Source organism: Chrysemys picta, chromosome 7 (genome assembly GCF_011386835.1).
Source record: "Chrysemys picta bellii isolate R12L10 chromosome 7, ASM1138683v2, whole genome shotgun sequence".
Taxonomy (NCBI): Eukaryota; Metazoa; Chordata; order Testudines; family Emydidae; genus Chrysemys; species Chrysemys picta.
In genome coordinates, this window is record NC_088797.1 from 111785013 (window position 1) to 111857101 (window position 72089).

The 72089-nt window shown below is 43.0% G+C and overlaps 1 pseudogene; it reads left to right on the forward strand.

The window, feature by feature from the left end:
• Window positions 1-20044: 20044 nt before the first annotated feature.
• Window positions 20045-50414, forward strand: LOC135972935 (zona pellucida sperm-binding protein 3-like; annotated as a pseudogene).
• The last annotated feature ends 21675 nt before the right edge of the window (window positions 50415-72089 follow it).

The window sequence follows — 72089 nt, forward strand, 5'->3', positions numbered from 1 at the left end:
AATATTATTTTGGGTTTACTCCCCAAAGGGGGTGTGAATCCCCAAGCTGGTTCCTCCCACACGGAGCTGATCTCAGTGTCTCTGTGTCCATTTGCAGCTGGGTGGAATGGGCGGAACCAGGGGGACCCCAGCACATCAGGTGTCATCCCGGATGGGTGGTCCAACCCATCACAGATGAGCCAGTATTGCATGTGATTTAGCTGCAAACTCAAAAATTTACATTTATACATGTCCATCCACCTAGCTGTTGAATAAGAATTCAAGTTGCATTTTCACGTTTTCTTTGTTTGGGTGTTTCAAATGATGTAGTTGTCTCCACCCTTTTATGAAGACTGTTTAATTCTTTCTCAAGAATGAGTTGCTTACTTTACAGAGGATTTTTATAATTTGACTCAAATGTAATATTGATGCCCCTTATTTCTATAATCCCCCATAGCAAGGGAGAATATAACTCTTAAATGTTCTGTTCTACATCCTATACATTTTAGCTAAAATTTTAAAATCTTTTTATTACTCTAGATTTTCTAAAAGTCATCACATTTCATAGCTATTTTGAGTATTGTTAACCAAATTATATTTCTTTGATTTTCTCTGACTGAGCCATAGAAATAGTGGAGTCCTCTGTCTTGACTGTCAACCATGAAAATATTACTTAGAACGAAACACATCAATTCTGAAATTCATGTGATGCCTAGAGAAATGAGGTGAAAAACCCTCCTTTATCCATGTTGCTTACAATAATGTGACCAAATTTGGTGGACTAAAATAAGAAGTAACCTGAAGTTTTGTGCAAAATGAAAACTGAGCATTTTCTGAGTTTTGGAAAAGTCGATGAAATACTTGCTTTCAGTGTATGATTGCACTCAAAGAGTATGGTCAAAATCAAACTTGCAACGGTGCCACTCAGCGCATCAGATAAAGATCAGGTAAAGATGCTGTATCAGAGGCAAAATAATGCCATCCTACACTGCTGTTTGTGAGGTGCACAAGTACCGGAACTACAGTGATAGGTGATATAGAAAACCATGCTTTTTCTCATGACAAAGATAGGGCCCAACTGCAGAATATAGGTCTGATTCTTATTCCAGGACAGAAGAAAAATATTTGTGGACAGGAGCTTTTTTGAAGGAGATTTGGGATTCAAGCACATAGCTAGTCTGGACAAGCCTTCAAACTTTGGAATGCATCAGAATTGAACCTTTTCAGCACTGCCCAGGACTGCTCACAGCCTGATGAATTGGGGGCCCAGTCCAGTGCACATTTACTTTATGAATGGGAGTAGTTATACTGATGCCAAAACGGGGAATATAGGCTTAAGGCCTTGGTTTAACTGTTCATTTATTATCCTGTTATCTGAAGAAATGTTCTATCTAAGCTTCTGTTTCAAAAGGGTGTTAAATAAAATCTACCTATCTTTTGCATTGAAAATGATCAGCTACTTTGGATATGCTTACGCTCAACCTGAACCTTCATTTAAAAAGGGATAATAACAGGAGAGAGAATTCTGAACCAGTTGCCTATTTGAATATGGTGGGCAGGACAGAAATCAAGAGAACACATAATTGGAGTGGAATTGGAAAATGCTTGGAGACTGGCTTGGATGTGACCTCAGTACATTCTGAGCACTTCAGTTGTGGGAGGAGAGCTTGCATGGCAGCTTTTTCGTTGTGCCATAATTTTCATTTCAAATAAATGAGAATTCCTCATATCTGATTAAAAAACAATCCCTCCGCCATCGGGGCCTGTTTGTGCTTTAATGAACAACCATCTGTTCTTCTTATTGTCTTTCCTCTTGTCTATTTGTGACCCTTACTTGTAAAGTGTTATGTCATATCAAAAATGCCTTGTGGCAAGGACCTTGTCTTTACTTGTTTGCCTTACACGTTTCTGGTAACTCAAAAATAGTTAAGAATGCCAACATATTATGGGGAGGAAGCAATCTCAAGGAATTGATAGGCTGGCCCCAATCCTACAGCTGGATGGACTATTTACTCTTGTGACACAGCTCCTACATCAAGCCAAAGATTGGTATAGGGGTATGCCCAGGAATCCCTTACCCCCAGCTGATCCCTAGCTGATGGAATGATCCTTTGGCAAGCAGGTGTATATTAGAGATACCCCTGTGACTCTTCTAATTCACACCTGGAACCTGCCCAGCCGCAGGATGCCACTTGGGAAATATAAAGAAGTGTGTGAGTCTGTGACCAATAAACTAAGATCTGAGATGGTTTGTAAATGAAGGAGCAGTTTGGTCATTGCACACAGGCAGGGTTGAAGCAGGCATGAGTAGTTTAATGATTTTAATTAAGAAGAAAATATTTTATAAATATACTACCTCATATATTTGAAGCAAAAATCAGTAGGAAAAAATGGTGAGAGAAAGCAAAATAAATGATGGGTAGGAATGTATTTGATCTGCAGGGGACAGTAGAGATACTTTTACATCAACAAAAAGTGAAGTGATCAGAAACATTAAGATCCTCAATACAGAAGTCTCACAATAGGGAGACTTGTGATCTCTGGAGAGAGAACCTTCCTAGGACTATGCAACTCACTGCCTCAATAAGAATAATCATGCAGCTTGCTGCCTTCAGGCCAAATGTGCATGCACGCACACGTGCGCACACACACACACACACACACACCACCACCACCACCCCCTCCCTGCTTCCTGCCAACAAGGAGGAAGAAAAACACGTAACAGTTCCTGGAGCAAGAGTGAGATTGAAAGAGAAACAATATGTTTGGGAAAATCAGTTGAGACAGAGAATTTTTGCCAGGGCAGTTCCAACCGAAAGGAAAAATAAAAATAGAAGAATGTGCTACTGCTAATTCCTTTCTCGCTGTCAGGACCAAGAGAATACAGCTCAGAACTCATGCTCACATGGGATATATTAGTGAAAGAAAATTTTTACAAAGACAATACACAGTTTGCACATTTCCTGGAAAAACAAGAGATCAGAGCAAGAAAGGGGGGAAAAAAACAAACCAGTGACATACTTCTCCTCATACTAGCCCTAAATAAATTACACACATCACTAGATCAGCAACAAGAATGAGGTATGAGTGACATACCATCCAGCCTATTTGCAGAGTATTTCCATTCAGGGTTCACACCTAGATGTGGCCCGAAACCCCCCTGGTCATCATGATATATGATCTCTTGGACAAAACTAGGTGCAAGAATGTGCAAAGATACAACCAAGTCGCTGGGAGACAAGCTCATTTTGCCCCAACCCTTGCATAGGTGATCAAGAGGACTACAATGGAAAGCATTGAAAAATAAGCTCTTATTAATTAAATGAATGCTGCTCCTTCATTCAACTTGATATAAAGTGTAGATATATGGATATAGATACCAGAAAGTCAAAGTCTCTTGGATCTTTCACAGACTCTTTGGTGGATGTCTTCACAGATGAAGTGGGGAGACGCCAGCATTCACCCTGCCTGCTCTCGTTCCATGTAGGGAAGAGAGGCTGTGTCATACAGCTTTGCACTTTATTCGTTCTTCTTCAGCCACCCAGTGCATTTGAGGCTACTTTCTACCAAATTCATGAGACTCGCCTTTGTTGAAGTTAGTGACCAACTCTGAACTGATTCTTCGGACCCTATGGTCACTTACACCACCACTATCCCCCCAAAAAACCTACACAGAATGCATATCTCAATTGCCTTGGAGACAGTTGTAGAGATTCTACAGTATACATCTGGAGACCACTTGCATCCAAGAATACCAGACAAGAAATAAGTAAAAGTTTAATATCATGCTGGGATGATACTGGAAGCCAGCATCAGGGATTCTAAGCAAGGTACTACGTGCTGCAAAAAAAATGAAAGAAATTGGCACAAGAATAAGAAATGCAATGGCTAATTGGTTCAAGGACTTTCAGTAGTGCATCTCCATTTTCTTCAGTCAATTTAAAATAAATGTTCTAATTTATTCCTCATTCTTATGAAACAACAGAGCTGTTTAAAAAAATCAATGCAATTACTATAACTAAAATTGCTATGTTCAATATGGATGTTTTTGTTAATCTGAAATTTGTCCTATATTTAAATCTAGCGGGACTGTATGTACAGCACCTTTTATATCATCATATCTGTTTTCATGTCAGTACTTTGCAGAGCAACAGAGCTACAACTCCAAGAGCATTCAGAAGGACAGTAATAGTGTCTATTAACAACTTTGCTGTCAACATTTGTGGAACAGATCATAATTTTTAACATAAATAATACAGTCAAAGACAGTGATCTCTGCATACATTCCAAATCCAAACTATACACCAAATCATGGCCTTGAGTCAGCAAAGTACTTACACATAGGCCTAGCTTTAAGCTGTCTGTCCCTTTGATTTTACTTATATGCTTAAGGTTAGGCATATAGTTAAGTACTTTTCTGAAATGGGGCCTGTAGCTGTAAACCCAATGGTTATACATCAGACTCTAGGTGAATACCAAGGTGAATCAGGAGAAGTTCCATTGATATTTATAGGTACCTTCACAGGGTGAAAATATCTGTTACTGAATCACTCTTTCATCTAGAGGACAAAGCTCCAATGGCTGGAAGTTGAAGGTAAACACACTCAAACTGCAAGTAAGGTGCCTATTTTTAACAGTGAGGGAAGAAATTACCAAAGAACGTGTCAGATTCACCGTCACATGAACTCTTTAAATCAAGACAGGAAGTCTTCCTAAAAGATCTGTTCCAGTTCAGCCACAAATTATTGGGGTTGATGTGGGACTTTGAGTGAAATTCTATGGCTTTTGTTATGCAGGAAATCATAGAATCATAGACATGTAGGGTGGAAGGGACCTGGATAGGTCATCTAGACCAACACCCTGAGCTGAGGCAGGACCAGGTAAACCAAGACTATCCCTGACATATGTCTGTCTAGTCGGTTCTTAAAAACCTGCAGTGGGAGGGATTCCACAACCTCCCTTGGAAGCCTATTCCAGAATTTAACTATCCTTATAGTTACAAAGTTTTCCCTAATATCTAACCTAAATCTCCCTTGCTGCAGATTAAGCAGATTACGTCCGTCCTACCTTCAGAGAACATGGAAAGCAAATGATCACCATCCTCTTTATAAAGACTGTTGTGAGGTTCCACACTCAGTTTTGTTTTCGCAAGACTGAACATGCCCAGTTTTTTCTTTTAACCTTTCCTCGTAGGTCAGATTTCCTAAACCTTTTATCATTTTGGTTGCTCTCCTCTGGACACTCTCCAATTTGTCCACATCTTTCCTAAAGTGTGGCACCCAGAATTGGATGCAGTACCCCAGATGAGGCCTCACCGCTGCTGAGTATAGTGCGACAATTACATCCTGTGTCTTACCTGTGACTCTCCTGTTAATACACTCCAGAATATTAGTCTTTTTAGCAACTGCATCACATTGTTGACTCATATTCAATTTGTGATGCACTATAACCCCCAGAACCATTTCAGCATTACTACTGAAACAAAAAGCTAGCCCCCATTCCATTCCCAGAACTTACGAGACATTTTGTGTTTCGCCGTATTAATTTTCCAACAGATGTCTGGGTAGTTAAAATCCCTCATTATTACCAGGTCTTGTGTTCTGGATATTTCTGTTATTTATTCTAGAAATGCCTCATCCACCTTCTCCTCAGTGGTGGTTTATAGTGAATCCTTTCCATAACATCACCCCTGTTTTTCTCCCTTTTATCTTTACCCAGAGACTTTCATCTGGTCTGCCTCTCATCTCCTTCTGGATCTCAGACCAAATATATATTATTGATGTATAATTCCTGCCTGTCCTTCCTGAACAAGCTTCTATACCCTTCTATACCAGTATTCCAGTCATGAGATCTATCCCACAAAGTCTTTCTGATGCCAATTACGTCATAATTTAACTTATACACTAAACCTTCATAACAATCCCTTCTGGCCTTAAAAATGTATTAATCTATCAAATTATGGGGTAGTGCGAGGCACGGGAATGTGTCAAGGGAGGCGCAAGTTGTGTGCTTTCTTTTTGTGTGTGTGTGTGTGGAAGGGCTCTGGCTGGGGCTCATGCAGAAGGGCTGCGCACACCCGAGAGGCGGGGATAAAGAGGACAGCCGGAGCCCTGCTGCCCAGGCTCACCTTTCTCCCCCACTTCAATCCCTCACCATGAGGCAGCCCCCACACCAATCCCTCACTCAGAGGTGGCGGGGTTCAGCTATCAGCCTCAGGGGGGCAGCAGCAGCATAGAAGTAAGGGTGGCAATGGAGCACTAAGTGTGCTGTGAAAAGTGATATTGATGAATATCACTTTTCACATTGCCACTTAGTGCCCCATTGCCACCCTTACTTCTGTGCTGCTGCTGGCGTGGCTGTGCCTTCAGAGCTGGGCACTAAGCCAGCAGCCACTGCTCTCCACTCTGCCTTCAGAGCTGGGTGGAGGTATATGTACTTGGGTAGGGGGAGACATAAAAGACTACAGACACAAAGAAGGGGGGTCCAACCAGATAAGTTTGAGAATCACTGATCTATGGAGTTAAACTGATGTAAAACTAATGTAAGTGGAAGAATAATCAGATTCGTAGTGTGTGTCTCTGGGAGACTTGGGGCAGCATAGTGACTGCTACACCCTTTCAAAGACTGGGGCATGCACTGCCCTCTGCTAGCTGGTTCTGTAAGCCACAGGACCTCTCCACTCCCACTTTGGAATATCTACTAGCACAAGCGGCACTAGGCTTGTGGGGTCAGATCCTTAACTGGTGTAAATTGGACAAGTCAGTGGGACCAGATTCTCAACTGATACAAATTGGCATAACTCCATTGAAGTCAATGGAGCTAGGCCTATTTACTCCAGTTAAGGGTCTGGCCTGTGAATTTCTTGTGTTCCCCAAACAAAAGGACTGGTACTGTGCTCCCACGTGGGGCCTAGTGCCAGGTAGCTCTTCATGCTGTAGGAAGTACATCAGTTATAGGAGACAATTACAATGAAATTGTCGTATCCTGTAATTGATGGCAGTCATATAAGATTATTTTGAATCTAGCCACAGTATTCTACAGTAAAGGATCCAGAACTACTCTAGCATAAAACAGTGATGCTACAGTGGTACAACTATTGTACTACTGTACAATAACTGTGGGTGTGTTTGAGGATTTTAGATGCAAACACACCTATTTATGTGGCTGTCATACTTTATATGATATATGTAGCTGATTGAAGTTAATAATGTGGCCATAACTGTAAAAAATACCACAGGATCAAAATCGTTGGTAGTGTCAGGTTTGTATCCAGCAGTGTTTTGGGCCCTTGCTGCAGAATACTGGAATATATTTTAATAAGGTATGATAAATATCAAACATTTTTTAAAATCAACTCAGCCTCTTGTCATGTTGGTAATTTTCCCAACCAGGATAAATGAGTCAATTTCCTGTGCCAGTTTCTTTCACAGATGGGGTAGTGTTTCATAACAGCTCTGTGCCAAATTATTGGGACTTGATTGACAGAAGTTTGAATGAAAATACCCAGTATCCACAAATGCCAAGCCTGCTTAGCATATCTCTATGGCTCGAGAGAAACTCCTTCATCAATTTCTCCTGTTATGTCCAGCTAAAAGTACTGACCTTTTTGGATCTAGGTTTGCTCATAATAAGGGCCTTAGGGAATTACAAATATTCTGATCCAATTAACATCTTCTCCTCAAGGAAAAAGAATCCAATCAATTATATATAACTTTGTACTTTAGAACAGTGGTTCTCAAACTAGTGCCGCCGCTTGTTCAGGGAAAGCCCCTGGCAGGCCGGGCTGGTTTGTTTACCTGCTGAGTCCGCAGGTTCGGCCGATCGCGGCTCCCATTGGCCAATGGGGGCTGCAGGAAGCGGCGCGGGCCAAGGGACGTGCTGGCTGCCCTTCCTGCGGCCCCCATTGGCCTGGAGCAGTGAACCGTGGCCAGTGGGAGCCGCGATCGGCTGAACCTGTGAATGCGGCAGGTAAACAAACCAGCCCGGCCCGCCAGGGGCTTTCCCTGAACAAGCGGCGGCCCTAGTTTGAGAACCACCGCTCTAGAAGCCTGATCCAGAGCCCACTAAAATCAAAGAGGGTCTGTCCATTGACACCAATGGGCTATGGATCAGACCTTAGGCAAAGTTTTAAGCTATTAGGCAATACCACTTTAAAAAAAGCACTGCATCCCACTCATATACTTACCATGCTTAGCAATTGATATTCCCGGTATAGAATAACTTGTGGGCTATTAGTTATAATGATACATTATAAGATATTTAATAAATGCTTTTTTCTAAACCTAAATATTTTAAGCTATGTATCGAAATGATTTACCTGTGAGTTATAATGGAGTTATCTTGCTTAATGAAGCAGGTGTTTGTCTGGGCTTTACCAGGTGTTAAAGCAGCAAGGAGAAAGTAAATTTAATTTCTAAATGGAGTTTAGCTCCCTTACCTCCTCCTAAAATACAGGAGTTAAAACACGTATCTTTTGACTGCAGGGCTAGTGACATCTTATTTATTCTCTCCATGCTATATTTTTTCCCAACTATATTTTTTCAGCACAACATTCCATCTTTTAAATGGTATAAAATGTGTGCTCTTCAAGTGTGTATAATTAAACTGATCAACTGTTGATACTTCTTTCAAGCAGACAGATGTATTGAGGGAGTTTGACTGGTCAAGGTGACTTGCTTTTTTCAAGTGAGTAATGTTTAAATTGATAAAGTAACCAAAAAGATCTAGTGAAAGGGAGAGACTATTATATAACATACAGAGCAATACAGATAATAGTCCCTAAAATGTTTCCCTAGCAAACCCAGTCTTATCTATTACAAGCAATAGCATGTTTTTCGTAGTGTAACACACAAGGCTGTTCCCAATATGAGTACTTTCCAAGCAACTCATCCCAGAGGAGGGTTGGTTTACAGGTTAGGATATTCACAAGTACTCAGATCGCTGTTGTGTATTCATGAAAAGGCTATACAGCCAAACAGTTTCATAAATGTTAGCACAAACAATCATTCACACAAAAATTCATATGGAAATACATATTTTCAGTTCCCTAAATAAGGGGTAATGTTTGTTTATAGACAAATACCCATTTTCCTTTGTTTCTTTTTCTCCGGGGTAGGCATTTGCGATACCTGTTTGTATCTTTCACTCTAGACTTCTATTATACAGAGTCGGATTATGGTCACCTTACTCATGTTGAAAAGGACCTTACACCATGAGTCGCTCCTCTAAGAATTAGTGGAACTATTACAGAATAAGGTACTATTCAATGTCAGTAAGGCTATCACAATCTTCCCCATAGCTTTTTTTAATGTTAATCTTTAAATTAATTAGAGCTGGATAATAAATTTCATACAAGAAGGTTTGGCCAAGTCATGATGAAATTGCCATTAAAGTCATGAATTTGAGTGCAGATGGCAAGCTTGGCCTTTTCAAGATGGTGATAGAAACAAAAAATGCAGCATGTGAGCAGCGACTATACAGTACAATATTAGCTCATTTGTAAATGGATTTAAGTAGTAAAATAAAGATGATGAAAACTGATTTATCACTGAGAAGATAATCTGCACATCTAACTTTGCATAACAAGAGATAACCAAAGTTCTCAGTTAAGAGCATAGGAATTGCCTGACCAGTGATCCATCCATTCCAGTATCCTGCCTTCAATGAGGGCCTGTACTAGATGTTGCAGAAGAAGATGGAAGAAATTCCACAGTAGGATGTTATAACTGCCGCTAGGAAGTGTTTCATCCTTACCCCCCAAGAGTTAGTGATTGGCTTATGCCATGAAAGGTGAGGGTTTACATTCCTTCCAAAATTCTTGTTTAACTTTTTTTAATACTCAGTATTAAACTATTATAACTATTTCTGGAACCAACACAGCTACAGTATATTAGAGAGACAAGGTAATATCTTTTATTGGACCAACTTCAGTTGGTGTGTGTATGAGAGAGAGAGAGACAGCGAGAGAGAGAAGCTTTTGAACTCTGTGTAAGCTGATTTACACTAGCTCTGCATCAGGCCCATGGAATTCCAGTTTAAGTCATATTTAAGGCAACAGGCTTACTGGAAGCTAGTATTATAGAATATGCACATGGTGTTTATGAAAGGCCATACTGAGTGTTGGTGTAGAACGAAGTATGGTGCATGAAATGTTTTGAAGCTTTACAGCATTGTAGGGTTTCATTTCTGTTCTGTTCTCACTGTGTTAACCTCCAGCATGCTAGTGATGACACACACAGCTCATCTTCCTCCTAGCATCCAAAGGAGAGGAATGCTGCAGCTCGGGTTGCCAGGTGTCCAGTTTTCGACTGGAACACCCGATCAAAAAGGGACCCTGGCGGCTCTGGTCAGCACTGCTGACCGGGCCGTTAAAAGTCCAGTCAGCGGTGCTGCGAGTGTAAGGCAGGCTAGTCTCTACCTGTCCTGTCACCATGCGGCACCCCGGAAGCAGCCAGCAGGTCCGGCTCCTAGGTGGGGGGGGGCCATGGGGCTCCGCGCACTGCCTGCGCCCCAATCACCAGCTCCGCACTCCCACTGGCTGGGAACCGTGGCCAATAGGAGCTAGGGATGGGGGTGGTGCCTGCGGGCAAGAGCAGCGCATGGAGTCTCCTGCCCCTTAACCCCCCTCCCACCTAGGAGCTGGACCTTCTGGCCGCTTCTGGGGCACAGCGCAGTGCCAGGATAGGCAGGGAGCCTGCCTTAGCCCCGCTGCACCACTGACCAGGAGCCACCTGAGGTAAGCCTGTGCCCCAACCCCAAGCTCCAACCCCCTGCCCCAGCCCTGAGCCCCCCCAAACCCAGAGCCCCCTCCCACACCCCTAGCCGGAGCCCTCACCCCACACCCCACACCCTAACCCCCTGCCTCAACCCACAGCCCCCTCCCAGATTCCAAATCCCTCAGCCCCACCCCCCAGCCTGGAGCCCCTTCCTGCACCCCAAACCCCTCATCCCTGGCCTCACCCCAGAGCCCGCACTCCCAGCCAGAGCCCTCACCCCCTGCACCCCAACCCTCTGCCCCAGCCCCCTCCTGCACTCCAAACCTCTTATCCCCGGCCCAAACCTAGAGTCTGCACCCCCAGCCCAGAGCCCATACCCCCTCCCGCACCACAACCCCCTGCCCTAGCCCCGTGAAAGTGAGTGAGGGTGGGGAAGAGTGAGTGACGGAGGGAGGGGGGAATGGAGCGAGTGGGGGCGGGGTTTCAGAGAAGGGGTGGGGCATGGGCAGGGCCTTGGAGAAGGGGCAGGGCAGACGGCGGGGTAGGGGTGTTTGGTTTGGGGTGATTAGAAAGTTGGCAACCCTACCGGTATAGGCCATGGTGATGGAAACCAGCAACCTTCAGGTCTTGGTTACTCAGGGCCTAGATTTCTCACTACATATAATGGTCATTGTAAATTTCTGGCAGCTCAGTAGATGCTTCCAAAGGAAAACTGCCCTCAGGCTACACTGTGGGTGCCTTGGAAATCCTAGGGTAAAAGGAGCAAGGTAAAGTGCAAAGAATTGTTTAACTTCTAAATTTTACAAAATCTCTTACTTGGATGGTGTAGTGTGGCAGCTGCCCCACTCCTAGAGAATTTAGGCTGCAGCAGACCAGTGGGCCTGCGCGGAGAGGGTAGCCAATCAGAGAAGGGCTTACTGGGAGCCAATCAAGGCCCAGGTTGGAGACAGCCAATCAGGGCCAGGCTCAGCCCTATAAAAGGCTGCTCAGGGAAAGAGCAGTCAGTCTGTCCCAGGCCTTTGAGAGGGAAAGGTCTATTGCCAAACTGGGAGACTAGCAGTGTGGACAGTGCAGTGCTGGCCAGGCTCAGGGAGCGGAAGGGAGTTCTAGCCTGAGGCCTGCCAGGCTGCAGGCCCTGATTGGAAGGGCCTAGCGGGTGCAAGGGGCCGTAGGGGAAGCGGCTCAGGGAAGCGGACAGACGAGGGGAGAGAAGGAGGACAGCGAGGCTGCTGCCGGAGGGTTCCTGGGTTGGGACCCAGAGTAGAGGGCGGGCCCGGGAAAGGGGCGTGGAAGCACTGAGAGGCACTGCCGGAGGGCAGTGGTCCCGAAGAGGATGTCGCGAGTTGGTGAGCGATGTGGGCTCAGAAGCCAACCGAGGGCAAGATAACAGATGGGACACCACCAGGAGGGGGCGCTCCTCTGGACAGAGCTAATTCCCGGAGTGACCAGGAGGAGGTGCTGCGGTGGTGAGTCCCAATCCTGTTACAGATGGGCAACAGGAACTTCCCTATAGCAGCCTGGCCGTTGGCACCCCAGGGGTATTCACTCCCTGAGGCAGGGTAAGCAGTGTTTGCCACTTCGTCCTCATGCAAGGATTCTGCTGTGGAAGGGGAGCTTTAGATCTCAATGAGAACTCCATTAGTAGAGACAACTGAGGGGACATGCTGAAGCACAGCATCACTCAACCACCCTGACCACACCTCCCCTGATGCCAGTGCTTTTGGTATGGACTGGGCAGCTATAGGCCAGCTAGCAGAGGGGATGGTGTGAGAACCTTTTACCACTATAACTTCCTCAAGCCTACTTTCTGCAGCCAACCCCTCCCCCCCCAAAGAATTTAGCACTGTCACAAAAACCTGCAAGTTGACCTTTGTGTGTTTGCAATCACATGTTAATTGTATTAGTTCTAAGGTAAGTGAGCAGGACATTGCCTCTTTAAGATAAAGACTCTGTGCCATTGCCATAGATCTATCTGTTAGGCTGCAGTAAAGCATTTGGGTCTCTAGTGTGTGACAGTGAAGTTCCACGTACTTGAATATGTAGGCAGTAGAGCTGGTCGGGAATTTGTCTATTAAACAGGTTTGCATCAGAAAACGCTGATTCATCAAAACCAAAATGTTTCATGGAAGTGTTTTAGTAGGGTGACCGTATGTCCCATGAGGGAGGCTCAGGTGAGCATCTCAGGCCAGCCCCACACAGGGGTTGGGGGAGGGCTCAGGCTAGCCCCATGCAGTGTCCCATTTTCCCTTTGGGAAATATGGTCACCCTTCATATTAGTTTTGATAAACTTCTGATGAACCAGAGGGAGGGTTTTGTCAGAAACCTGCCCGGTTTCCAGCCAGCTCACCTGGTGGGCTGCAGGGGGAACACTCGCTTCCAGGGTCCATGGCACTTGGGCAGCGCTGCCATGCAGTCTACCCCAGGGTCAGGAACCCCAGGGATTCCAGGGAGCCTGGGAGCTCACAGGCACCAAGACTCCAGGCTCACTCCTGGCTCCCAGGGCTGCTATTTTTTCAGAATTTTCCTTCAAAATTTGTACTTTTTCATTCTGAAACTGAATAATTTTTTTTTCAGAATTTTGGGATTTCCCAGGGACCAGACATTCTGACTTTCAACCTGCTTTAACAGTAAGTAGCAATGACATCCCCATATGAGCTCATAATATGACCTCTAAATCTCCTCTGTGATGGTTTCCAAAAGTTTTATTTGCCTGTGTAGTCCCACTTTGTTAATTCAATTGGATGCCAGTGAATTGCTGAATACTTGACATAACAGAGATGGACCTGACTCATGATGTTCAGATCCAAACTTACCAGTGTTTTGGGGAAATGAGGGACATTTGCATCTGATGTGCTGGCACAAGTCCATCTGTAACCGGTCAGCGCTTGACAGGGGTGGTGCCTAGTGTTTATGGGGTAATAGGGGAGCCCAGATGCTCCCACTCCATTGGACCCTGACCCAGGTGTCTTTTAAGCCCCACCTCCACCTGGAGCATGCTTCGCAGGGCAGTTGGGTGGAGTTGTTCCTTAACTCTTTCACTCCCAGTATAGGGTTCATACACCCCATCACAGCATCTTTAAGGCAGTCATGAAGGCTAGATCTAAGAAAACTTCCCCAAAACCACTTCAGCAATTCACTATAACCCCAATTTGCAACACCCTGATGTCCCAGTGATCTGAATGTACCACTCATACCAAATTATGTGGCAGTTTTAAGATCTGAGCAGATACACCTCTACCCCGATATAACGCTGTCCTCAGGAGCCAAAAAATCGTACTGTGTTATAGGTGAAACCGCGTTATATCAAACTTGCTTTGATCCGCTGGAGCGTGCAGCCCCCCCCCTCCCGAGCGCTGCTTTACCGCGTTATATCCAAATTCATGTTATATTGGGTCGTGTTATTTTGGGGTAGAGGTGTATATTGTAGGAAGGTATCAGAATGTCTGACCTATTTATACTGTTTAGAGATCAGTATGGAACAAGACGATACCTTTGAATTACAGGAAACCCTTCAATGTGACTTTATAAGCATCAACATCTATTTATCTACAATAGTACATATCAAGAATTTCTGGATTTTAAAAGCAAATTGACAGGCTGGGACAGGCATTACATTTCAGTATCTCACTAGTATTAGATGAGGTGTCACACAGACAAGCTTTCAAATGTGCCTCTCTACAGACTCCGCACTTACATGTCTTGAAGTGCAGATGGCAATTTAGTGAAAGCAGATAATTACGTACACTGTCATCCATCTTTGTGATGCTGTTGGACAAAACTGTAGCACTTGGTAAAGGTATTGACAATCTGTCCTCCAAACGCAGCTGCTTGACCTTGCAAAGTGAAGAGCACCAGTGGTGATCTCCAGACATTCCCTGAATGATTATAAAAATGGGCAAAAAGCTCCAAGGTCTATTTAGCCTCTGTGAAATTTGCATCAACCAATTATATACAGCTTTCAAAAAACTGAATAAGATTCATCTTCTCTACAGGGTCTCTAAAATATTAACTGATGGTGCAAGTCTGATTGTCGTGGGGTGGAAAAAGGATGGAAATGAAACGGCTGCCTCCTTCCATAACGATATATATTACCCAGCACTTTGCTGCATGGGTCAGGAAATGGAACATAGCTCTTCCGCCAAATACAATTCTGCTGATGAAAAGGAGAGTGCTAACTTTTATACCTTTTTGAAGGTCAGGCTTCCCCCTGTGATCCAGACTTACAGCCATTTAAAATACACACACACACACACACTTTGGAGCAGCTTTCTTCCTTTTGAACATTTCACAATATAATACATTACCCCTGATTTCTGTCAAGTATTTGTCTACAGCTGGTTTTGTTGCATAGGATGTGCACAGAGACTGGATACCACAGAAAGCTTCATTTTTACAAATTAATTCATATCTTCATTTTTATTTAAAATTTCTTCTATACCACCACACTTTCTCTGGCTCTGTCAGAAACCAGTCCTACAGTCTTCCATGTAATCATCTAAAATAGTGCAATATCATTATTGTACACGGTCACATTGGGCACTTTATCTGCAGAGTATTGTGGTACTTTCTTATAACTGCTCCTTACATCACTATTATCAGTATTTTATATAACAGTAGTGCCTAAAAGTACCAATTAAGATCAGGGCCCCATTGCACTAACAGCTCTATGCACACATAGTAAGAGGCGGTTCCTGCCCTGAAGAGCTTATAAATACAACCTACATGGACAAGAGAAAAGGAGTGGGGGAAATGAAGTATCATTATGTACTACTTATGGAAAATTGAAGTTGTGTGTCTCACACAAGGTCACACAGGAAGTCTATGGCAAAGCCAAGAATAAAACCAGTGCCTTAACCGTAGTGCCATCATTCTCCTTTATCCTCGTCTGTTTTTGCCCCAGCCTAACAGAAATGTTTCATTTAAAATTACTAAGGTCAACTTGTCCTTGTCTCTTCCAAGGTTTTCCTTTGCACTGATTTCTGTTGATTTTTCTGGTACATCGTTAGACCAGAGCATTTAATGATCCACCTTCAAAACATCCAATGGGAGTTCACATGGCAGGATCAGGTGTCACAATTACTTCTAATTAAGTAATGTTAAATGTATGCAGCAAAAGATGATCAAAGAGATTGTATTGTTGTCCAAAACCTTCACAAGTTTTGGACAGTTTTCTTCTTATTCTAAGTCTGGGTTTCTACATCTCCAGCCTGTGATTTTCAGCTCTGTCAGTGCCTCACCAGACCCCAATCACATGCAACCATATCCTAGAGGTGAGAAGATTGAAAACTGACTGTGAGTTTCTGCAGGTCCCTTAGAGCTGACAGAACCAATGCACTGTAACAGAGATGTTCAAAAGATTCTGCAAACCTTTTCCTGCAACATTCTACAGAAAAACATCTCTTGCAAGTTATCTTCACTGTACACTTGTTTAGGTATATTCTAATTTAAAAATCTTATCTCGGGGTGAATGCTTAACTCCTTTCAATGAGACACAAATACTTGAAACCAAAAGGGCAGTGATTGAAAACAGAGTATTAGCATTCCTACAGAACTCCAGTTCTTATAGAAATACAGCTAAGAAAGCATAAGAAAGTCTGAAATATGACTTTGCTACTGAAACCATAATCTAATGACAATTCTGCCAAAGTAGCAAAAGCCTGCTGATAAGGAGGCACAAATACTCAGGGCCAGCAAACTTTTTATCAGATAGTTTCTATACCTTTCAGTGGGAAAGAAATGAAGAGCTAATCTTGAAATCAATAAATAAAGTCAATGCCAATTCTCTTGCCTGATCTGACAGACATTAATTCAAGCCAGTTCCTAAAGAAATAAATCCAGCCAGTAAGGTGATGAGTAGAAACTCAAATTAGATTAGGCAAATTTATATCTATTTGCTGTTTGCAAGTACATAGCAGATAGAGTAAGCTGGAAAGAACAAAAGGTATATGATAGAAACAAGGAATCTTGTCTTATTAGATCTATGTCTGTCTTCTAGATTCTTGGGGGAGGCTTGTCTTCATTTTTGTCCTGTACAGTGCTCAGCACATCCTTGGTGTTTAAGAAATAATAATGAAAGTATTCCCAAAATATATGTCAGGTATTCGGTACCAGGATCTAATAAGCACCAGCAAAAAGCTCCCACTGAAAATGGTCAGTGTGTGACTGTGAGAAAGATAATTCCTAGCCTTCAGCAGTGCTCTTAGTGCATTTATATGCATCCTACAATAAACTTTTCTTACTCATTCCACATAGTATACACAATAACTTTTCACAAAGAGAAGAATCCTCTAGAAAGCCAACTACGGACAATGGCATAGAAATCTAATTACAACTGGTCAAAATATAGTGCCATGACCTAAACCCCATTGTCATGAATGGAAAGACTCCACTGATTTCAATGAGGGACAGACAGACAGATTTATTTTTTTAGAGAAACCTTTTGAAAGGTCATGCATCATAATTTCCTCATGTGAAAGAAATTTGATGTCTGCGAGGTATGTTTGTGGAGTTTTTGCCCCATTCTATAGAAGCCTGTGTCACCTTCTCAGTTATATAAACATTTCAAATATATTACCATGTGCTGAATACAAATGCCTGTCTATTTGCAGGTGTCATGTCAGATGAGGGTGGCAAAATACTGTTTGGAGGGTAAGTCAAAGAATCAAGAACCTCCACGTTTACTAACAACCTACTTAGGTCCCACTCTGTTCCGTCCTGGCCTTCAAACTCACACTTCCACCTGCATGGTGTTATGGTGGCAGGTTAATGTTCACGTCTGGGTTATAATACAAAACATGCTAGAAATCTGGTTGGCTGAAGCTCAGGGTTTTTCTCTTTTCACTGTCAATATTTTCTTAATTTTTAGGTGAGGTTATTTCTGATGAGAGATGGTGGCTTGACAGCTCTGAAGAATGGGTTCCTCTTTTTATCCAGCCAACAGGAACAATAAAAGCAACTAAAGGGCAAGTTTCCCTATAGTGCCCTGCCAATTTGCATTAACTCTGCTTTAAAGGGACCTTTTTGGGGGTGAAAGGATAGTTAAGTCTCTGTGTTGGCTATTTTATTGAGATGATCAACAAGGGGGCAAGTTATTGCCAATTAAGAAAGTGGCTTTTATGTACGGGGCTGATCTACCCATTTCACACAGACAATTTAAACTCATCAAACAGTAACAGTTTTCAGTCATTACTAACTTAGCATTGATTCAGTTCAATCAGCTAACAGAAAATGTACTACCACTTATCTCTAGAGGCATTTTATCTTCTTCCAAATGAAGTATATTTAAAATAAACACAATCAGATTTACAAATATGGTGCATTTTGGAATTTCCCATGATGTAAGTGCATTACTAACTATACCACCTGAAAAAATGAAAAATATGATTGCAAGCAGCATAAATGATTGTTCTACATCCATGCAAGATCAGGCCTGCAGAAACTGCAAGAAACTGTGATCAGGACCAGCTACTCAGGGTTAACAAGGTTTCTTTCACATATCTGTACCTTTAATCAGGAACGAAATGAAGAGCCAGTCTAGAAATCAATAAATATATAAAGCCAATGCTAAAACCATCACCCAGTCCCGCAATCAGTAATTCACTTCCTAAAATGAACGCTGGATATTAAAGCCAAGAAAGTAAACAGTGGGGAAGGAGATATGTATTAATCAATGAACAAGGCAGCATGCTCAGTGGCTCTCATCAGTGGGACAACAGGTAAATACTTTGTTTTAAAAATTTAATAAATAAATTTCATTCCTGGAAACTCCATGAAAGAAAGTCTGATCTTCTGATGTTTCCGGCATGATATTCAAAATAAAGAAGCTTGGATAAACTTATCCAACCTGAAACAAACAGCCAGAACATTTGAACTTACCCATCCTTGCGGTAAGTTACTCATATAGTTATCAGTGTTTCATTACAAATACCGAAGGTCTAATTCTACATCTCTCACACACATTGAGTATCAAAGGGGTAGCTGTGTTAGTCTGGATCTGTAAAAGCAGCAAAGAGTCCTGTGGCACCTTATAGACTAACAGACGTATAGGAGCATGAGCTTTCATGGGTGAATTCATCCGAATACTTCATGCATCTGAAGAAGTGGGTATTCACCCATGAAAGGTCATGCTCCTATACGTCTGTTAGTCTATAACGTGCCACTGGACTCTTTGCTGCTTTTACACATTGAGTAGTAATCTGTATGCACATCTTTTTGCATTATCATTAGAGATATAGTCTATTTATTATTATTTTATTATTTTTCCAATACTATACACATGAATAGCCACAATTAATTTTGTATGTAGTGTTGTTGTACCCATGTTGGTCCCAGGATATTAGAGAGCCAATGTGGGTGAGGTAATACATTGCATTGGACCAATATCTATTGATGAGAGAGAGAAGCTTTTGAGCTTACACAGAGCTCTTCTTCAGGGCTGCGAAAATAGCTCAGAGTGCCACTGCTAAATACACATTGTTCTACCATGTATTTAGCAGTGACACTATGTGTTAGTTTCCTAAACCTGAAGAAAAGCTCTGTGTAAGCTCAAAAACTTGTTTCTCACCAACAGAAGTTGGTCCAATAAAAAATATTACCTGACCACCAATTAATTTTAACAGACGTAGCATGCCCATTTTAATTGACCTGCAATATACATTATTCCATGGTAAAGATTATGTCCCTGCTTTAGGTGCTTTTTATTCCTTTTACTAATTTCCTTGAGGGTCCAAGGCCCAATTCTGCAAATCTTACTTCTATTGAGTTGTAGTATTTAGAGCTGGTCAGTAACCAGAATTTACATTTAGCTGGAAATTCTGCAATTTCTAAATTTGTTGTTGTTCTGAATTAGACCAAAACATTGAATTTTCAAATTTTCCCACAAAACGAAATGTTCAGTAAAGTTTTGTTTCAGGTCAAGCAAAATGTTTTGTTTCTATTTTGACTCATATTCCATTCTATTCAATAATTTATAGTCTATAATAGAACATACAATATGTTTTAAAAGAAAGTTATTTTGAAATGAAAATCAGAGTAGAACATTTCAATTTCTCTGTTCTAAATAAAATTTCATTGATATCGATATGTTCCCAAAGAATATTTTGATTTTGATGAATCAGCATTTTCAGAAGGAAAAATATTTGGTCAGAAAACTTTTCACCAGCCCTGGTAGTATTTTATTCACATGAGAAGTCCCATTAGCTGTATTAAAAGTAAGGATGGCAGAGTATGTCACAAAACCAACAGCATCTTGGAAAGGTAGATGGAATATACGAAGGAACTTATTGATGATTTTGAAAAACTGGAAGATATAGATTTCAAAAGAGGAAAAGAAAAAAACACTACCTATAACAATGTGCGAAATAGAAATAGTGCCAAAAAGTATAAAGCAAGGAAAAGCAGCCGGGGATGATGGTGTTGTGGTTAAAATGCTACAATCCCTGAATGAAGATTCAAAAATTTACTTACTAAAATTTTTCAACGGGATGTATACACAAGGAGAAATTCCAGAGGACTTTAAGAGTCAATCTTCATTCCTCTGCAAAAGGTAAATAATGTTAGCGAATGTAAACACCACCACTCTATAAGCCTGGTAAGCCACACATTCAAATTTTTGTTGAAATCACTGACACAGAGATATCTCAAGCTGAGAATTTTGCAGAAGTCAGTTTGGTTTCCGCCCTGGAGCAGGCACGAACAAGGCAATTTTTGCCCTGAGGATCTTAGATGAGCATATATTAGAAGTGCAAAGGGAAATTTGATTAAATCCAAAATTAGAAGAATATATATATTCTTGAAGAATGTAGTATTGACTTCCAAGATCTACAGTTAATAAAAAGCTGGTATTGGGGATAGAAAGCAGCAATCCAAATGAACAATGAACTATCTGAGTATTACAGTATCAAGAAAGGTATATGCTAAGGTTGCATCCTATCTCTGCAACTATTCAACATATACGTAGAAGGTATAATAAGGAAAAGCTTAGAAGACACCTACCAGAGCATACATGTCAATGGCATATCTATCAACAACAAAAGATATGCCAGTGACCTAGTTTGCATCACTTCAACAAGGGCAGAACTTGAGAACATTCTTACTGCCCTGAACAATGCCAGAAAGAAATATGGCATGACGATTAACATTAGGAAGACAAAAAGTAGGATAATAAGTAAACAAAGTTATGCACAAGATAGGCAACATCTATATTTTGACAGTCAAATGGTGAAACAAGTGAATAGTTTCCCCCTGTTTAGGGAGTCTAATACTATCAGACAGATGATACAATGAAGAAATCAAGAGAAGGATACAGCTTGCAAAAAATGCATTCAACAACTTCCAAAGACTTCTGTGTTGTCAAAAGATAAAACTACACATCCTCATTAGATTGCTGAAGTGCTACACATGGTCACCCCTCCTGTACAGGTGTGAGAGCTGAACAGTTAAAAATGAAACAGATGACTGAGAATGTTCAAGTTTTGTTGTTACGGAAGAATGTTAAAAATTAGCTGGATAACCAAAACTATGAATGATGAGGTGATCTGAAGTATTTTTAAAGAGCACAATTATTTTAGACTCTAGATAAGAGAATAGCATCTTTCTGTGGTTGCTGATCGCAGAGTAAGTCGATTCCAGCACTCATACTATCAGGCAAGATCACAGGCAAACCAGAAAGGGAGAGGAAGAGAGCCAGCTACACTAGATACACTGCCAGATGGACTGGTATCCAAAAGAGAGTGGCTGTTTTACACCTCTTTCCTGATTGTGAACGATGAAAGGTGGTGGTTGACAGCCTTTACATAGTATCACTTGAAGAAGAAGTCGTCCCATTAAAGGCAATAGCACTAATCACATGAGTAATAATTATATTGTGTGAGTAAGGCCTACAGAATTAAGTCTTCAGCTATTTCAGGTACTTAGGCCCTGATTCATCAAATACATGCAAAACTTTAAGCAATGTGATCAATTGTTTGATGAACAGAGATGTATTTAAGCACACTTGTAAGTATTTTATTGAATAAGGACCTTAATGCAGTAGCCTTGAACCTGGAAGCCTGAGATGAAATTTGAGTTAGGACATTAGACAAAATTCACAGAAGAAGCAAAATTCAGTGGTACACAAATTGTTGTAACCTAGGTATCTTGTATATAGTCATCTGACAAGACATTAGCCCAGTGAGAACTCAGATCTGCACATTATCACCCCTTTCCCATTAATAGAGGGAGAATTATAATTCAATCTAATTACACATACAAAAGGTAGTAATTAATAGTACAAATTAGCTATTCAATGATTCAGAAATTCTTAAGTGGGGAAATGACCTTTTCACTTTTTATCTGGCAGTGATACATTGGCTGCTGATTTGGGGGAGAAACAAAGAGCAATATAACTTCATACAAATCTTCCTTAGTCTCAGACAGGCTCAGTGCCAACCTAATTAAAAATATGGTAGAAACACTTTATTTCATGATGTACCTTGGCATCTCATTGTTACACAACCAGTTCTAAGGGTCACCTTTCTTCATTTACTGAACCATGAAGCCTTTCCTAATACTCCCAGTGGAAAAATAAAAATGAAGTTTTAATACTTAATATCGACTCTAATTAACTTAGAATCATTCGATATTTTTACATTCTGATTAAGTATTACCTACTGTAGATCAAACTATATATTATTCATTACTTCGTTTAACAAATAATTACATTACAGAGTTCTGCATTTCCACTCTTGATGGCTTCAATTTACAAAATGCTACAAGTTTATTCATATGTGCATTTAACATTGTGCCTACCTGCTGAGGCGCGTAATATACAGCACATAATATCTAATGTTACTTAATGTAATCTAATGTTATGTAATATCAGCTCTTATTGTTAAATTAATTTTAGTATCATGATAAAGATTTTTAACACTGAATTTCTCCTTTCTCAGGAAAAGAACTTCATTTTTTTTTATTTGTAAATAAGCTTTAGAATTAATTTCTGACCTTGTGTGATAGTGAGTAGTCAGATAATAATTCTTTTATTATTATCTCTAATAGATAGATATATACAGGGCAGATCCTTGTTTGGTTTAAAGCAGCAAAGCACCACTGAAGTCAGTGCAGCTAAACTTATTTACACCAGCTGAGGGGCTGTCCTACAAATTCTCCTTAATAAATAAAGTAAAATAATAATGGCAATGAGCTTGAATAGCAATTTACATTTGCCATTTCACACTTTTTCACTAAGTGCTTTTCGGGATAGGGATTGAACATAGTTCATCAGCTTTATTGTGAGAGCTGCAGCCATTACCTCTTGGGTTGTTTTTTTCTTTGATCTTCCTGACTTAGATGCTACCCAGGAACCCCTCTGAACCTTCTGATAGTCGGGTAATTAAGCAGACAACTTTATACTTTTCTAATACTATTTATCTTCAAAGGCACTTTACACATATGAGCTACACCTCACAATAAGCCCTTTGAGCTAGGTGAAAGAGAATGATGTTCCTCATTTTAAAGATAAAGAAAGTGAGACACAGTTGTTACGGCCCTGATTCAGCAGTCCATCCCTACTGAGCATGTGCTTAACTTTAGGCACATGCTTAAGTTCCACTGAAGTCAAAGGGACAGATCCCCTGCTGGCGTAATTTGTCATAGCGCCACACTGGAGCTGTGTCAATTTACACCAGCTGAGGGTCTGCCACCTATGCTACCTTTGAAGTCAATGGGACCTAAGCATAAAGAGAAGCGCATATGCAAGTGCTTTTGCTCATTGGGGATGGCGTTAAGTATGTGCTTAAATGCTTTGGTGACTTGCCCAAGGCAACAGAGAGAGGCAATGTCAGAGCTGATAATAATGTGAGCCCCAGAGCCAGAAGCTTAGAGCTAGAGTAGGAAAGCCAGCTCTGGCCAGCTTCATTTCCATGACTTAAAATGTTGATTACCCTTGTGGTTTCACATACTGTGTTTTATTGCTTCAGATGGAATTTATGGTCGGATTGTATAAGTAGTAATAGATTGTTCCTGTGACTGTACTCATGAAAGGGCACAGAGATTGTGCAGGATATTATTAGGGGATCTCCCGAACTTCGCAGGGAACTAGGAACAGGATGGAAGGTGGTAGAGGGCTCTCTCCAAGAGACCAGCAGCTCTCTTCCAGGGAGCAGGAACTCTATCCAAAGACTCTGTTCTGCTCCAGGTCTCCACCTGGAGACTTTGAACGCCCTGAGTGGACTGATTCTTTGGGACTGGACTGCACCGGACCAATTGAACCAGTAGCAGCACCAAGCTGACTTCATAGTGACAGCCAGTTTCACTGGTGACAGTCGTATCCCCAACCAGAGCCGGCTCCAGGCACCAGCGAAGGAAGCAGGTGCTTGGGGTGGCCAATGGAAAGGGGCGGCACGTACGGGTCTTCGGTGGCAATTCGGCGGCAGGTCCCTCAGTCCCTCTCTTCCTCTTTGAGCTGCCGCCGAAGTGCCACTGATCGGCTTTTTTTTTTCCCCGCTTCGCCACTTGGGGCGGCAAAAAAGCTGGAGCCGGCCCTACCCCCAACAGGTGGCGGCTGCACAAAGTTCACCTCAAAGAGAGCCCCTACCAGTCCAGCAGTGGCAGAGCTAATGTCACATAACTGTACCAGAAAGCTGCACATCAGAGCAGGTCTTGATGATGCAGACAGCTCCAGACTGGACCAGCCAGGTGGAGGAGAGCCATCCCCTTACGCCTCTCCTAGTATCACCTCTTGCAATTGGACCAGTTGGTGCGGATCTAGGTGAGTGGGGATTGCTTTGAGACTGAGTCATACTCCTGGCTCACCAGGAGTCATTTTTGCTCATTTTATTATAGCTATAGATACAACAGAGAGAGAGAGTGTGTTATCTTGTATCTAGTGTTTGGTTTTCCTTTTCCCCAAACAAAAGGTATTTATGGTTCCATATTCCAAAGACTCCTGGGTGCTTATAAGTGGGGAGGAACCACCTAGAAAGGTGACCAGGGAGTTTATATTTTAATTTCCCAGAGCCAGAAATAAGAGTACAGCTCTGGGGAAGTGCTCATGCCATAGTTTTATTTATTCTAGAAAAGGACCCCGAGACAGACTGAACCAAGCCCTTGTTGCTGCCATTGGCAACTGGCAGAATTGTCATTAGAATTCAGGAGATCCTGACTCAGAGTCCTGTGCTCAGACCACTTTTCTATCTATACCTGTCACTCTAGTGGACATTGTCTCTCTTTTCTCCTCTCTGTTCCTCTGGGGGTGGTAGGAAGGAAGGAAGGAAAAGTTATCTAATATATTACTATACAGTAGTTTTTGTGCTCAAAAGTATTTCAAAACACTTGAGAGTTACTGTAAATATAGTTCAGCAATTTAAAAATTAGCAGTGGGGGGTAGATATTAAGAGGCAAAGAATGGAAATAGATATATATAATTACAACAGAGATTTGAAATGAAATGGAGAACCGAAGAGGCTGAAAGATGCAAGAAGACAGTTCTAGATGGCAAGACCAGAGGAGGACACGGCGAGATTCTGTGAATGGACAGAGTATCTAGCCAGTGTTAGCTCAGCAGAGGAAACGAGAGGAGCAGAGAGATTCAGAAAATCAAGGGCAATTTTGAATAGTATCTTGAACTGGATAAGGCAGCAATGAGGTTATCTGAGGTTGGGCCGACGGGGTTGTACTTTGTATTCTTGAGAAGGCAGGGTACAGCTTCCCACAACTGCTGACCTCTGGAGAGTTGCTATTTTAGGATGTAATCACAAAGGGAATTGCAATAATCTAATAGAGAGCAGGCAATGAAGGCACAGGTAAAGACTGTGAGAGTGGTGGGCCAGGATTATACACAGGCACTGATAACCACTTGCTGATATGGAGATTTATAAGTGCGGTCAATTTGGGAGAAAAAACTTTCAGCATTAAGGTTGTCACTGCAGCTTCACATAGTGGAGGTAAGTGGAAGGCCTGTATCATGCAGGAGATAGAAGAAGGCATTCCTACTTGAGAGGATCACTTCGACATGTAAGATATTTAATTGAAGAAGGTTGAGATAAAGCCAGAAGTTTGCAAGCTTAAGGCAGGCAGAGAAAGGCAATAGTAAAGAAGTCATCAAATAGGAACAAGTTAGGATAACCCACATAACTTCAGAAGCTATGGTAAAAAATCGCCCAATCCTCTGGTTCCTTCTGGTGGCACAAAGAAGCTGTAACCCCAATTTAAATGGCCCTGAGAGTATCCATCTCCCTTGTGCAGGGAGCATGCAGGGTCTTTCCCCCTCAACACAAGCTAACAGAAATGAAGGGGAAGCATGCTGCACCTCTTTAAGGCCTTGGGCCTACCCCACTGTCCACTGGAGACCTCTGTGGGGGCTGGAGCACAACCCATCCCAGAGCTCCTCCTGGGGAAGCTCTGCCCACCCCTTGCTCAACTCTGTGCCTACGGGACACAATTGAAAGGGATTCAGTATTTGCGCCAATGGAATATACCCCACAAGTTGTTTCCCAAAGTCAGATTTTGGTGAATTAAACACTGGCCTTTAACAAAGTGACTGTTGAGTCATACGATTCCTCCATGTGCTTGTTCACACATTAAAACCAGAGACAGCTTTTCTGTCCCCACAGTGACAGAATTATAGATTTCTGCTCCAATGTATTCCACCTGAGACGATAACTACTGCAACTGAGGATGCTGTAAATTGTGCAGCATCAATCCTTATTTCCTCTGCAACAAGAAAGTCCTGAACAGAGATTTGCCACCAGAATAACCATCAGAAGCTTGGAGGAAAAACACTAGTTTAAAGAAAAGAAAAGGAAAGAAAAGAAAAGAAAAGATCTTTGGTCTCACAAGTCTAACGCTCAGTTAAATGTAATAGAGGATTGTGGTACCCAGAGTCAGGCTGAGTAGTGCCTCACGTTGAGAGTAATCTCATAGATTTACATGAGACTATTCATTGAATAAGTTGCTACACTGTGAAACTGCAGCACAATCTAGCCATGGATGCAATTACCAGCAGCTTTTGGACTTTATTTTTCAACACAATCCAAGGACTAAACTGTACCTCTTAAGCACTGCCTGCTATATGGGGCAGTGGAAGATGCATTGTCCCCTGGGGAACACTAGTTGACAATGTGTTTCAGAAAGGCACATGACCTGATTGCAAACTGGCCAGTGGAGAGCAAGGAGTAGAGCCATAGCTCCATCTACTCTTCACCCTCTTTCCATCATGGTAGCCATGCCTACTCCACCCACTGGCAGAGGCTTTGATTCTTGGCTGCCTTCGAACAGGCCGAGCAAAGGTTATGAAGGCTTCTTCCTCTCTGCTTCTCTACCATATGCAGCTGTGTGAGGGAACCACAATCTAATCTGACATGAAGCAGCTGGCAGTTTTACTGAGAGTGGTGAGTATAGCTGACTAAAATTTTTTTGACTGAAACATTTTTCCATTGAAAAATGTAGTTTCATTGAAATTTTCCACAGAAAAATGTCAACTTTGATTTTTAAAAATTTTCAATAGAAAAATTCCAAAAAAAAATTTTTTTAGTTTAATTTCAGCTTAAACTGTAATTGTGTTTTAGTTTCTCACAATTCTTGTCTTTCACCCTGGAAAAAAAAGGGAAGAAAATTTAAAAAAGAGAAGGGGGGGGGGAATCCTGAAAAATCCAAAACTGATGATGATTTAAGAATGGTTAAAAGTTTCCATCTCACCTGGCAACATGCTAATATCTACTCTGTGAGCTTGATTCTGTGGCAGCTTACTCCATGAGTCATCCTTTTGCTTTCAGTTGTCAGAGAACAAGAGTCCTGTACATTTTGATAGCCTGTCTCACCACAAGAACAGAGCAGACTGGCAGAGATGCAGACTACATGTCCTGAACATGCACACACAGATCTGTGAACCAAACTAAAGCTGGCTGGTCTAATTTTATGCCTATGACCCTTCCCCCCCAGTCCTCACATTACAAAAACTGAAAGGACACACGACTTTCTCATAAACTGCTGAGTTGTATTTTGCCAGTTAAGTGTGATTACAAATTCAGACTTTAGATTCATTATTTCTTCCACTGCAGCTGTCAGGTCGGACATGTACAGCTACAGCACAGTATAGTTTAGATTAGCAGATGTTCCTCAGCAAAGCGTAGGAAAAGAGAGTAAATTATAAAATGTGTGATGATTTGCTGCTGTATGTTCAGGGCTAGATTGTGACTTTAAACACAGCGGCAAGGAAGGGATGTGCATAAGTTCCACCAACGCAGGCGAGCTCCAGGAGGTGTTATGACTCCAAGACACCCGTCTGAGTTACCATACACCACCTGCTACCCCTTGCTCCTTGGAGCTAGCAATTTACTGCTGACCCAGACTAGCAGAAATCATCACATACCCTGCACTGGCTCAGTTAATCTACACAGTGAGTAGGGGAGGAGGCTGAGTCCAGGGCTTTGCCCATTCCCTAACTTTCCCTGCCCACCTGCTCCAAGAGGAGTAGCCCCACTTACACTGATATGCCTGGACCCAAGATCTAGGTCGCTCACATTTGGGAAGGGGAATTCTTACTCTTACTCCCTTCTTCAGACACATAGTCTGAGTCACAGCCATTCCCTCAATAATTAGTTGCACCGACAGCTTCAAGCTTCTCTTGAATATGGTTCTCTGACACTGCTACAAAAAACAGGATCAGAGAATTGTATTTAAGAGAACCTACTGAAATTCTGCAGAATTCCCAGACCCACTGAGGGCAGGGTTCTGCCTGGCCCTATCACACGTGCACAAAGGGAGGGTGGAGGGAAATCAAAAGGGACAAGCAGCTTCCCCAGCCACTTGCACGGCCTGCATAAGGACCAGGCAGAATTTCTGTCAAGATGCAACGTCTGCTGTCCTCCATACTCATCCAGGAGTAGCACCGCCAAAGGGAGCAGGAAGAGATAGGGAGGTAAGAAACCCTGGATGGCTTCCCCCTGCTCCCGGTGGGGAATGGGAGAGGGGGAAGAAGCGCCAGGGGGCTACCCCGCCCCTGTGGGGAATGGGGAGTAAAGGGGGGGAAGCCTGCCAGGAATCTGGGAGCCTGTTGGGTGGAGCTGCCAGCAGAACTGAGAGACCAGGCTCTCAGCTCCCCACACTGCCCCTGTTAGGTCAGTGCAAGTGCTCATGGTGAGGATGCTCACCACCAACCCAAGGAGGGTAGTATGGACATGCACCACCACAGTAATTACTGCGTTGGTTGTAAATTGACCTAATATAGGTCAACTTAAGTTTGTAGTGTAGACACACCCATAGTTTGTAATTCCAGATGGTGGCAGTGATGTCCCTAAACTGACAGTTTCCCAAAAATCTTTTCAGGGTTCCCAGATTGTTTCTGGGGATCTGCGCTTTGCATCTGGTACACTTCCTTGTAAGAGTCCAAACAGTCCAAAGATACAGGATCTTTCCTTATAGCTTCTGCTCACAGAAAACAAGCTGACAGAGTCACTGCCCACATGGGCTTTTCTTTTGATGACGGAGAATGAGGAATCCATTTTGAGTCTTTGACCTCCGAACATCACACACAATGACTACTTGCTTTGAAATTAGCACTTTTCTGCTAAAGTTCTTCATTTGAATTCCACAAAGCTTCTTTCTTGTTTGATGGATTATTTTGTTACAGGGGTACACGCAATGTAAATGTTTGATACTACATTATAACGGGATACAGATAAGTGAAAACAATGCAAGTAACATCCCACTAGTTTTCATGAAGTTTAAACACCAAATACAGTCTCATACATTTAACAATCACTTTGATCTATACTAATACAAATGAATTGGCCTGGGGCTCTGGCATGAGCTGGCACCTGGTCAGCCAGCGTCACACACCCCATCTAGTATTTTCTAACTGTGTTAACTTTCTACAACATGAAGGTTAACACTTCTTCACACTATAGCATTTCCACATAATACGTTTAGTTTGCTGTACTTAGGGACAGATCATCAATAGTACATAAAAATAACAGGACAGAAATCTCAACCAATTCTCACTTGCTGTGTTTCTTCTACATTTTTCCATTAAGAGAACATAGTGCACCTGAACCTGTAGTTCCTGCCAGATTTGCTTGGATGTTGGGAGGTCTGCGATGGTCAGGGCCATTGAGATCACTTTTCTTCCACCAGATCTATTCCCTTGGCCTCCTTAGCAGCATGTCTCCTGCAGGGACAGGGCTCCCTTGGGCTGGACACCAGCAGGTAGATGAGATCATTACAGTACTTGTCTGTCTCTTGTAACCATTCTGAAAGTAAAAAGTCTAGAGACTGTTTTAAATTAAGTAGCTCAGAAATTTCTTGCTCTGGCAAACATTATCTTCCCCAGCTAAACAGTGTATGATGTCAAGTGGCTGTCCTGTATGCCTTCACAGTCACTGCACTACGGGCATTTAACTCATAACTGTGCTTTGTAAAGCACTCCTGTATTCCAAGAGCATGAAAAGCCCTGTGTAAATGCTATTCCGTCCGGTGTGTGACTATCACTCACAGATTCTCTCATTTGTGACAGTATCTATTGCTTTTTTTCTTTGATTTTTCTTTGATTTTCCTAATCAAACCTATTAAGTAAACAAATAAATAAAAGCCATACTAATTAGAACACATTAACTTTTCCACTGTGAAAAAAGCCTGTGTATGGAGACATAGCAGGAGGAGGAAAAAAACAAGACAGAAGCTACAGTAGATGGCTAAAGAAGGGCAGGGGGAAGGACTGAAAGCTTTCCAAAAAGGGAAACATTAAAGATACTTAAAGATGTGTGTACAAATACTAAATTAAACCTGACAGCACCCAGCAAATTTGAAATGGAGAAATACTAAAGTTGATATCAAGTTGGCAACTTCAAAGGGCAGGGAGAAGGCAAAAGCAATCACCTTTTAAATAAGAGATGTCCAGGAGGAAGCGGTAAGCAATCAAATTTCAGATAGAGGCCTGGGAAGAAGACAGTACAAAGCGTTAAGAGTGTATAATGGAAAGTGAAGGGTGAGGGACGGAAGTTGAAGAAATAACGTACCATGCTGAAGCATATGTGGAAGCCCAGGGCACGAAGATGCATATTATTGGGGTTTATAGGCATTCCTGCAGTGTTGCAGAAAGTAACTGAATTTGGGCATTTTATGGGTTTTATGGTGGAACGCCATATTGTTATAAATACAATGTACTTGTGTTGGATTGTTGATATCCGAGGGCTTTTGAAATTACATTGCTATCACCTAGCTACATCAGTGGAAGGTCAATTGTGGATTACTGTGCCCTAGTATGCTCACCCTTGAGCCATGCACACAAAATTGGTATTGAACTAAATCAGTCCAGGAGGACCATCACAGGGACTTTGAAACCGACTCCCACACTGTCACTCTACTGCCTCGTAGGGATTGCACAACCATTAGTAAGGATGCCTTCAGTAAAAAGGAGAGACAAAAACAGGTGCATGATCCAAGACATTCACTGCATGGATACATGCAAAGCACATTGTCAACATCTGGTACTCCCAAGGAACTATTCAAGATAAATGATAACACCAGGTCTTGGCTGCCATTTTGGAATGACAAGCTGTGGTGATGATGATGATGATCGATGATGGAAGGTCCATGGCCCCAAGACAGCAAAGTTCTTCACTAATGCTTAATTTTAAGCATGTGAATAATGTCACTGACGTCTGAGAACTGCCATTCTAAGGGCCTGATCCAAAGCCCACTGACTTACACTGATGTAAATCAAGAGTAACTCTGCTGAAGCCAATGGAGTTGCCCAGGTGCTTAATTCCACTGATTTCAATGGACTTTGGATTAGGTTCTGAGGACACAAAACTGGGATTTTCAAAGTTGCCTAAAGCATTTGTTTATCCAGTTCCTGTTAAATTTACTTGGAACTGGGCACCCAAACTCCCTTAAGTGTTTTTCCAAGACTCAGCCTATGGCTGCTTCATATCTTACTGCTGTTGGGATTTTCAACACAAAACATGAAAGCCGAAGGGAAAGGAATTTGATTTGTGGCCACCTAATCTGGCACAATGGTCACATCAGTGTAAAACTGGTGTAAGCGAGATGAGAATCAGTTCTATAGCTTTCCAAGTTGCTGTAGCACTATATTAAATAACAAAGGTCCCAAACACCACTCACTCATGAAACCTTTCAGAGGAATAAATTCATGGCTTTGGTATATTCAGTGCAGCATCTAAATGACATTGTAAAATAGAAGGGGCTTGGTTCTCTCACAGCATTTTTCCATAACTTCACTGGTGTAACAGTGGAATTACTTCTGTTTACTGCAGTGCAAAAAGAGATTCAGGCATACGATGTCAAAAAAGCATGTTTCTCCCAATAAAGTATGGAAATAAACTTATGCTCATTTGGGTTAGAAGCTCTGCTTTTAAAAAAATTTAGCATTAAAAAAAGAGAGTTGCCAATTCCAAGAGGATATATGATCTCAAAAAGAGGCTATTATGGAACATTTTCACAACACTGATGCTTTCTGACACTGTTATAAAGAATTTGCAGAAACTGTGCTGCATTTTTTACACTGCTATAAAGCTAACATGGGCTCTTAATTCATACTGTGGTAACCCAAGAGCTTGCAAAAAAAATGCTTTTAGCCACATGATGTCCGTGAAGCTTCCAGCAATGTGTAATTAAGTATTCACTAATGAAAACTGAATTTGACATACAAATGCCATGTAGTCAAGATTACTTACCTTAATTAGTGAGTCTATTTACTAATTAGCAATTAATAACTACTAACAAATGCTAATCAGTAGTAAATTAGTGATTGCTAATACTTTCACTATTAAATTAATATGATTGTGTTAAAATTATAGTTTCAAATAATTCTTTACCGGCAACAACACTTTCGATATTTCAAGGTCAAGAATTTTAATAAGGAATTTAAGCACACACTTAATGTGGAGTGTGTGCTTATGTGCTTTTTTTGTATCAAGACCCAACACATTGCAGTACTGAACTCTAATTGCACACAAATTATCTGCTGGGTTTGTTTTGTGGACAAATACTCCCTACAGGCAAGGTTAAGACCACAGAAACAACCTGCGAACCTAGATCTCCAGAGGTGAAAGACTATTTCATTACTACACCTACTATCGCTGTGTTGTTTCTGTCTGGCTATTTGAAGGAGCCTCGGTAAATGTATATTTTAGGGGAATTTCTGAGCAGCATATGTGGAGCGATAACAATTTGCCTGCTGCACTGCACCGTACGTATCTGGCTCAGCGCACAAGGTCTTCTTAGGCTGTATCAAATGAAATAAGTGTTGTATTGATCCTACTTACAGAGCAGTGACGTTTATTCTATTATGCAAAGCACTTTAGAGAGATTTTAGCTTCCTTCTAATTACTTAACTGTCAAGTCTGAGCAGGTTTGGGAAACAGAGCCTGGCATCATTCTCTGGATAGTAACGGATAGGAGTCTTAAAGTGTCTTTAGACAGTAGACGAAGTAAAGCTACTACAGCCAAAGAGAATTTATTCATGTATCAGGCGCTGAAACCAGCCTGTATTTTTGATTACAGGAATTAAGATAATTACAAACTAAATCCTATATTCTTATTAGGCCATTGGCATTAAGAGTAGGGATTTAATAATGCTAACCTCTGGGGTAATAGCACTGGGTAGTCTGCATTATTGGGTAGCTCAAGGGCTAATTTTCTAGTGCCACTGAGTTAATTATTTCAATGAAACATCTTTTACTTCTCCCTATGCATGCACAGTTTGTGTCTTGGCCAAATAAATATTTTGCCAGGCAAAATAACTACTGATATCCTACAATACAGAATCAAATGAAGAGAACCTTCCACAGCAGCACATCTTTTCTGAAAGAGAATCATACACAGCAACAAAAACAAAAGCCACATCATTTAGTTCTTATCCATAAAACCTGCTGTCTTGTTGGAAAAAATCAAGTCAACACAGAAATCAAATAAATTAAATAATGTTAAAAAAATCTCCTCTTCTGTGTCATAAACCCTGTGTTCAGATATTGACGGCTTAGATTATTAATTCTTAGGCAGTAAACTCTCTAAGTCCCTGATTCTGCAAACTTATGAATGTACTTAACTTTAGACTGGTGGGTCATCCCGTGGAATTCAATGGGCCTGCACCTGGCAGTAAATTAATCATGAGCATATTTCTAGGATCAGGGCCTTAGAATGTAAACAGTTTAGGGCAGGGACCATCATGTCTTTATATGTGTTTACAGCACTTAGCCCAACAGAGCCCCAGTCCCTCACCAGGACCTCTAGGTGCTCTACATAAAATACTAATACTCAGAAAATTCAGTCAGTACTCAAACAGTAAATGCTGTAATTTTAGGAAGGATACACACTATTCGTAAGTGCCAAACTCAGCTTTAATTATGGAGCTGCTACCAGTACTTCCATAATACTTATAATAACACTAACTCTAATGCTAATGATGTTCAGAATGAGATCTTACTTATTCCAAAGCACTATGAAATTCCCAAGATATGTTTTTATTTAGTTTGGTCACATTATCCAAAAATTGAATCATTCCAATTCCAGAATATAGCTCTGCTATACCTTATGTGTTGAACAGGATTAAGTGTGCTTGTTATTAAAGTCTGCCATTCCAGGCCAACGGGGGCTGTGGGAAGCAGAGGTGGCCAGCCCCTCCCTCAGCCCGCGCCGCTTCCTGCAGCTCCCATTGGCCGAGAATGGCGAACCGTGGCCACTGGGAGCTGCGATCGGCCAAACCTGCGGATGTGGCAGGTAAACAAACTGGCCCGGCTCGCCAGGGGCTTACCCTGAACGAGCCGGTCCCCTAGTTTGGGAACCACTGATTTAAAAGTTGAAAAAATACTTAAAACTTACCATGTGAACCTTCAAAGAAAAAAAAGTTTGCTGCTTAAATTAGAGAACAAATTGGGTGAATTGGGTACTCCTTGCCCTGGTTTTTAACAAAAGAGTGACCACTTTGTATTAGCAAAAGCCACTGAGCATATCCCAGTTTAATTGGCTCCATCAAGTGAAGTTTTACTTTATTAAACCTCTAGCTTAGAGATGGTAATATTCTATTCACATCCTGCCATGATCCTTCCCCACTCCACCGTGCACACTAGCCATGCCACTTTGTATGCTTTAGGTTTCTTAAATTCATAGTCTTTAGCAAATATTTTTCCATGCAGTTGAAGAAGGTGAAGTCAAGTTCTGCTCATTTTAAATATGGGAAATAACTTCAGTGGGACTAGTCAAGGCAAGAGGATTTGGCCACGGTTCTGCTTCAGCTTTGCATCCAAGTTCATAAACAAGATTAAATTTCCATATTACATCTGTTGCATCAAATAAAAGCAACCATTGGGGACTAAGTATGTGCTCAGGTCACTAGGACTACTTGTGTGAGCAACCTTTTCTTTTTAGTCCAACTCTTTAGCAAGCTGCCAGTCTGACTCGGGCATTTAGAGTAATGTTAGCCGTGTCTCATCTTCCAAGCTTTAGAGTGTACAAATATTTGATTTAAATATGTCGAGGCCTTGCAGCTGTCTTTATAACAGTCAATTCCTGGTCTTACTGAAGTCACTGCAAGATTTGCTGTTACCTTCAATAGGATCAGGATTTGATATATATAAGCATTGCTTAGTAATACAAGTATGACTACTCTGCTGTACTATCATGACTACCTACTTGTAATATTCTTACTTAAAAGTTACCTTTTCTTGGAAGTGCATACTATATTTGGGGCACAAATTAACTTTTTTGAATCTAAATGGACCAAATTCTAAGTAGAGTTACTCCAGTTTAACCCAACTGAAGTCAATGAGGTTGCACTGATATCACTGGGAGAAGAAATTGGCCCACTGGGACTTAAATCATTGTAAATAACCACTTTGTAAATAACCACATTGTAAATAACTTGGATTTTTAAAATTCTTCACACTGTAACAATCAGAAAAGTTAAACCCATGACCCTGGTCCTCAGGCCCATCTGAACTGCACTCAGGGTTGGATGTCTTTCTGAAAGACAGACTCTAGTTTGACTACACGTATTTGGGCTTGAAAGACAGAACCCAAGGTCAGTTTACCAACTAACTGAGTTAGTATGGTTTTTCTAGCACTACCTGCACATTCTCTGTGGATAGGGAATAGACTAGGAATGGCTCTGAATTACTTGCAAATAAACTCAAGTCATTTTTATATAAATGAGCTGAATTAGTTTTTGTTTTTATAGGTACATTTTCGGGTTTTTTATTTTTTTCTTCGAGTGTCACAGTTGCTGCATCCTAGAAAATGTTGCTGGGGCCAGACGGTTGTCAGGGAAATGTTGCAAAACTTGCACATAACCTTCATAGAGGTTTATTCATGAGAAAGTCTTTAGCTTTCCTTTTATTATACCACTTCTGACTCAAGTCCTACATGGATTAACCCATGTGAATGATGCATTTCTTTGCATGTGTGGGAGAGTTTACTGAAAAAGAAAAGGTTAGAAAACTTTTCTTAGGAGATTACATGCAGAAATATTGACCTCTTTGCTATCCACCACTCAAAAGAGAGCAGAGGCAGCTAGGAAGAGGGTTACAGTCTGGGGCCAAGCTTTTCAGAAGTGATTAGTGATTTGGGGGACCTCCATTTTTGGGTGTCCAACTTGAGACACTTTAAAGAACCCCCAAATTCAGAAGGCACTGAGCCCCTCCCTCTGAAAATTAGGCCCCTTTTTGATAATGATTGTTACTTAGTCAGAGCAGAAGCACACTTTATCTCTTAAAGGTTGAACTTTTCCGTGTCAATCAGATCACAATACTAAATGTCCCTGTTGTAGGGATAACAGCATAATTGTATGGCTTGATAGCCAATACCACTTGCAGTACAGCCTAGTTTCTCCTGCAATTAGTTGATTTTATGAGTCTGCAATACACTAAATGTAATTGTCAGCTAATTTTCCTAAATGAACACTATGAATTCAACCTACTGAAGCACAGCGAAATATCATCTGCGTCCCAACTTGCAAAAGCTGACCTCACCATATACACCAAATAGCAGCACTTCCTTCTAATTGCACCTTAACTAATGATGATAAAGCAACATGTGACTCCACATAACTATCAAATGACCACATTCTAATCAGTGTCTATGAATATAAATTATAGTTTAAAAGATTATTACATACATTAAACAGCCGCTCTCAGGTCAAGTCTGGCTCCAAATGCATGTTTTGTAGAAATAAGCTTTTACAAAAGCTAAGCCATTAGAAATGGTTTCATAGTGTTTGTTCTTTTTATTTCCACTGGAAACGGGTTTTTAAACAAATAACCATTCGCTGGGAGTGTTTGCCACATAGGACTTGAGCCTCTGAACATGCTTAACTTTACTAATGATGCATTCCCATTGCAGTCAATGGAACTCGTGTGAACCAAATCATGATATGCATAAATATTTGTAGTACCAGGGCCTAAAACATTTCACCTTAGTTCATGAAAACCTCAGAGGAAAGTATCCAAGCACCCAAACTTGCCAACACTGAAAGCCATGCTTCATGTAATGCAAATGAATAGTCAAAAGAATTGCTCTGTATTTGCACCCATATAACTGAGATCAGCAGTTGGGTCCAGCGAAAGTACATTGAAGCAAAACTGATCAGACTCGGTGGACCATATCCACAGCTGATAGATCATTAATAAAGTTCATAGATGCCAAAATGGGCCACATTCTCCTCTCTTACACAAAGGTGTAAATCAGGTGTAATTATGTTGCCATTGACAGATTTGCAGCAGTGTAAAACTGGTGTAACTGGGGGCAAATCAGGCCTACTAGTCTACAAAATGTGTCAATCTTCAGTAAGTATAAATACGCTTAACTTATTCTATATGCATTTCCCTGAAGCAGCAGGTATCAGTTCAACAGATGAGTCTATTATGTATTTCATTTCATAGGGTGTGTGATTTGGTAAAATACTGTATGCATTTGTAACTTTAGCTTTTAAAAAGTGGGATAGTTACTATATACATACTTCTTAGCTGCTTAAATTGGGTTTTTATTTAATTATGCTTGCTCAAAGCAAGCACACTCCCATAGCAGCAGCAAGAAATTTTCTTGCAAGTTAATAAATAGAATTAAAATCTTCTCTTCACAAGTAGGTGAGTTATCTGGCAATCAGGCTGTTGGGGATGATGTCAAGGGAATCCACTGAAAATGCTTAGGGAGTTCACTGACATCCTAATGGAAAGGATGGAGTCTTCTCATTCAGTGGACTATGAATCAGTTGAAGAAGAAGCTTAAAAGAACCATGAGGAACTAGGTACCAGGGGGTCCGTGCCTGAGAGGAACCATCCAGTGGGTTGTGACCCAAAATCTGAAATAAAGCTATAAATGGTTAGGAATGAAGAGTCCTTACTATAGCAGTCCACCGAATCTGGCAGACCCAGCAGCGCTCTGAAGCTACAAAAGCCAGGAGCCCTCAACCCCAGTTCCCAAAGTCACTAGTTCTTTAAAGAAACAAAACAAAACTTAGTTCATAGGGTGGGACCTTAGAACCAAACTGCTCTAGCCCCACTAGACTGTTCTTACAACCTCTTCAATTCAAAGAATATCACTTTGATCTTATATATGTGAAATATGGAGTTCCTGTCCCTCAGCATTAAACCTTAGGCACACATTGACTTGTCCAAAAGGTTCCTAGCATCTAATTTGTTGTGGAGAGTTCTAAGCGTGGTCTACCCTTAAAACTTATATTGTCATAATTATGTCGGTCAGGGGTGTGAAAAACCACACCTCTGAGTGATACAGCTATGCTGACAAAAACTCCAGTGTCGACACAGCTATGTTGATGGAAGAGTGCTTCTGTCGGCATCACTAACATCATTCATAGATCAGCTTTTCTATATCAGCAGAAAATCGCCTTCTGTCAGTATATACTGTGTCGCTACTCAGTGGCGATGCCAGCATAGTTATGCCAACATAGCCCTAGTCACTCACCTTCTGTTAAAACAAGTGGAAGTCCCAAAGCAAAAGCCACGCGTAAGTCTTTGAAAGTTTACCAGCAAGTAGTCAACTTAAATATTAACTCTAAAGAGAAGGAACATTTGTAACTCTTTTGTTAATGAAAAATCAACAGAAATTGCTTTTTTCCCAATAAGTTAATCTGACATGTTATAACATGCTGTAGAGACAGGAAAGCATCATTTAATGCATTGGCATTTGTACTATGTTTTGTTACAGGTTCTATCACAGGAACTGCTCAATATATTAAAGTCACTATGCCTGATCCCTACAATGTGTTAGGCAATACAACTCCTAAAAAGTTATTGAAAACAAAAGCAATTACTATTCGTCATATATTATTGATAAACTATTTATAGACTTGGAAGTGTTGCCACCATCTTGTTTTTGGCTTCGAGAGCAATGTGTATGGTATGTTGTGATGCATAGTGGTAGCTTCCGGAAACAATGCAACATGACAAATCATACATGAGAGTGAGGCTGCAATGGAAAGCTGGAGCATGCACGTTAACACATCACTTTTCTGGTTATGGGAATCTAAACAAAAATGAAACTACCTAAAAGTTAAGCTGCCAGAATTTATTCAGAAAGTAGTGGATACGGAAGGCTGGGTGAAGAGAAAGGATACAAACCCATTGAAAAGTGCTATGGAAGTATCGATCCTGGCTTGCCACACAGTAACTCCCCACATAGACAAATCTTAAAGGTCTGGAAAAGGATCATGAAGAAACCCCTGGGCCAAATCCTATACCCACTGAAGTCAATGGCAAAACTCCTGTTGATTACAGTGTGGCAGTTTTAAATATTTGTGCTCAATGAGTTAAATTAAAAATTAATGGGTGATGGAAACAAAAGGACAGATTGTGTGTGTTTGCTTTTGGGGTAGTCAATGAGTTTGCACAGAAATCCTCTTCCCCTTCTGCCAATGCCAGAATTCTCTATGAGAAATTATTTCTAATTTTCCAAGATATTAACATAATTACTCTCAACAGTGACCTTAATTCCAGTTTTGTATTGCTTCAGACTAGATTGCGAGGCATAATATGCCAGCCAGATACCAATAACTATTTACAAAAGTGGATACCACTGTTACACAATGTTCAACTTATTTCCCTGACAGACGTCCCTTGTTTTTCAAACATTCAGAGTAGCTTCTCGATCATTTTTGAATGTGATTAATCCCACCTTTTATCTCATGCCCCTCAGCAGAATCCATTTGCTTTGGACACAGCCTTTCTCTGGGACATATTTGTCCCTTTCTTCTGACTGTTGCATTATTTAGGTTAAGTTCCAAATACTATTACTCTTTGTGGTTTATTAAGTTGTTGCTGCTGGCAGCCTTTCAAGAACTAGCTAAAGGAAGTAGTTACACAATGGAGATATACATTTCCTTATCTTGATTATTTAATTTTAATTACTGCCAGAAAGAGCTCTCCTTTGCATTCATTTTATACCAAGCTTAAAGTTAAATCACCTATTGCCTTAGTCTCTACTGGCACAAACTTTAAATTCAAAACAGATTTCCTGCTGCTTTCTCTGAAATAAACAATGGAAATGTGACATGCAACATTAAAAGAAAAGAAATGTCAAGCTGCTATACTTTGATGGCTAGTTTATTTGTTCCGTAGGAAGCTGATGGCTTCTCCTAATAATATTCAAAAGCAGTTGTAGCTTCTTGTTTCCTTACAGGCAATTTCTAATTTGTAGAGTAAGAATTGAGTTTACAGTAAAAAAGAAAGATGCAGTTTTCACAGTAATTTTCAACCATAGACAAAATTGTAGTGATCTTTCTGGAGGCTATACACAGTCCTCCTTTTATCAGCACACCATATGAATTACCCAGTGGCTCCATCCTAACCCTACACAATACCTGTGCATGGTCACCCAGTTTGATACATTTTACTTTTCTACTGGATTAAAAAAATAGCCAATCATAATTATTTATTCTTTTAAACTTGCCTGCACAGGGCAGGATGAATGCCTCAGTGCAACACTATCTATATGTGGCTGACTTAGCCCAAATGCAGTCATGAAAATCACACAAAGTTACCACTTGATTTTCATCTCTTTGGCATAGCAGCTGTTTATTGATATCCATTCTCTTATAAGAGTTGTCAATATTTTCTCTTTTCCTTCCAATCCATAGCTATTATCATTCCTCCAGTGTTCAGTATCTCCTTCACCATGATTTGCTCTATTTTTGAGTTTTCTGCCCCACTGGGCCAGATCTTCATCTATTTCCTTGAGAGATTTAGCCCTCCATGTGTTATTCACCATATTATCCTTCAGCCCATGTGTTCTCCAACTGTAGATCCAATGGCATCACAAACACTGGCCCTTTTTTATGGCTAGATCAGAGAAAAGTCCTGAAACTATGGGGGGTCGGTCCCCAAACACAGTTTTTATTGTTGTTGTTGCTGCAAAATGGGGTCATGGTATGGCAAAGTTTTAGAATTGCATTAGTTCATACTTGGCTGGCCACCCATTAGCTTCTATCCCATCTTCTCTCAATGTCCATTTTCTTTCCCATATAGTCTGTTATAGCTGATAATGTGTTAAAGCATTGGCAATAGATAATTTGTGTTTCAGTATGAGATGTGGTCTCCAAATTTTGGAGCAAAATCAATTCATTCAGATGCTTTTGTTTTATTCACACACATTAAATGAAATCATGCACTATTTTTATTTAAGTTCAGTTTTGGAAAAATCAAAAACCTGCATGCTCTTAGTCTAGCCAACATTTCTGATTCAAAGACATCTTTGCATCTACTCTCTGAGAAACCACGAGGCAAGCTGTACAATTTAAACATTAGGGAAATATAGGGGACTGCTCACAGAGTAAGGTACCATTCGATGTGAGCAAAGGTGGCAGACTCTGGCTCTTGGAGAGAATGTTTGTTTTGGTATTGTACTGATTCTAACTGGTAGACACTGAGAATGATGTAAATACAGAAAAGAAATGCCACTATTTTGGGATTCATATTTCAGAAACCTCTTTCTGCGTTGCACAGTTTGTGTGATTAAAACTAAAAGAACCCAATAGGAAAGAGGTCTATAATGTTACTACAACAGAATTTCTGTTGACTTCGTGGAAAGTGTAATTTGCTTTTGTTTTTTTACGTGAAGTACTATGTACCCTTCTTATAAAACAGGGCTAGATTCTCAGCTAGTGTAAACCACTGGAGCTTTCCCAAAGGCAGTGATGCTGGGCTGATTTACACTAGTGGAGGATACAGCTCCCTTTCTATAGAAGACAATTGCTATTGTTATGAATATACAGAAAAACAAACAAGTAGCTCTACACTCACACAATTTTATTGTAATAGAATTTAGCACCAGGCTAGATACAACATGAATTCCAATTAAAAGTATCATTTTGGAAGCATGCTTTGACTGGTTTTCATTAGTAAGTTATAGATTTGCAATTTTGCTCGGATTGGGCAATAAAATCAGGAATAAATTATAATGATATGAAACTCAGCCAGCCTCAGTTGATATGCGGTCTGAATAATTATTATAAATGAAGCAGCCATGGTAAGTAGTTAGTTTCTCTCTAAGACTTGATTCACTCATGTTGTACCAACTAAGTCCCTCTTTTGCACTGTTTTTTACACTTTACTTTTATTTATTTATTATTGCTTTGCAACATGAAGGAAAGTATTTTAAAACATTAAGTACTATGTGTATTATCCCATACTAGGATAGCACATTATTCTTCTGACAATCAGGTTGTTCCTGCAATGACTCTATTGAAAAGCTCCACGTTTTCGTATGCAGGGTTAGGCCCCAGTCCTACATCAGGATCCATTAGTGTAGACCAGGGGTATCCAATAGGCGGACCACAGGCCAAATCCGGACTGGCAAATGGTTTTGAATGGACCGCGAAATCTTTTTATTTACTTATTATTATCATAGAATCATAGAATATCAGGGTTGGAAGGGACCTCAGGAGGTCATCTAGTCCAACCCCCGGCTCAAAGCAGGACCAATCCCTAACTAAATCATCCGATAAATCATTATAAATGAATCATATAAATCATCCGATAAATAAATCATTATTGTTGTTGTTATTTTTCTATTATTTTCTCTGGAATCTGGACCTTGACTGTACCTTGACCAAGAAATCTGGACCTTGACAAAAATAATTGATTGTCCCTGGCATAGACCCCTGCGTTTTACAAAACTGTTTCAATACTAGCTAGAAGGTAATGTGCAGTGTGAAGTTGCAGTCTATATGGTTTTATAAAAATATGCTAATGAGTGAATATAATGTAACTGGAATATGCTTCATACAAAAGGTCTCTTGTAAGGTATCATTACAAAGCTTATAATCTACTGAGTGTGATCATCCTATTTGTATAAATGTACCGCTCTGGTATTTGAAACTAGAAATATGAAATATAACTCTGAGGGCCTATTGTAATTAGGCAAAGTGTGGGCCATTAATGATGGTTTGGAATCTTGATGACTCCCATTAACCAGGACAATTGTCTGCCGATGGCTGTGTTTTACCTGTAAGTCTTCCTGTATACGTGTGTGCTGGCAAGTGGGCAATGAAGTCTTGCAGTGACATGTGATCATGTCACCTGAACTGGAATCCATCTTTAACCTGGTGTCTTTCCATTGAGAAGGAGGGGATGGGAACCCAGAGAGGGACAAATGATTCCCACCTTATGCAAAAAATATATAAAGGGGTAGAACAGAACAAAGGGAGGGAGGAGCCATCATGAAGAATCCCCTAGCTACCACCTGAGCTGGAACAAGAGCTGTACCAGGGGAAAGAATTGTGCCCAGGCCTGGAAGGTGTCCAGTCTGAGGAAAAAACTTACTGAAGCATCTCTGAGGGTGAGATTATCTGTATTCAGTTTGATTAGACATAGATTTGCGCGTTTAATTTTCTTTTGCTTGGTAACTTACTTTGTTCTGTCTGTTACTACTTGGAACCACTTAAATCCTACTTTCTGTATTTAATAAAATCACTTTTTACTTATTAATTAACTCAGAGTATGTATTAATACCTGGGGGAGCAAACAACTGTGCATATCTCTCTATCAGTGTTATAGAGGGCGAACAATTTATGAGTTTACCCTGTATAAGCTTTATAGAGAGTAAAACAGATTTGGGTTTAGACCCCATTGGGAGTTGGGCATCTGAGTGTTAAAGACAGGAACACTTCTGTTATCTGCTTTCAGGTAAACCTGCAGCTTTGGGGCAAGTAATTCAGACCCTGGGTCTTTGTTGGAGCAGACGGGAGTGTCTGGCTCAGCAAGACAGGGTGCTGGGGTCCCGAGCTGGCAGGGAAAGCAGGGGTAGAAGTAGTCTTGGCACATCGGGTGACAGCTCCCAAGGAGGGTTCTGTGATCCAACCCGTCACAGCAGTATATAGGCTCAGTCTCTGTCTCTAGTTACACCTGCTTGTATGCTCTGAAACTTTTATTCAAGTGATTAACATTACACACTTCAATAGTATGTAAGGGTCTAAACATTTGCAGTATTAGGGTCATGTGAGTATGCAGGAAAATGCATCTTCCAGCTTGTGAAGATGAAAAAAGTAACGCGGGGCAAAATGGGAGCAGCTGTCCATTATGTTTGCTAGAAAAAAAGGATAGATTCAGTTAGAATCTTACCACTACAATTAATGACATTTATTCTCCTAATTAACCACCAACCTTTAAGGTTTTAATTTACTACTGAATGTACACTGCATAAAATATATGAAAAAGCCCTTCTGATATTAAGCAGCATCACAGACTAACTATAACTGATACTTCCCACCCAAATTAAATAAGCTTAGCAATACGTTTCCAAGATCCCTTCAGGAATTTCCCCCCACACAGATCAAGATAGGGACAAGTGGGACAAGTTCTCATTACTCCCCCTACTCCACATTCTGCTCTGGCCACTGGAAAGGGCTCTGCTTGCCTGCAGATTACTTACTACAGGCTGAGAGAGAGTCAATTAACTGACGCAGCTGTGAATGGGCATGGGGTATAAAGGGATTCAGAGCAACCGCCTTTGTGTGTGGTGCAATTGCTCGGGTGAAATAGTCAGAATGGGTGAGTAGGAAGCGGATGTTTCTGCTTCTGATCATTAATACAATACCGTACATTGCTCTAACCTCTGGGATTTGTCTAGGAGTGTTTTACAGAGTTGGAGACTCTCAAACGGAGTTAATATTTCCCCAAGACGGTCCTATGTGCCATCACCTGCTCCATCCCTTCTGTGGACTCTAGCTAGAGCTCTGTCCTCATGGCAATCTGTTACCTTGCAATGCCAAAAGTCTCAGATGGTAATAACTGTAATAACAGGACCTCTTTGGAATAGGCCACCTGATCAAAGCTACTGATCTGAGCCTTGGCCTAGCTGCTTGCCAGCACTCTGCTTTGAATGCTGCAGCCAACAGGGTTATCTTTCAGATGGGGCTGCATGAATGTGGCAGAGTTCTGCAGGTAAGGCCTGGGTTTGCGCTCTCAAAATTAAACTGTTCAACTCTAGTCCGCTTGCAATGACAGTATCTAATGACTCCCCCTTAGCTCTGTCTAGTTGTGGATAACCAGAAAACTCTTCTGGCTTGTGTAATTCTGAAATCTCTAAAACAACAGAACCTGGAGGTATTATTGGTGTGCTACCCTAGATTTGGCAGGGTTCTCAGCACAAGTGCAGTCACAGTGCTAGCTGACCCATGCAAGGTGGAACAGGAAGCACAGTACAGACAGTCTGGTGGTCTGTGCCCTTTGTTTACTCCTCCCGTGAAGGTGAGAGAAGCTGCTGGGATTCGGCTTCTCCCTACAGCCAGCTGTAAGAAGACAACGGCACTGCACGGAGTCAAGCTGTTGTGCTACAACATTCTGAGTAGGGTGACTGTACGTCCCATTTTGGCTGGGACAGTCCCTTTTTTGAGCTCTGTCCCAGCCATCCCAATTTTGTTTGTTTGCAGAAGTGGGCATTTGTCCTATTTGCTCTTCCCACCTTGATCAATGCCCACTTTTGCACAGGAATGTGGGGGTGAGTGGCAATCTCAGCCCTGCAGCGACGTCAGCCCCAGCCTTGCACAGGGGGCAGGCAGGGTTTCGGCGAGCAGCGACGCCAACCTCATGCAGGGAGGGGGAAACGTGGCTTGGGTAAGTGGCTCAGGCCTGTTTTCCCTTTGGGAAATATGGTCCCCCTAGTTCTGAGAGTGCACTGCATTGTGATGTGACTTCAGTATGTGACACTGGAGTGAGATAAACACTTTAATGGGTATTAGGGGTGGGATCCTCAAAGGGACTTAGGGGTTGCAACGTTGGGTGTTGTGGCACCTAATTTTTAGGCACCTTGAAAATCACGGTAACATCACTGCAATCCACAAAGCTGCGCTGGGTGTCTAGGCTCCCTGTACACTGCACAGGGAGGGATAAGTGCCTTACAATGTGATCCAAAGAAGCCAGCATGCTAGTTGGGGAGGCTCATAAGCTAATCTATGGGAGATGCCCAATGACTATTCCACTGGGGATAAATCATTAAATGGTGGTTGGGCCCGGGAGAGACTGGGACTAACTCTGTAGTCTGGTGGTTACGGTGTCCACCTGGAAAGTGGGAGACTCCTGGTCCACTCCCTCTGCTCCAGTCCCTCTTTCATTATTTATCCACATTGGAACAGCTTCTACAGGAGAGATGGGAGCCCCACACCAGACTATCCCATAGCTCAGTGTGTAGAGCACTCTCCTGCGAGGTGGAAGCCCCCTGTCCAAGTACTTTCATGCCCTCAGGTGGAGTGGGGTGAACTGCACCTCCCAGCTGAGTGCTTTAACCACTGGGCTAAAAGTTATAAGGCAAGAACCACCAACACTGTCTCCTCCAGCCAGATTTTGAATGGAACCCGACCCACTAGGCATAGTCAGAGGCCACCTGCTGGATCATCCCTCCCCTTCCCTCCCCCCGTGAAATAATAGCTAAATGCTTATCTTCCCCTGGTTTTGTGATTTGCTCTGGGGCTTAGGCTGGAAAGAGGCATCCCCCCCCTACAGGGAGGCAGCAGTGCACATGCTAGAGGCAGAAATGTAGGTGCTGTAGCTGAGGGAAGCTTTACCTTGAAAACGTAGGTGCCAAGTGAGTTTAGGTGGCTACAATATTCAGTGGGGGTTTTGCAGATCACAGTGGAGCCAAAACTGGGACTTGGGTACCTAAACCAAAGCCTTAGTACCTCTGTGGGTCCCACCCACAGGCTGCATCACATTTACCTTTTGGGTCTCAAACTAATTAAAATACTCTGTTACTTCTATAACATTCCTAAAGACTACAACTTTGTACAAACCAATCTGCTTAGGGAAATGAATAGGGGTCTCATTTATCTAATTCCTTCTAACTGGTGCCTGTCCTGGTTAAAGCAGATTAGGTGTGAATTCATGTAAAGCTGCTGGGATGAAGTCCTCATGCACTTCACACGGCCAACCAAAATCCAAATCAGAGTTTACTAGGAACTTTCTCAAGTGTGTCATGCTTGAGAATGAAGAGGCCTTCCATATCTGAGATGGGGATCAATTGACTAACAAATTTACTTAAAATGAAATTGTGCCACCCTATACTGGCTCAGGTACATCTCTGAAAAGAAGTCTTGGTGGTAGTTGAATGCATATTCTCCACTTGCAATCCAGAGTATTAAAGTAACTCTTTCCCTAACTGAAAACTGGAGTAACTAGGACCTTTAAAACTGCCATTAGTGAAAAATCACCCAAAGGAGCATTTACTACATTGGTGGGTACCTGGGCACCTTTCCTTTTCTTTGGGGTAAAAAGACAATCTCTGAGGGTGACCTGATTCCAAACAGGCGTGGGTCTACAATTTGGGGGAAAGAACCTGACTATCACTATTTCTAATATTTAGAAGGCAGAAGAAACTACTGAATGCAGTTTATAATCTCCTCAGGGCGCTGCAGATTTCCATGGCATATGGTGACAAATGTTTCTGCAGGAGTTACCCTGCCATGGAGCTAACACTAAAGGCCCAACATAGCCTGAGTGCTAGATGCCTTGCTGATTTGATAGTCTTTAAATGAAGGATTAATTATACTAGATTCTCTCCCTTCAATATGTGAATCTTTCCAGATGACACCAGACAGCACAAACCTTTTTTACAACCCATTCCCCGAAAACAACTCTATTATCTTAAGAACAAATCCAGCTGTGATTCCTATTGAGTGTTGTTATCTAAGGTGAGTCAGGCACTTTAATCTCATCTTTCACATTTCACTTGCCAGTCTCGGTTCTGCTTTAGCAACCGGGGTCTGGGAGAGGAGGGGAGGGGATCCAGACGTGGGCATTGCAACACTGAGTGTCTCAGTGTCTAACTTTTAGGTGCCTAGAAAGTCACAGGAACATTTCAATCAACAACCCGAGTTAGGGAGCCTAGGCACCTGGACAATGACACTGCCACCTCTTGGGGAGCTGGAGTATATCAACGGGAAAAGCCCCCTTGTCAACATAGTTCTGTCTGCACGGGAGGCTAGGGCAGTGACGTAGTTATACCGACATAGTTTGGTAGCATAGACCAAGCCTCATAAGTCTGGGCTGCAGGAAGGTGCCTATCTCTGCTAGTGTTCCACAAACAGGAACCCACTGCCTGGAGTCAGGCATCTTAAGCACCTAAGGTGTTTCTTGCAGGAACAAGTTCAGCACCTGCCTTGCTCCACACACAACCTCCAGAGGAGGAGGTGGTAGTGCTGGTGCTGCTCTAGACCAGAGAGAGAGAGAGAGTCTCTATAGTCCAGTTACTAGGGCTCCCACCTGGGAGGTGGGAGACCCTGGGTCCCATCCGTCTGCTCCAATCACTCTTTCATTACTTAACCAGCTTCAGCAGGAGAGATTGAGGGAGCCCCATGTCAGACTATCCCATGGCTCAGTGGTTAGAGTACTCACTTGGGATATGGGAGACCAGATTCAATTTCCCCCTCTCTGCCTGAGGTGGGGGAGGATTTGAATAGAGACTCTAGCTCTTTTCTTCCAGTCAGGCAGAGAGGGGGAAATTGAACCAGGGTTTCCCACATCCCAAGTGAGTGCTCTAGCCACTGGGTTAAAAGTTAAGGTTGGCATCACCGCCGCCTCCAATCAAATTTTGAATGGGACCTGATCCAGTAGGTGGCCTCTGAGCTCATCTACTGGATTTGCCCCTGCATGCAACTTAAGTGGCTACATGTCTATCTGCCCCCTGTTTGTGAATTGCTCTGTAGCTTAGGTGGGAGATAGATGCCCGGAGGGATGCCCGGAGGGAGGCAGAAGTATGCATGCCCCAGAATTTCCTAGGGAACTTTTGCAGTGGCAAGTTAGGTCCTGAGTTTAGCACCTACAGGGTTCGGCAACAGCCATGCAGGAGTCTAATAGATCCCAATGGTGATGCACATGGGGGACTTAGGTGCCTACTCTGGAGTCTAGGCACCTAAGTTGCTTTGCGGATCCCACTCTGGGTTCTTTCAGGAGAAACAATATGAGCAGCAAGCAATCAAGCCAACATGGGTTCCCTTCAGGTCTACACTATCTGCAGAAGAGAGGCTGGGTTTTTCCTTGCATCTGATGAACGGTAGGCGGTATGAAAAATGTGGGGACTTCCTTGGCAGTAGCCAAAATCATAGCAGCATGAGGCAGATGATATGCAAAAAAGACTTCTTACTGGGTCTCTTGAAGGCAGAGGAGTCTAGTATGTTGAGGTGTAGGCACATGTGTGTACACATTTGGGTTTCCAGTTCAAGTTACTTTCTATGCGGGGGAGTGATGAAAGCTTCCTGGGGGAGTAGCTCAGTAGGGACCAGCATTTATCCTGGAGAATGCACTGCTTCTTGCACCTGATATGTCTGGCTAGAAAGAATGGGCTTTCTTCTGGAAAGAGAAGATGCTGCATCTTGTAATGATCGTTGTAGTAAATACCCCCACTCTCCTCCTCAAACACAATAATAATGGGAAACACTCTCCCTTGATTCACCTTTGTTAATTCTAAGTGCACAGATTGTCGGGCTTTTGCAGATGACTGGGCAGCTGAGAGGACCTCCAATGGATTCCACCTGGGGGATATGATTCACATTCAAGCTGATGGCAGTACTGGAAGTCATGTTGTGCTAAGGCGCTTTACTGACGGTTGTGTAGCTATGCTAATTCCACAGCGGGACTCCACTCTCCAATATGTGATCAACTTCAATGGGTAGGATCTCGGCAGGAGGGGCTTTCATGGCCTGACATACCTTGTAAAGAGTTAGTGAGCAGAGGATTGCTCTAACCAGGGTCTTTTCAACCAAGCTATCTAGTAGATGGGAGATCAGATGATACATCCTCAACTTTCCTATCCCCATGGCCTCAGCAAGATACCCTTCAGTTCACAGTTGACATTTTCAGGTTTGCTGGAGATACTAGAAACTTGGTAAGATCTGTTTCCTTTACTCTGGACTAGAGGCCTAAGTCCTGCAATATTGTAGTTTACCTTGTCCCACTCTGACAGTTTTGATCCCTCTATTCACAATTGCCCCAAATCTATATTACATGCCATATGAAGGTCACTGCAGCTGACCAAGCTCCAGACTCTCTGAACAAGGCTTGTTCCTTCAACAAAGCAAACAATACGTGAGTAGACTTTTTGGGGGTGGACGGGGAGGGGAGAGGGAAATGGAAGAGCAGTTGAAAAGCCAAGGTTTCTCCCTGTTAATGTTGCCATCTCTCCCCCTGCAGCTGGTCACCTGTGGAAGACCCCAGGAATATTTGTAGCTGCTGTGAGACTGGGAACTGTGGGTCACTTGGAGGACAGAAGACTTATCCTTCTGCATAGACCCTGAAAGAAAGATGTGCCTTCTAGTCATGGTATGTATGTTGCATGCATCTAATCAACAACCAGGGAGCATGTTTATCTTCAGGCAGAGTCTGTAAAGCTTTCACTTGGTCTGACTAAGTGAACTATCAGGTCTCGCAAACACGTTCAATGGGTGAGTGGACTAACTCATAACAAGCTCCCTAATACTGTACCTCTTGTAGTGAAGCAGCACCTACTTTCAGGGAAGCTGAGGCTGATAGTGTGGTGGGACCTCTTTCCATCCTTGATGCAGATCAACACTCCAGGAATTTTCCAGAAAACATAACCAGAGTGGCAAAGATGGGATCACAGGGTATGAATTTGACTGTGTGACGTGGCTGTGAAACTCATGACTCAAGTCCTAACCCTGTGTTTTCTCTTACAAGTGTAGCAGAGAAGCCTCTGATGGTGCAGTGGTTGTCATTGCTTGTTGCAGCCATTCACTTGCCTTCACTTTCTTGGGAATCTTTCATGTGTACAAGAAATACAGGAATTATTGGTCTGTCTTTCCTAGTCTGTACAATAAACAGGAAACTATATTTCAATCTCTGTGGTCAATCCAGATCTTCTAATGGGGCAGAAGTGTCCCTGTGTGCAGGGCCGGCTCTGGCTTTTTTGCCGCCCTAGGCAAAAAAGCCACCCGCCGCCACCCCGCCACGTGGCAGGGGAGGGCGCCGAACCCGGCCACGGGCCTGCAATCTCCGACCGGGCCGAAGCGCCGGGAGGAGGGCGGCGAGCCTGCCACGGCTCCGCTCTCCCCAGCGGCCAGAGCACCGGGAGCAGGGCGGCGAGCCCGGCCGGAGCTCTCCGCTCTCCCCGGCGGCCGGAGTGCCGGGAGCAGGGTGGCGAGCCCGGCCAGGGCTCTCCGCTCTCCCCGGTGGCCAGAGTGCCGGGAGAAGGGCGGCGAGCCCGGCTGGGGCTCTCCGCTCTCCCCGGCGGCCAGAGCGCCGGGAGGAGGGCAGCGAGCCCGGCCAGGGCTCTCCGCTCTCCCTGGCGGCCAAAGCGCCACGGGGAGGGCGGAGAGCCCCCGGCGGCCAGAGCGCCGGGAGGAGGGCAGCGAGCCCGGCCGGGGCTCTCCGCTCTCCTCAGTGGCCAGAGTGCCGGGGGGAGGGCGGAGAGCCCCCAGCGGCCAGAGCGCTGGGGGGAAGGCGGCGAGCCCGCCGCGGCTTTCCACTCTCCCCGACCGGCCGGAGCGCCGGGGGGAGGGCGGCGAGCCCAGCCGGGGCTCCGCTCTCCCCGAGCGGCCGGGGGGAGGGCGGCGAGCCCAGTCGCGGCCCCGCTCTCGGGCCGGAGCACCCCGCCGTGCCGCCCCCCTCCAGGCGCCGCCCCAAGCACATGCTTGGTGGGCTGGTGCCTGGAGCTGGCCCTGCCTGTGTGATCTAGTGGGCACTATGATTCAGTAGTTATGTCTTGGTTGAATACTGTGGCAGGGGCGGCTCTATGGTTATTGCCACCCCAAGCATGGCAGTCAGGCGGCTTTCGGTGGCGCGCCTGCGGGCGGTCTGCTGGCCACGCGGGTTCAGCAGCATGCCTGCGGGAGGTCCGCTGGTGCCGCGCCTTGAGCGTCCCTGACACTGAATTACCGCTGAAGCCGCAGGACCGGCGGACCTCCCACAGGCATGCCGCCAAAGGCAGCCTGACTGCCGCCCTCACAGCTTGCTGTGCTGGTGCCTGGAGCCGCCCCTGTACTGTGGGTAAGGAACATCTAGACTGAAAGGGGGGATGGAAACTATCACCTTATTGATTAATTGGCACCAGCCTGGATCTCAAAGCCCAGCTGTTGCCTTCTTTGGGTAGAAAAATTCAAATAGTCTCTAGTGAATAAGTCCTTTCCCCAGAACAGCTTAGCACTACAAAGCTGGTCTCCTGGACAGTATTTCCTTTCATATGGGCATCCCCAATACCCACGAGTAGGTATAAACAGTGGCTGTGTACATAGGAATAGAGCTGGTTGCAACACTTACAATTCAATGAAATGTCAAAATGGGCTGGTTTGTCTAAAAGTTTGCGGGGGAGGACAGGGAGGTTGAGAGTCTGAGCCTGGTCATTAGCACACGGGCCTAGGATGTGGGAGACCCAAGTTCAAGTCCCTGCTCTTCCTGACTCAGAGTGATCTGGGATCTACTGGATGCCAGCAGAAAGCCAAGCACTCAGTTGATGTAGCCAATAGAAATCAGAGGATGGCCCTCCCTAAGGATTCCTGAGATTAGAGTATATAAAACCAAGGCCACCATGTGGAACCTTAGAGTTGACTGAACCCAATAAGAAGTTGGAGAATCCAAAGTGCACCAGTATCTTGGAACAGCTGTGCAGAAAGGACTCTTCCCCCATCCCAGAGTTAAAAGGATAAATGCTGAGATCTCATTTGAAAGATTGTATTTCTCCTTATATTCTTTAATATAAGTAACTGTAGGTTATCTTGCTAAGTCTATGCTCTCTAGTATGACCTCAAGTAACCATATTCTAGATTTTAACTCCTTATTAAGTCCAAGCAAATTGGCCTAAGCGATTTGAATCATAACTTTAAGCAAATGTTTTGGAGATTCTAAAAATGTGTCCCTTTTTGACCAATCCATTCAAACATAAGGGACCAAACACTCAAAAGTGCCTTAAAAAACACTTTGGCTTCCTTTGCTTTTATTTTGCTAGTATATCCTTCCTCCCTGGAAAAATTCTGCAAGGGTGATAAATGTGTTAGGTATTAAAGAATTGATGATCATAAATAAATATAACAAGAAATCTTGGTGATTGGCATTGTTCTGTGGTGTAACTGCTGAGCCCCAAACTTAGTTATGGACAAGTACTCGTACTGGTTTGTTCTAGCACCTAGAATATTGTTTGCATGAATTGTTAATTTTCCATTTAAAAACCCAACCAATGGCATTTACTATGTTTCTTTTTTTCCCTCTCTCCCTTTCTCTCTAACCCCTCTTCAAGGGCAAAATGGAAAAGGGAGGGGAAAACTATTTTTTTATGGAATAAATGAAAAAATAATTGTGGAATAAATGACAAAAATCACTTTCATAAAAGCTGGAGAACAAAAAAAATTCAAAATCTTGTGAAAAATCTTTTCAATGTTTTGAGCAGCTCTAATAAAACCCTACTAATCTAAGGATATGTCTATACTGTAATCAGAGGTGTGACTGCAGCTCATGTAGTCAAACCTTCATAGCTGTGAAGACATGGTGGCACAGATCCTGGCACAGGCAATCAATGTGAGTACGTACCCAGAGTCCTGGATGGACTTATACCATCTATGCTGGAGCTCATGCCACAAGCTAGATTAAAGCTAGCATGGGTATGCCTACCTAAACTGCAATCATATCACCAATTGCAGTGTAGACATAACATAAGTGAGCCTGATCTAAATAGCCTTTTAAAGCACAAAATATGCCACAGATGTATCCATATCAAAGCAGGATATTCTTCTATAATGTTCTGCATTAAGCGCTACAAAAAACAGATTGCCAATTGTGAATGTCCATTGAGGTGTGACTGTAAAGGCGCTGAAAAGAACAGCATGAACACGTGGCTGCTAAAATAAAGATCAACGTTGCTACACAGAGCACTCTGCATTGCGGTCTGTGCTTATGAAAAGCTCAGAGCTAGACTGGAAACATATTGCAGGGGAGGCCAGAGGACTGGAGAGTGCCTGTCCATGTTATGCCTGGCTGAAGCTTCTCATTTTCATGAACAGTAAGGGTGGGGCTTTCAAAAGTGTCTGTGATTTAGGAATATAAATCCTATTGAAAGTGCTTTTGAAAATCCCACCCTCAATCCATCCAAAAGCATTTAAAGAAAGAAAACCTAACAAATCCTTGATTTTTTTCTCCCATCTTTTCATCATAATGTTTGAGCTAAAGGACTTTTAAAATTAGGTGTATAAAAGCCATTTCTCATAGATCACTGTAGTAAACTATGTTGAAGGCAGTTGCAGGAAATGTATTTAGTCTCCCAAAGTATTTGTCTTTCTCAAGACTTCCCATTTGTTTTCTTCTGGGGGGCAAAAAACCCAGATAAAATGACACTGACTTATTTTTATAAATACAGGGAGTTGTATATAATGCGATGGAAAACCTAAAAGCTATCTGGTGTATTTATCTATCATCTCATTGCAGTTCTCCAAGACTTCGCTGAAGCACAGAAAATTATTGCCCTAAGGCAAAACTAGATCTGTGCAGCAATGATAAACGATATAGGGACCCAGGACTCTCCTGAATCAAGTTTTCCCAAAGATTAAAAAGACAAACAAAAAACCAAACACTTAGCAAAGACAGTGCTGCTCCATAAGGAAAAACACTTATCTCCCAGACTGACAGAAAACACTCTTGGTGAGGGCAATGATCCTTCTGAACAGCAGTCTTTTCTGCAGCTATGAAGATCCTTATAATGTTGCTGTTTTCCTAACGGGCACACAATGCAGTACGTCAGTAGTCATTTAGCTTATAATAAAAAGGATTTGTTATTATTTCCAACCAAAGTGCTGAGCATTAATTAATTATGTTGAGATGAAAGTATCTGCTGTATTTGGGGGGAAAAAATCTTCTGTGCAATGTTTAAAAGATCATCTGAAAAAGGAAGCAAATCAGTTTGTATAATCAGTTTTGGACATTGTTTTGTAGCTAAAATCATATTAATTAAAGCATAAATCACAGAAATTAGAAAAAGGGTCCTTGGCTTATAAAGGATAGAGTATTTTAGAGCTTTGAGCAAATTTATTTTGGTCTGTTTAATTTATGCATTGATTTTTCTTCCAAATGTCATGAATACTTCCCTTATGTCTGCTCTTGCCTTCCTTTGTCTCTGTCCATGTCTCTGCATAGACCATTCCTGGGGCCAACTGATAACAGTAATGACTTTATAAAGGCCAGTAGTCCTGGCTACATTTCTTGCACTTTTCATTATCATCATTATTATTCAGGCACTGAAGTTACATAAAAAATAAATCCTAATCCCATCTCCTGCAAACAGTCTCCCCGGCACCCAATGTAAAACTAATGGAGCACAAAATAGCACTTTTTAAACACCATGCCAATGTTAAGTTTTAGCTGAACGACATGAGGCTGAGACAATGGATTAAAACAGCAAGCATCCAAAAAGTTTTATTGCTAGGGGCTAGGGAAAGTGTACAAGATTCACATTTTAATTTAGTAGCAAAGACTTTCATTATTGACATTAATGGAAGTTCAGCAATTTACACTGCTTGAGGATCTGGCCAAGGAAGACCAAGAAGCCTTTATTATGAAGAGAAACATTAGGCTTGATACTCTTTTTGGAAAACACATATGCATACACTTAACTTTAAGCATGTGCTTAAAACTCAGTGAACTCAAAAGGGACTTGCATCGGAATGTTTTCCTGAATTGGAGCCTAAATCAGGAGTAACTTTATTGAGTCCAACAGTTACACCACTGTAAAACCAGTGTAAGTGAGAGAAGATGCAAGTTCAGTATTCATAAATAAGGCTGTGAGCCTTTCACGGAGGTCACGGAAGTCACGGATTTTGTGACTTTTGGGGACCTCCGGGACTTCTACAGTGGCTGGTGCGACTGACCCCAGGGCCGCCCATGCAGCTGAGGTGACCCTGGGGCCAGCTGCACCACTGCTGCTCCGGCAGCCCCAGGAAGCAGGCTCCAGGTGCTGCCCCAGAGCAGCGGTCTGGGAGCAGCAACGGCGGCCTGGGCCGCTGCCCCCCGCCTGGAGCAGCAACACCAGCGGCAGCAGGAGGGAACCTGGGCTGCCACCCCCTGCCTGGAGCAACAGCGGGGGCACCCCGGGCTGCCGCCTTCTACCCCCGCCCCGAAGCAGCAGCAGGGCCCCAGGATGTCCTCCTCCCCAGCAGCAGTGGTGGTGGGGCCCCAGGACCATCCCCCTCCCCAGGAGCAGTAGCGTCTCCTGGAACCACCCCCAGAACAGCAGCGAATATGAGAGCACCCCCCCTCCTTCCCTCCCACCCCGAACCAAATATTTAGTTAGGGGTATTTTTAATAAAAGTCATTGACAGGTCAGAGGTCGTGACTTTTTGGTTATTGCCCGTGTCCTGTTTATGATTTTTCAATACCCGTGACTATAAATATCCGTAGAAGGAACAGAAAGCTGATTACGTCACGTGAATCCAGAGGGTACCAGAGAGAGTTGCATGCCCAAAAAGTCACTTGTGATCTCAAGCAATAATGTGCCTTTTACAGTTAAACTACTCTCTGAATCAGGGCAGGATAGCATCCCATAAAATGCTGATGAACTGTTCCTTAAAGCTGCTTGATTGCAAGTGACTAGCAGCAGAAGGTATAATGCATGCTAATGAATAGATCGTTGCTTTTTTTAAAAAGCTGCTGTATACATATAAGTATCTATTTTGAAGCCAACTGCTGATGTGGAAGCTAATTATTTTATGTGCAAGAAGATTGACATTTATTTTATATTTGGATTTGATTAAGTTATATATTGTCTACAGTAAAACAGAAGTCTAACAAGGCACAACTAGGGAAGGCCCAAAGGACTAGATTAAAAAAATAATTAATCAGAGACAAATTATTGTGGTCAGAGTATATGCTTATCATATATACAATGTGGGAGCAAAGTTCACAAAGGTGACCAGAGCTATCAGTGTGGGGCATTATGGGACAGCTCCTGGAGGCCAGTGACAGTTGACGGAGGTAACGCAGTGTCTACACTATCACTGCATTGACCTAACTACCTCGACCTTGACTTTATGCCTCATCTGGAGGTGATGTTATTAAGTTGGCGTAGTGGGCAGCAATGAAATTTAAGCATAGTAGACACATCCACAGCTAGGTTGACATGGGCTGCCTTTCTTCGTCCTAACCGTGTAGTGTAGACCAGGCCTTAGACAAGTTTGATGTCTTCAAGCTGGCAGGGCCTCACAAAATACAGCCTAGACTATTTAAGGAACTGGCTGAAGAGATCTCTGAGCCATTGAGAGAACTCATGGAGGAAGGGAGAGATCCAAGACTACTGGAAAAGGCCAAATATAGTACCTAGCTATAAAAAGGAGAATAAGGATAACCAGGGCATTATAGCTCAGTCTGTTTAACTTCAGTACCCAGAAAGATAACGGAGCAAATAAAATCAATTTATAAGTGCCTAGAAGATAATAAGCCTATAAGTAACAGTCAATGTGGATTTGTCAAGAACTAATCATGTCAAACCAAGCTAATAGTCTTCTTTGAAAGGATAACAAGCCTTGTGGATGGGGGAAGCAACAGACATGAAATATCTCAACCTTACTGTCTCATAAGCAAACTAGGGAAATATACCCTAGACAAATCTACTCAAAGGTGGGTGCACAACTAGTTGGAAAACTGTACTCAGAGTAGTTATCAATGGTTGATAGTCAAGCTGGAAGGGCATATCGAGTAGGGTCCTGCAGGGATCTGTCCTGGGTTCAGTTCTATTCAATAACCTCATAAGTGATTTGGATAATGGCATAGAGGGTACACGCAGCTGATACCAAGCTGGGAGGGGTTGCAAGTGCTTTACAGGATTAGAATTCAAAATGATCTTGACAAACTAGAGAGGTGACTTTGTGTTCCTGTGAAAATCTGCTGAAATTTGGGGTTTGTGATTGAAGGTGTGAGAAAAAGAAGTATAGGCCCAGATAGTAAGCTCTTTGGAGCTGGGACCCTCTTTTTGTTCAGTGCCTACCAGAATGGGGTCCTGCTGCATGACTGGGGCTCCTAGAGGGCTCCTACAGTAGAAATAATAAACAAATAATATTGTGCCATTATTTTTAAGTGAAACTGTACAATATGAGCCATAGTTAAGGTTGTGTTCCGTTATTTAAAAGGTTCCAGCTATAGCTTTTGCTCTTTGCGGAAGAGTGTATCTCCTTGTGGTTAGTATTTCCATGCTTAGATTCAGAAATGTATTTTTCATTATATATTTACCTAAACTTGTTCCTCTGGGTGGCCTGTAATGAGAAATGTTATTGCATTCTCATGTATATTATTTTTTCTTCCAAGGATGTGTTTTCTGACATACCTCATAAGTGGATACCCTATAGGCATTTTAACATTTAAACTGAGGGACTTTGAAATGCCCTTGCTAGAGTTAATACATTTTGTATGAAGTCTAACTATTCTTAGTCATAGGAATGAGAACCAACACCTGGAGGAAGCGACCTATAGATAATCTAGAATGCAGTGGTTCATCTATTCATTTATACAGTTTACTGGGAACACATTACCGCCTATTCACGGCTCCTATGATGGCTCCATCTGAATAGAGAGTCCAGTTCAAGGTCACTGTACAAAACCTCTGCATGGGATTGGCGCTAGATACCTGAGAAATCACCTCTCCTTCCACGATGATGACCTCACATGGCAGCTGCGCTCCACTACAAAATGATGCTGTCAACAAACAAGGAAAAACTCATATCCACAGGAGGTAGGCCAAGATTATGAAACTCACTGCCAGACGAAAGGAGAATGACCATCAGTCCCACCTCATTCAGAACTAAATGCAAAACTCACCTCTTCAATTCAGTCTTCCCCCCCAAAAAAAGCTCTCAGTCACACCAGCATCCTCACCCTTTATGAGAAAGATCTTCAGCTGCCAACAGTCAGCATAGTGCCATTAAGTTCAATGGAGCTACACCAATTTCCACCAGCTAAGAAACTGGCACTATATATTTTTTTTAAAATCCTAACAATAAACTTTAAATTTTCTCTTGCCAGCAGAGCTGAACGTGGGAGATTTTTGTGTTCACTTCCTGTGCCAGGAGTGCAGATACCTTATCAAAGCCTAGATACAGGCTCAGTGGTTTTTAATTCATCTAAATGTGCCTGGTCAGAAATGGAAATTGCACACAAAAACATTTATAGAAAAACATTACATTTAAATAGCCGTGTTCTTAGAACTCTAACTCTCTCCCAGTTCCAAGGAGTACAGAACAAGTCAAGCACATATACATAGTCCAAGTTTAAATCTATCATGCACAATATATTGGACAGCCAGCTGTGCACACAGCCACCTAGGATTTTGTTTTGTTTTTAAACATAGGCATGGCAGCAGGCAACATTTTGAAAACCTAACCCACAATTGTCATGCTGAGACTAAATCTCTGAACCTCATTACCGGAAACGCAGCTCGGGATTGTTTTAAAACATTCAGATTACCCTATTTTTCTAGGACACTGCCTACAGGATTTTAAATAGCATCATACTGTATGAAGATGACTCAATTACACTGTGCATACCTTTTCCTAAACATGTCACAAAGACCAAGTAATTCCTAAGTGAGCACTCCAATGGTCTCCTGTTAGTCAAAAATACTTCAACTCACACCTTATATGTTATATTAATGGCTTTGCCTTTTTTAAAAGTAATCTGGGAATGACTGACAGGGAATGGATCACTTAATGATTACCTGTTCTGTTCATTCCCTCTGGGGCACCCGGCATTGGCCACTGCTGGAAGACAGGATACTGGGCTAGATGGCCCTTTGGTCTGACCCCGTATGGCTGTTCTTATTTTCTTAATAATTTAAATTGATTTAACCATTTTAAAAATTAACACTTTAAAAGATGTAAAAAGAAAAACCTTCTGGGGCCAAATCTTCAGCCAGTAAAATTTGTATAGCTCCATTGGTTTCAATGGGGCTACACCTGTTTACACCAGTGGTGTACAATAAATTGCCCTGTGGTGTACAATAAATTGAAGCAGAACTTTCGGGTTACAAAAATCTATGGAAGAGACTGACCAATCTTGCACTTTACAACAGATAAGCTAGATATCTTTTTCCACCTCTACTGTAATTAATTACAATACACAACGTTGAAATTAGCCCTAGCATAGTACTAGTTATAATTATTGTGTAGAGTCAGTCAGTCTCTTCTACAGATTTCTGCATCTAGAAAGGCCATGCAAGAGATGTTTGTGGGTGTGTGCCAGAGCCGTCCATTGCGTAGGGCGAATTGGGGCGACCGCTCCAGGCCCCGTGCTTTGGGGGGCCCCACAGACCAGAGCAATTGGCTGGAGGGGTCGGTCCTGGAAGACATAGGCACTGGAACTATGGGTGTGGGGGGTGCTGCAGCATCCCCCAGACTCCTGGCTGCCGCCCCATGCACCCGGGGCTCTGCCCAGCTGCCAGTGTAGAGCAGGGGCCCCAAGCTGGCAGAAGCTGATTTGTCCCAAGCCCCGCACGCCCCCCTCCCCACCCCCCCAGGGGACAGCCCTGGTGTGTGCATACGTGTGTGAGAACTCATGAAGGCACATGCAGATCAGTAGCATTGTCTAGGACAGGGGTCCTTAACCTTTTTTCTTTCTGAGCACTCTCCCCCCCCCCCGCAACATGCTATAAAAAAACTCCACAGCCCACCTGTGCCACAAGTGTTTTTCTGCATATCCAGTAGATTAAAAGCCAGGACCAGCATTAGGGGATAGCAAGCAGGACTATGGGGGGGAGGGATAGCTCAGTGGTTTGAGCATTGGCCTGCTAAACCCAGTGTTGTGAGCTCAATCCTTGAGGGGGCCATTTAGGGATCTGGGATAAAAAAATAGAGGGGGATAGGTCTTGCTTTAAGCAGGGGGGACTAGATGATCTCCTGAGGTCCCTTCCAACCCTGATATTCTATGATTCTCAAAGGACAATTGCTGGGGGTCCCATGCCACAGGGGGCCCCTCAAAGCTAAGTTGCTTCAGCCTTGGGTGGCAGGACTTGGGCTTCAGCTTTCTGCCCTAGGCCCCAGTGACTCTGACAGCAGCCCTGCTCTCTGGTTTATTTTGGTAGACCCCCTGAATCCTGCTTGTGGCCCACAGGGGCCCTGGACCCCTGGTCGAGAACCACTGGTCTAGGATTGTCTCCATTGTCCCATTAAAATTTTCCCCCAGCACAACCTCCTGGACCCAGAACTTTGCAGAGGAGACACCCAAGGGAGGGGGGGCAGTAGGATTTATACAGCAAGATCCATCACCACCCCCTCCCCAGCCATGTGGTCCTGGGGAAATAAGCTGCAGGGAGGAGCCAGCCAGCAACTGCTGCAGAAGAAGTTCAAGTAGGAACCAATGTTGACTAGATGTTCTCTCCCCTGTACTGACTGGCTCTTTTCTCCAAGCCCCTTCCTCACTGTCTCTTCACCTCAGCCTCCGCCCACACCTGACTCTCCTAGTCTCCTCTCTCTGCTCCCTTGCCCTGTCTCTCTCATCACCCCCTCTTTCCAGTGACCCTGTGCCTTCCCATTCCATTTAGTTAATCCTCTCCTCACTAAGCCTCACCTAAAAAAAGGTTATTTACAAAACAAATGGTACTAATATGCTATTTTTCAGTTGTCACATTGTGCATTCTGCTTGTATGTTACATCCCTTTTCTCCTATCCTGTGTCTGTCCTGTCTGTTTAGACTTTGAGGCCTGGGGTCTACAGTAGAAAAATTAGGTTGGTTTAACTATGTCGGTCAGGGGTGTGAAAAATCCACACCATTGAGCAGCATTGTTAAGTTGAGCTAAGTCCCCGTGTAGACAGTGCTAGGCCAATGGAAGAATTCTTCCATCAACCTAGCTACCACCTCTAAGGGGCGTGGATTACCTACGTTGATGGGAGGACCCCTCCTGTCAACATAGATAGTGTCTACACTGAAGCGCTACTGTGGCATAGCTGCACCACTGTAGCATTTTAAGTGTCAACAAGCCATTAGTCTAAGCTCTTGTTAGTAAGGGCTTGTGACCAGGTGCCTGAGATGGACCACACTGAGAAAGTGAGAATGAGAACTCAGGGCAGACAATCCCCCAAAACAGGTGGCTTATTCTATAATTAGATTCACCAACCCGGTAACAAAAGAGCTTCTGCAGTGTGGAAGCAGAGAAAGAACTGACAGGAAGGGGATTGCAATCCATGACAGTTTGTTAGCAAGAGTCAGGCTAACTGTAATCCTAATAACGCGAGATTTGTATAAGCGAGGATTGTGTGAGGCGAGTGGGAAAGGACTGTGTGAGAAGTTGTTGCGACCTTGTGTAGATAATGTGCAGACAATATGGAATGTAGACTAAGAGTCTACATAAGTGAGAAAAACAAGATATCAGAATGACCAATGTATAAGCAAAATGCTGCGGTTGCTTTTCATTGTCTGTAACAAAAGGTATAAATGTTTGCAGTAATTGTTTATTTGAGAAGAGACCTGCCTAGGAGGGGGAGACCCTGTGTCTTAGTGCACTCTCTTCCTTTACATAGCTGTTAAAGAGAATAAAGTATCTGACTTTGCTGTACCCAACCAAAAGAGTGAGAACTGTGTTTTTCTCCGACAGCAGTACCATCCTGGTTAACCAGAAACCAAACACAAGCTGGGTTTTCCAGCCCTTGGCTCTCATCCAGACAAACAGGTCTAATAAAGTGAGAGGCTACTGAAAACCCAATTCACCGTATGTGAGGTTCTGCTAATCCCAAAGGATCAGACACTTATTCCCAGGTCAATATGTATCTCAGAGCTTACCCAAATATCACATTGTCAGCCAATCCTTAGTAAACTAAAGATTTTTTATTAATAAGAGAAATGAAGATTAATTGAATGGTTAAGGAATCATATACATACAAGTGATTGCAAAGTCCTTATATCAGGTTGTAGCAGTGATGGAATAGGCTGCTAGCTTGCAAACATCTCTCTCATAACTTCCAAAGGATTGGAAGGTCCTCATTCCATAGTTCAAAATACTCCTTTTAGTTGTAAATCCACAGTCCAGAGAATTGCAGCAGGAATGAGGAAAAATGGAAATGTCCCACGTGTCTTTTATATCCTTTGCCACATGCATGGAAAGTTACTGGCCCAATATGAAGTCAAGGGTTACATGAGCATGGAAAGTTAGTGCTAAAAGATGGAGACTTAGGTCACAAGTCCTTATCACATGTCCTTCCATGGTTTGCTGAATCACAGGGGCAGCCATTGGCTCCTCATTGTCTGAGACAGCCACAGGAAAGGCCTACTGAGTGGGATGAGTTTCTTCAATGGTCCATTATGAGAGTGGAGTGTCCCATTAACACATAGCTGGCTAGCTGCTCTAAATCTATCTGGGGTGGGGTGGGTGTCACCCAGGCATACAACACATGTTTGAATACAGATACACAGCCAATATTCATAACTTCAGATACAGTGATGATACGCGGATTTTACCAGGATACTCATACTTGACAGATTGTAACTTTTCCATTGATATCTTACATGACATACTTTGTACAAGGTTTATTGCAACTTTGTAACAATGGTGACTGTATTCGTGTAACTCGTTATTTTTATACAGCATCCCAGGGCTGTTTACTACTCCGTGGGTGTGTCTACACTGCAGCTGGGAACATGCTTCCCGGCACAAGCAGACAGACACATGCTAGCTCTACTCAAGCTAGTGTACTAAAAATAGCCGTGCAGTGTAGCCAGGGGTAGCACAAGTGGCATCTCGGGCTAGCTGCCTGCGTAAGTAGCCAGGAGGTCTGGGTGGATTTGTACTCAGGTGGCTAGCTTGAACTGCTGCCCATGCTGCCCCTGGCTATTTTTGGCATGCTAGCTCAAGCAGAGCTAACACCTGTCTGTCTACTCATTCTGGGAAACACACTCCCAGCTGTTGTGTAGGTGTTACCTGTGTACGTACAGTGCCTAGCACAATAGAGACCCAATTTTGGTTGGTCCCCAGGAACTGCTGTAATCAGGGCCGGCTCCAGGCACCAGCCAACCAAGCATGTACTTGGGGCGGCATCTTGGGGGGGGGCGGCGCTCAGGTTTTTATTTATTTATTTATTGGTTTGTCGGGGCAGCGCTGGAGGGGTTTGTTTTGTTTCCACGGCATGGTGCTCGGGGGGGGGCGGGGCTTCGGGCAGCACGGCGCTTGGAGGGGGTGGGGCTTCGGGCGGCGCGGCGCTCGGGAGGGCAGGGGCTTGGCGCGGTGCTGGGGGCGCGGGGGCTGGCACGGCACGGCACTCAGAGGGGGCGGGGCTTTGGGCGGCGTGGCACTCTGGGGGCGTGGCTTTAGGTGGCGTGGTGCTGGGGGGCGGGATTTCGGCAGCACTGGGGGGGTTCAGCTGCGCAGCACTTGCGGGGGGAGGTACGGCAGCGCGGCACTCACAGGGGGGGGCGGCCCTCTTCTTTTTTGCCTGGGGTGGCAAAAAAGTTAGAGCCGGCCCTGGCTGCAATACATAATTGTTATCAATCAATCCATTCATAAATAAATAATAAAGTCTCCGGCATCTCCTCAACCACATGTAGTTTCCCTGGGTTTTATGCAGCGGCTTATTCATAATTAAACAAAGCTTGTTCAGGCAGGCTGGGAATGCCAATACTTTTGACATTCAAGCTCCATAAATACTGTTCCAGTAGTGATCACTGGAGGTGGGGGTTTTGATAGCTACCGCTCTGACCCGTCCTTCCTCCACTGGCAGCGAGCTTGAAAACACAGAAAGTCACTAAGAAAAACAGCAGTGCAGTAGCAGGAGAGACAGGCACAACCAGACAGTGGTAGTAGTACAAGGAGCATTGAATTGTCCCGTAGTTCTGGAGTGTTTAGATTGGAGAGACTAGCTAGGCCCATGTAGAAAAATAAAAGGGGCCATCTGCAAACTTTAGATTTAAATCCAAACCTCCTCAGTGTTGCAAGTTGTAAAGATGTAGGGTCTTAGTGCAGGGCCAGCTGTGATCAGGAGGCCTACGAACAGCTGTGTTCAAGCAGCCCCCAGCAGATCATGGTCTAGAGATGAAGGTGCGGTAGGCCAGAAGAAAGAGCAACTAGAGTAATAAGGGGTCTGAAATCCAAGCAACGCAAGACAGAGCAAATGTTGACTCAGCCTGAGAAATACATCGTCATTATATGTGTGACACAGATGAAAATAAACTTTAATTTAATGTCAGTTCTGTCAAATATGCTCAACCATAGAATCTCTGGAGTTGGTGCTGAACAGAGACCTAAAAAGTTAAGGAAGCAATTTGTGAAAGGTTTAAAGGAAAACTCCAGTGATCTGTCACCAACCATTTAATAGATATTTCCTAAATACATCAATCAAATGCCTCGATATGAAATAATATGTAAAGGATACCTGCTGAAGAGTGAGAATCCCTGTGGCTGTGCCCTGAGAGCATGAAGAATGCCATCAAGGTGTCTGATAAAAGGCAACAAGGAGTCCTGTGGCACCTTAAACCGATGTATTGAATCATAAGCTTTTGTGGGTGAATACCCACTTCAAAACATAGCATCTGCTAGAAGCAGAGAAGTGAAAGAGAATCTTGGGTCCTGTTCTGAGGAAATCTGGTATCTGTATTAAATTTGTATAATCTTTTTAGGACTAAATTCTGCTCAAACTAACACAGATTATATAAGGGACTTAGATAGCCATTACCATAGCATTGAGCACCTCACAATCGTTAATGTATTTACCCTCACAAGCACCCCTGTGAGGTAGAGGAGTGCTATTATCCCGACTTTAGAAATGGGCAACTGAGGCACAGAGAAGCTAAATCACTTACACAAGGTCACAGAGGAAGTTTTTGCAAAGGAGGGATTTGAGCCCAGGCCTCCACGATGTAGTCTAGTGATTTATCCACCAGACCATCCATTCTCCCCCAAACCTTGCCACATCTGGGGCAGCACTATTGAAATCAGCAGATTTTCTGTGGATTTGTACCTGGTTAGGCAAAAGCAAATGCTTTTATATGAAGTTTTGTTTTCCCTTTCTAGTGAGGTAAATGCTATGCAAAATCCAGCTATCATCATCTTGTCAATCTTTTATAAGGGAGTGGGGTAGGGTGTGTACAACCTTCTGACACATTTTATTTCTGTGTGCACCTGTTCATCATCCCAAAGCTCCCTTCATATGCTACTATTTTGAGTAGCAGTTCAAAACATCCATGCCCCCCTCTGTGCTTGTTGCAGTTCTCACAGTCACTGGTGGGGAGAAGGTATTCTGGCCTTATAACAGTTAACTTTATGTTACTGTTCTTCTCCCCACATCATCTTCCCCCTTAATTTCTATTGCAATGAAGAATGATTTTTGACATCCGGACTCATGTGTCCTGGATTTGATTTATGGGTTTAAGATTCAGGAGAGAAGGCAGGCTTTCAAAATCAGACGAGCAAGAAGAAGAGGGGACATTTTTAACATCCTGACAAAAATAATTAGGTGACATCAAGCCGTTCCTTTCAAAGCCAGCATTGTCTCAGTCAAATCAGCGTGTCCAGACAGTTAATACCATATGAAAATTAGGAGCCTGGAAATTTTCTGATTTTACCTTTTCCAGCCTCCCAACGGGCTATACGAGGGGTGGCCAAACTGTGGCTCTGAAGCCACATGAAGCTCTTTTACAGTTAAAGTGCGGCTTGTGGAGCCCCGTGATGCCTCCCCCCCCCCCATTCTCCACCTATCAGACTGCAGTGTGGGGAGCTTGGGACATCTGCCTTGCAGCGGGGTGGTAGGATAGGGGTTTCTGCCCAGCAGGGTGGGGGTTCTTGAGGCTTCAGCCCGGCCCCTGCAGACAGAGGTGAAAGTATGCCGGTACACCCCGGTACGCTGTACCGGGGCGGCCCGGCTTCCCCAGGCAGCAATTTAAAGGGCCTGGGGCTCCCAGCAGCGGCTGGAGCCCCAGGCCCTTTAAATAGCCCCCAGAGCCCCGCCACCACTACCCCAGGACTCCGGGGCTATTTAAAGGGCCGGGGCGGTAGAAGCAGGGGAGTCCTGGGCCCTTTAAATAGCCGCCGGAGCCCTGCTGCCAGAGCCCTGGGGTAGCAGCAGCGGGGCTCCAAGGGCTATTTAAAGGTCCAGGGCTCCTGCTGCCTCTACTGCCCCAGGCCCTTTAAATAGCCCCCAGAGCCCCGCCACCACTACCCCAGGACTCCGGGGGCTATTTAAAGGGCCGGGGCGGTAGAAGCAGGGGAGTCCTGGACCCTTTAAATAGCCGCCGGAGCCCTGCTGCCAGAGCCCTGGGGTAGCAGCGGCAGCCGGGAGCTCTGGCAGCGGTTTAAAGGACCCGGGGCGGTAGCGGCGGCCGAACCCTGAGCCCTTTAACCTGCTGCCAGAGCCCCTGGCTGCCGCTGCTACCCCAGCAGGGGAGGGCACTTACCAGTACAGGGCAGGCTGGGACTGGCTCTGACCCCCCTCATCCCCGCCCCTTCCGCCCGAGGCCCCGCCCCTTCCAGGGGCCAGAGCCGACCCCAACCCAGCCCTGTACCGGTAAGTCCCTATTTCTACTTTCACCCCTGCCTGCAGAGTGTGCCTGCCAGGGCTTGGGGTTTCAGCCCGGTGCCTGCTGAAACCCTGAGCCCCAGCAAGTGCCTCAGAACACCTGGCAGGTGCACCCCGGCTCTCGCACTTCTGAAGATTGTTGTATGTGCTTGGTGGGTCAGCAAGTTTGGCCACCCTTGGGCTATACACTGGTTATTTTCAAAAGACCCATTACTACAAGAGTAGAAAAAGCTCCATGTTATCATCTACTAGCTTTGCAAACATTCCAGTAACATCTGGTATTTCGTAATAACTGCTGCAGTCAGAGCCTATTGCAGGGACATCTAGTGGTTATTGAGGAAGACCTGGTCTTTGTTCTAGAGTGATAGTACTTCTGCTCTAATTTTGCAGCACAATAGTGCTGGAGAGAAGAGAATAACAGAGCAATAAAGCAAAATGAGCCTATTATCCCAAGAAGAACAGTTATTTCACATATGTTTGTTTAATTCTGAGAGATGGCAGGTGAGTAGGGAGCCATCTTCTACACTCTTATCGCCTTCATCAGAACACTAAGCACTTACACAGTGTTTTTCATCTTCCAAGCACTTCAGACACATTAACCAATTAATCCTCACAGCACACATGGGTGTGAGGTAAGTGACTACTACAGTCACCACCATGGTCCTTAAGTAATATACCAGAACACAGAAGCCTCTTTTAAGGCGTTATCTGGAGACTAAGGATTTAATGCTGATCTCACTTATACTGATATAACTCTGCTGACAGGAATATTCCTGATTGACTCTGGTGTAATAATTTTCCATCAGAAAATGCAGACTTAAAATCTAAATGTTTTGCAGAACCACGTTCATTTCATTAAAAAAAAAGTATATTTTATTAAAGTCAAAATGAAGCTCTTCATCCTTATGGAAACAAAAGGCTTTGTGCTTATGGAAATGAAATGTTTTGATAAAATGATTTTGATATTTCCACAATGAAATTTTTCAGTGAGTTTGTTTTATGGAAATTTTGAAATTTGACTTTTTGAGCCAATTTGGGATGAAAGTAAAATTTCAAAATATCTGAATTTCCCATGAAACAGAATTCCAAATTTCAGCCTCCCACTCCAGAGCAATTGAGCTAACATATCACCTCTGAAATTATTCAATGAGACACATTAAGACGTACATAACAGTCTCTTACACACTGGTAACTGAGTCTCAGTCATGCTGCAGCTGATTTTAATGTCACAGTTTTCATATTTGCTTTGCATTATATTTTACTTACATTATTGCTATTGTTTCACAGGACAGAATTCAAACCTTTAGATTCACTGACGGATGCTGAGGATACATGTATAATCCCCATCAGAAACTAGTCTGATTTTTCCACTCACCCAGGCACGTAGGAGATTGTGGGAGGGCAATATACAGAATGTCAGAGGAATGTGTTAAGAAATGGATCATGTGTCAAGCTGTCTGGAGTAGCTCACAAATCTGGGTGTCGACCTCAGGACCAGGGCCAGCTCCAAGCACCAGCTTACCAAGCAGGTGCTTGGGGCGGCCACTTCAGAGAGGGGCGGCACGTCCAGCTGTTCGGCAGCAATTCGGCGCACGGTCCCTCACTCCTGCTCGGAGCAAAGGACCTCCCGCCGAATTGCCGCCGCAGATCGTGATCGCTGGTTTTGTTTTTTGTTGTTGTTTTTTTTTTGTTTGGCTGCTTGGGGCGGCCAAAACCCTGGAGCCGGCCCTGCTCAGGGCAGATTGTTACAAGCCAGGGCACAAACCCCAAACTGATTGTGTGTTCTATAATTAGATTTCACCAACTAAGTATCGAGCATGAACTCCTCACTCACTATAACAGCCTTAACATGGAGTCACAGACAGTCCCCTTGGGCACTCCGGTCTACCTTTGTGATAGATAGTCCCTTACACCAAAAATCACAACAATATTCAGGTTCCTCCCAATCCCAAAGGACCAGTCACTTACCCTAGTTCAATTGTACCTTAGATCTCCCACCAAAGACACTGTCCTATAATAAACTAACTAAAGATTTATTAATTAGGAAAAAGAAATGAGAGTTATTTACAAGATTTAAAGCAGGTAAACATACACACACACACATCGGTTACAGTCATAAGTTTCAAAAGCTGCTGTAATATGTAAGTTCTATAAGTCCTTTAGAGCTAACCCAAGCTAAGCAACTTGGGGATCTTTAAGCTTAGAAATATTGCCCTCTCCAAATTCCAAGCAGCATAGTGATCCAGTTCCTTCTGATCAGGGATTTTTATTCCCTTCCCCCAAGGGTTCAAACTGTGATGGAATAAGGATTTGTGCACGTCCCCTCTTCATGGGTATAGGGGAGCAATCAACAAAGACTTTTTTCTACTGGTGTTCCACAATGGTTCATCCGGTGTCTATATGCTGTCTTTTGTTGTGCAGGAGATGACAACTCTTGTGGTAAACTAGTATTTCACACTTGGTAATGCTTCTCTCATGATTGTGGGGGTTTCCCGTTTCATAGCAAACACTTTTAGAGTTACAAAGCAAACATAAATATTACCTTACAACATGGGATACAGATATTATAAGTGAGATTAATGCATGCAGCAACTGACAAGCATTTCACGAAGTCAAAACACAAACACATTCTTATAAACTTAACATCTATTTTAACAATGCTAACACACAGGTGAGCCAGACTGCTTTCCAACTATGCATTTGTCAGTGTTCACTGAGGCCTACAGGCCTTGGCATGAGCTGGCACCTGGTCTGCCAGCATCACAACATGCATGGAAACATTTCATTGATTATGTTGCACCAAGCACATTATAATGACATGTGTGACGATGTGTCCCATAATGCTTTATGGGAATATGACATAACTGGAGTATGTTTTATGCTACATGTGCCATGTAACTTATTTTTGTAAAGGTTATGGTCTACTGAATCTATTCATCCTATTTGTACACATATATCATTTTTGTACTTGAAGTTATGAATATTGGCTGTATACTTGCTTGATTTCTAAGTAAGCTTTGTAAGGCATTTGGTCAGGAATTTGCAAAGTTAAGTGCCCAATCAAGAAGCACTTAAGGAACAGTGGATCTTGGAATGCTCCAATCCACATAAGAAGTCTACTTGAGGATGTGCAAGGTAGCATGTGAACCATGGCTGCTACCTGTAGTTCTGAGTCATGCATGGACATGTAACTTGCCCAGGTGACTCCAAAACTCCATCTTGGAGCTGGACTTTGTATAGGAGAGAGGTGGGGGTCTCCACCTACAAGAGAAAGTCTATTTAAACCGCTGGGAGACCCTTCCATTTTGACTTCAGCTGGCTAAAGAAAGAGCCTTTCCACCCCCAAGGATACCTGAAAGGAACTGGAACAAAGGACAGTAACTACAGGGGGTGTGAGTGATTGCTGGACCCAGACTAGAAGGAGACTAGTCTGTAAAAGGAAGCTTACTGGGTGAGGTTTTTATCTGTATTCAGTTTCTTAGACATAGACTTGCATGTTCTATTTTATTTTGCTTGGTAATTCACTTTGTTCTGTCTTGAAACCACTTAAATCCTACCTTCTGTATTTAATAAAAACAACTTTTTACTTATTAATGAACCCAGAGTATGTATTAACACCTGGGGGCGGGGGGGCAAAAAGCTGTGCATATCTCTCTATCAGTGTTATAGAAGGCAAATGATTTATGAGTTTACCCTGTATATGCTTTATACAGGGTAAAACGGATTTATTTGGGTTTAGACCCCATTGGGAGTTGGGCATCTGAGTGTTAAAGACGAGAACACTTCTGTAAGCTGCTTTCAGTTAAGTCTGCAGCTTTGGGGTAAGTAATTCAGACCCTGGGTCTTTGTTGGAGCAGATAGGTGTATCTGGCTCAGCGAGACAGGGTGCTGGGGTCCCGAGCTGGCAGGGAAAGCAGGGACAGAAGCAGGGCCGGTACAAGGATATTTCGCGCCCTAGGCAAAACTTCCACCTTGCGCCCTCCCCCCTCCCCGAGCCCTGTGGCAGCTCCCCACCCCCCCACCCCCGCCCTGAGGCACCTCCCCTGTGGCAGCTCTCACCCCTCCCACCTGGGGAGCCGTGCAGGAGCTCCCCATCCCAGCTCACCTCTGCTCCGCCCCCTGACCAAAATAAAATGTTTGCAGAGAATTCTCCTTTTGGCTGAAAGTTCTCACAAACTGAACATTGAATTTTTTTTGGTAAAATTTCAATTTTCAGTTACCCCTGGAGCCCCCCTCTTGCTCCTCCTCACCGCCACCCCATCCCCTCCCCCGCCCCCCCCTCCCCCCACACACACAATGGGGTTTTGTTTACAATTTTCATTTTTTCAGTTCAGCTTTTGGTAATTTTGACTTGAAAATGGTTTTTGAAATACAAAAATGTGTTGGTGTCAATTTTTAAATAAAAAACAAACTAAAGGAAAAGTTACAGGAAATTTTAAAAATTTTGGATTTCCCATGAAAAATAATTGATATTTTTTACCAGTTCTAGT